At 49.1% G+C, this 70458-nt stretch overlaps 2 protein-coding genes and 1 long non-coding RNA gene across 5 annotated transcripts; 1 reads left to right on the forward strand and 2 right to left on the reverse strand.

Annotated features, from left to right (window-relative positions):
• The first annotated feature begins 8927 nt into the window (after positions 1-8927).
• Positions 8928-15801, forward strand: WFIKKN2 (WAP, follistatin/kazal, immunoglobulin, kunitz and netrin domain containing 2). Of its 2 annotated transcripts, none has more exons than XM_058703753.1 (2): positions 8928-9122; positions 12908-15801. In XM_058703753.1, the coding sequence occupies exon 2, from the start codon at positions 12977-12979 to the stop codon at positions 14426-14428; it is 1452 nt and encodes a 483-aa protein (XP_058559736.1). In that variant the 5' UTR covers positions 8928-9122; positions 12908-12976; the 3' UTR covers positions 14429-15801. The 2 variants fall into 2 exon arrangements, with proteins under 2 accessions (XP_058559736.1, XP_058559735.1); XM_058703752.1 differs by lacking the exon at positions 8928-9122 and adding an exon at positions 9175-10215.
• A 6883-nt stretch (positions 15802-22684) lies between these two features.
• LOC131498010 (uncharacterized) lies at positions 22685-23567 on the reverse strand. Its single transcript, XR_009255249.1, has 2 exons — positions 23313-23567; positions 22685-22857 (listed from the first exon to the last, which is right to left on the reverse strand). It is a non-coding gene; the product is annotated as an uncharacterized LOC131498010 (long non-coding RNA).
• An 8185-nt stretch (positions 23568-31752) lies between these two features.
• TOB1 (transducer of ERBB2, 1) lies at positions 31753-37221 on the reverse strand. Of its 2 annotated transcripts, none has more exons than XM_058703373.1 (2): positions 37065-37221; positions 31753-33706 (listed from the first exon to the last, which is right to left on the reverse strand). In XM_058703373.1, exon 2 carries the CDS (start codon positions 33557-33559, stop codon positions 32522-32524), a length of 1038 nt encoding a protein of 345 aa, XP_058559356.1. In that variant the 5' UTR covers positions 33560-33706; positions 37065-37221; the 3' UTR covers positions 31753-32521. The 2 variants fall into 2 exon arrangements, with proteins under 2 accessions (XP_058559356.1, XP_058559355.1); XM_058703372.1 differs by lacking the exon at positions 37065-37221 and adding an exon at positions 35636-35926.
• Positions 37222-70458: the final 33237 nt, after the last annotated feature.

The raw sequence follows: 70458 nt of genomic DNA on the forward strand, positions 1-70458 counted from the left end.
GAGTCTCTTCTTTGCTTTCAAGGGGCTAGTCATGTCATTCTATTTCCCCTTCTCCCTTTCCCTGAAAGAAACTGGAAGAAAGAAAAGGCTGTCCCCAGCCCATCAACCAAAGCTTCCACTGGGCCATTTCTCTGCCAGCCCGCAGTCACTGATGACACGTGGCCCACCCTTCTCCACTGCCTCTCCAGCCTCAGCCTGGAGCAGAGAGCCGGCCCCCCTCCCTCCCTCGTGATACTAACCCAGGGCCTACCCGAGTGCTGTGCTCCGGGTGACGGGGCCTCCCTAAGTCTCCCCACCCTCCCCCATCACCTCTTTGCCACATCTGACCCTCGCCACCTTTCAGAGTCTCAGTGACATAGTCCAACCTTAAAATTACATCCGAACCCCTCACCACGATCTATAAGCCCAGCAGGGTGTAGCCCCTGCCCACCTTGGCAGCCTCAGCCACTGGCTACTTCTCTCTTTTTTTTTTTTTTTTTAATTTTTTTAAATGTTTATTTATTTTTGAGAGAGACAGAGACAGAATGTGAGTGGGTTAGGGGCAGAGAGAGAGACACACACAGAATCCGAAGCAGGCTTCAGGCTCCGAGCCATCAGCACAGAGCCCGACGCGGGGCTCGAACCCACCAGCCGTGAGATCGTGACCCGAGCCAAAGTCGGACGCTCAACCGACCGAGCCACCCAGGCGCCCCGACTTCTCTCTCCTTCTGGGCTCCGGCCTCACCAGCCTTGCGTCTGAGCTGGTTAAGACTCTCCTCACCTCAGTTGAACCCTGCTTGACCCACTCTTCCCCTCCTGGTAGGCTCTCTGCCCCCCTCCCCTGCCCCGGGCCCCTTGCCAACATGCACTGGTTGTAGTTGGATTCCTGAGCACGTGACTTCCACACCTTTCTCTCCACCTGGACCGTCCACTTCCTGAGCACCAAGGCTAAGCCTGGTTTCTGTCCCCAGGGCCTCGTATACTACCCGGCACGCAGCAGATATAAAATCAGTCTTTCCCCAGTGAATGATTATTGAATGACAACCCATTTCCCTGCAGCTGGCCCAGTACCCCTATGATCATCCCAATGTTTGGTACGTTGTGAATTGTATAGCGACTCCCCCACCCACCTGACCCCCTCCTGACCCCCTTCCCACCCCCCTGCCTCAGTTTCTGGGGCTCCATCCTGACGCAGACTTGGGACTGTAGACTTGAACACACCCCCAAAGCTCTGGTCTCCCCTGACACTGGCCTCCCTTCCTCCCTCAGGGCCGGGTTCAGTCTGTGAGGTATTTATTCACTGTCGGGGTAGGTGAGCTAAAAGGCCCCTTCCCAGATATCAGCTTGGCTCCGGTTCTCTTGGGGTTACAGTCACGAGCCAGCTCTGCTTACCAAAGCCCATCAAACCCTCTGTGTACCGAGCACCTTACCAACCTCTGCATCCAGGGCCTCTGGGGCTGGCTCAACCCGGCTTTATTGTAGCCCACTGGTATCCCACAGACCCACGGGGATCTCTGAGAATCCGCATCCATCTTTATCCGACACCCCATCATCCTGCATAGCAATTGACTTTCCAATTCTAAAACCAGAAGCTAGTTTACAGGGCAGACAAGATGAGACACCCCTCCAGCTATTGGGGAAGGAAGGAAGGAAGGAAGAAGGGCAGGAAGGCGGGAAGGCGGGCAGGCTGTTGTGACAGCTGTGGATGGCCCGCCCAAAGCCAATCAGAACCTCTTTCTCCCCTTGCTGCAAAGCAAGAACCATCTCCGGACTCCCTTGCAGCTACAGTCATGTGACACGGTGCTGGCCAGTGTGTGGGTGTGGTCGTGCCACACTCTCGGGAGCTGTCCCCTCCCCGAATAGATGGACGAGTTCCAGGGGCTTCGACCCTCCCCCCTAATCTGGGTCTGGAATGAGGAAGTATCCAGGGGAGCAGCCACCTTTGGGTGTTAAGGACAAAAGCCACATGCTGAGGGTGACAGAAAAGACAGGAGTCAGGGCCCTGAAGAATCAGCCAGGTTGCTTGGGACTTCCTGTTCTGTGAGAAAAGTAAACTCCTAGTTCTTTAAGCCACAGCGGCTCAGCATCTGTTACACGCAGCCGAAGGCACTCCAACTTGACGGTTCTTCTGACCGTTGATCTTTAACCCTCAGGGTCACTGGCCTCCTTCTGCCAAAATGCCTGTGACCATGCCTCCCCCACCCACACCCAGCAGCCATGGCGGTGACCCCCACCCATAGTCACCCTTCTGTCTCCGTTCACCTGCACCAGCGCCAGCTGTAACACCCCCCAGGAGGACAGAGCGACAGTCCAGCTGCCACCCCATCCTGAGCCCTTGTTGCCCTTCCCGGCGGCTGGAGCCTGACCTCTGCTGCCAGCTGACTCTGGGTCCCCGGCGAGACCCAGGGGTCTCATGGTTCATTGTGTGGTCCAGCTGTGACTCCCTGAGGCCTACCCCAGGGCTCTGGACTGCCCCACCAGCCCCTTTCCTGGTGTTACCCTTCAGTAGAGCTTCTTGGACATTCTGGGCAGAGAGAATGGCCTGAACAAAGGTACAGACCATATGGTACACATAGGGGGCCGACTGTTCTGGTGTGCCTGGGTCTAAGGAGTCTCCTGGGAGAGAGGAGTTTCAGGGCTAAAACTAGGCTAGTCGCAGGCCAACCAGGAGGGCTGGTCATCCAAGTGGGACATTTGGAGAACACCAGTCGTTCTGTCTGGCTGGACCATCAGGGTGAGCAGTGAGGCTGGAAAGGTGGTAGGGGCAGATCTCAGAGGGCCCTGGAGGCCGTTAAATTCTGACCGGGAAGGGTCTTGAAAAGCTTTCAGCAGGTATATTCGTTTCCTGTGGCTGCCATAACAAATCACCACAAACACAGTGGTTTAGACCAACAGAAATGTATTGTCTCACAGTTCTGGAGGCCAGAAAGCCGAAATCAAGGTGTCAGCAGACCTCGTTCTCTCTGGAGGATCTAGGGGAGAATCCCTTTCTTGCCTTTTCCAGCTTCTGGTGGCTCAAAGGCTCCTGGGCTTGTGGCTACATCACTCCCATCTGCCTCCTTCTGTAAGTGCCCCCCCCACCCCGCCCCAACCTCGGCATCTCAGATATCCCTCTGCCTTTCTCTTGCGAAGACAACCGTCACTGGATTTGGGGCCCTCCTGGATAATCCGTGATGAGCACATTTCAAGATCCTTAATTCCCTCTGCAAAGACCCCTTTCCCAAGTAAGACCACATTCACAGGTTCTGGGGGTTAAGACATGGACATAACTTTTGGGAAGCCGCCATTCAACCCTTCACAGCAAGGAAGCACGTGTTCGAGTTTGGAATTTGGAAAGAAGACTCTGGAAGCAGAGAAGAGCGTGGTTGAAGAGGGGCTCATGGAAGCCTGGGGAGGAACCAAGGGCCGCGGCGTGGTGGGAGTGGTGGACCCCACTGGGGCACCTTCCTTCGCCTCCAGGGATGCCCCCTGCAGACTCTAGGTTCCTTCTTGCCCAGAATGGCTGGCGGGCCCAGGGATGGGCATACTCTCCCTTGCCTGCCTAAAGCTGGTCTTTGGAGTTCTGGTTTCCTGTCCTAGGACCACTGGTCTCTCTCCGGTGTGACTGACTCCAGGAATATTCACTCCTGCCCTGCAAGGGCCCGGTCTGCTTGGTGGGATCGTCCGTTCATTCAGCATACACGGGTAGAGTGCCTGCTCTCTGCCTGCCAGGGGTCCGCAGCCCAGTCTGGGTGATAGATGAGAAATAAACGGTTTCGGCCCCACATAAACGGTGCTCAGGTGTATCATGGGCAATCCCAGGAAGGTGACGGGCCAGGCCATCCTCACAAAGGGCCTCAAGTGTGGATTTTTGACATTATCCCTGAACCAATTTACACTCAAACGAACAGCGACCTGTCCTGACAGCGTGGAATGATTAAACCTTGCCACGGGTTTTATACCCCAGTTTTGGCCTTTTGTTTTGTTTTGCCTTTTCATTGTAAAACCAATACCAGGAACTCCGCAAATGAGAGGTGGCGTGGGCCTTCCTCAGCCCCTGAGATCAGGAATGCCTCTTGAAAGACTCGGGGCTGCCAGGATGGGCTGGGAAGGAGTTGGCCCGGAGAAGGAAGAGTGTCCATGGCAGAGGACAATGTCAGAGGACAATGGCGGTGCTGGGGGGCGGGGGCGGGGGGAAGACTGCATGGAGCTTTTTAAGGATCTGAATGAGGCAGCTTCCAGAGTTTGAGAAATGATAAGACTGGAGGATACTGAGGCAGAAGTTCATTCATGGTGATCTGGGTTAAATGCTTTGGCCTTCATCTGGAAGAGGTGGGAAAGCCATCTTTAAATTTTTTTTTTTAACGTTTATTAATTTTTGAGAGAGACAGAGCATGAGCAGGGGAGGGGCAGAGAGAGAGAGAGAGAGAGAGAGACAGAATCTGAAGCAGGCTCCAGGCTCTGAGCTGTTCAGCGCAGAGCCCGACGCAGGGTTCGAACCCATGAACCGTGAGAACATGACCTGAACCGAAGTCAGACACTTAATCGACTGAGCCACTCAGGCGCCCCGGGGAAGCCATATTTAAGCCGGAAGTCTTCAAGTAATGGTTCAGTCGGGAAGAGGCCTGTTTTTCACGCCCCACCCCCACCATGTGGTACCCTACAGTGGGGGTCAGGAATGCATCTGGTTTTAGGAACATGTGTCCCTTTGCGCAGCAGCGTGTAGGTGAGCAGGGAGACCCAAGGGTCTGAGACCTTCTCATTTCTCTCTCGTCTGGAGGGGAAAAAACAGTAAGGCAGAGAAGGAGGGAGTGTGTGGGTGGGGTAGCCGGAAGAAGCTTCTAGGATAGGGACGGGCTGAGCAGGAGGGAGGCTGTGCCCCTATTCGTAGCATTCCCGTGAGCCCCAAGGCCTGGGAAAAGTGGAAACAGGGGCTGTGGCTCTCCCCCAGCAGAGGAGAGCAGTGGAATGGACAGTCACTCTGCAGCCCTGTGGTCTTTTGGCTTCTACGCGCCCGTGTTTGTCTTGGCTGAGAGCTGTTTGGGGCTTTTTGAAGCTGATTCCATGAAGGCAACGCTGGAGGAATCAGGACATGGGATCGCAGAGGAGGGAGCTGGAAGGGGCCTCAGATGGGGAAGTAGAGGTGGTCGCATAGTGAACTGATGGCAGACCAGGCTGCGAACCCAGGACTCCTGACTCCTCGCACAGTCAGGAGTGCTCAGCCTGAGCAACATGGAGCTTCCCATGTGGGCGAGGGGTCCGACACGGGGCTGAAATCCACTGAGCACCTGATGCCCACCTTCTCCAAGGAGGCGTCTGGGGGCTCAAAAGTGCCCAGAAGCTGTGCCTCCTGTCCTTGCTTCCTGACACACAGATCTGTTCAAACACTGACCAGCTTCCAGGGACTCAGCCCCCTGTCCCGGGTCTTAGGGGCAGGGGTCTAAGGAGGCCAGGCCGGCCAAGGGGGCTGGGCCATGCCCCACCACAGCCAAGCCCATAATTCTCAGATCTCGATTCAGTGTTGCCTCCCCCGAGGCCCAGTGGGGACCCTCCCATGTCCTGCTCCGCACAGATGCCTGGAGTCACGTGTCCCACAGCTGAAGGCTTCCCCTGTTCGCTTCCACCATCTGCTGAGGCCCCATAATTATTCCGAAACCCAGTGCAGTCTCACTCGGAGGGGAGAGTTCACACAGCCCTGTAATGTAACCCAGGCCCGCGGCCGCTCTGGCAGGGGGTCCCCAGCTGGGTAATGAGCTGCCCGCTTTATTGAATTCCCTGGTTTTGGTCTGACGAATCACAGCCTGTAGCCAATGCAGCCCGGGCCTTCTGAGAAGGCCTCTGAGCACCCTTGCTGGGGACTGCTTTCTCCCCAGCACCCTGCTTCTTGGCTTCTTACATTCTTCCTCCTCCCACAGAGGTTTAAAGCAAGGATCAGGGCAGGGAGGCTCCCAGGGGGTTGGCCTCCCCCAGCCATTGGGGAGAGAGCGTGGCTGCCTCGGGTCCAGGGGCCCAAGCAGGGTGGATCAGCGCGGGCTGCTGCTTTGCCTTTCCTGGGGCCGCCCCACGCAGAAGCAAGACCTGCCGCTCCCACCCCCACCCCGTCTCCCAAACCTACTGACTTTCCCCTCACCTCCCCTTTCTGGAGGCCTGGGCCCTGCAGAGGGAGGGCCTTGGCCGAGGAGTCGGTGCTACGGGCCAGGCCTTTCCGAGGGGGAGTGAGTGCCGGAAAGCACCTTCTGTGCTCGTCTTGCCTGCTGCTCAGGCTCTGGGACCCACCGCGCCTCACATCTGCACAACAGCAGCCCTGGGCCTCTCTCCCCCTCCCTGGCCCCCCAGAACTTGTAGGGACCCCCCCCCCCCCACACACACACACAAAGATGGCCCTCACTATCCTCATCATGCGTTTGCATGCTGTGCTCTCTCTGTGGACAAGGACGGTCATCTCTGTGTACCTAGGAGTAAGCACATAGTAGGTGCTTTAAAAAACCATCAAGGAAGGAAAGGGGGAGGAGATGCTTCGAGAGGTAAGAGGTTTGATCTGGGCGTCCCCACATGTGTGGCCGGTCCCCAGAGGGGAGAGGCCTGGGCGATCTGGGAAGTGGTGTTCCTGTGTTGTCCCGTCAAGGCCCCCGCGGCTTGGGAGTTGTTATGTGAAGGGTGAGCCTGAGGTCAAGGGTCACCCAGAGCCCACTGTCCGGGGTGGCTTCCTGCAGCTACACCTAGAGTTGGCCTTGAACCCACCCTGGAGAGGGTGAAGGGGCTGTGGCCGCCCCGCCCCCGACCTCCGCAGTGGTGGGAGCCTGAGAGAGCTCTTCCTGAGTTCAAGTCCAAGCGTGCCCGCTGTTCCCCCCGGGGAGGGGGGGAAGGCAGGTGACACTCCCGAGGTCAGGGCCCTGCTCAGGTGACTCAGCCCAGGCTCCGCTCCAGGGAGGCTCACACTGGCTGGTGGGAAGGAGGCCTGGGGGATGGTACCAGGGGTGTGGTGAGGGTGGGGTCCCTGCCGCCCTCCAGAGAAGACAGACACGAAGCAGTCAGATCTGAGGAAGTGTGGGAGGGGCCCAGGAGGACACTTCAAAGTGCTCCCAGAACAGCTTATAAACAAGCTGGGCTGGCGGGGTGGCCAGCGGGGGACCTTTCTGGAGGGGCTGGAAGCAAGCATGGCTTGTGTGAAAAGCATAGAACAGGGGTGCAGCAGGGAGGGTGTGAGCCTCGGGACCCTGGGCAGGCCCAGCTAGCCGCTCGGTGACTCGGTTTCCTCTTTTGTACAATGGAGGAGCTCACAGCGACATCTCCCGGGCTCCCTCCTGGGGCTGGCGTGAGGGTCGGCGGGATGATGTAGGTGAAGACACCGTGTGGGCTCCGAGCCCTGATCAGATGTTATTTATTATTCTGAGCTGTGTTTTGGTGGGAGACTTGGAAGGGCTGAGAGGGAGAGCTGGGGCGTTGTAGGCCCCTTCTTCCCCGATGCTGTTTTGAAAGTTCTCAGAGTGGAATGGCCAGAAATGGGGCCCTGGGAGGGAGAGAGGCCCGTGGCCCTTGACAGGGCTGAGCTGGGAGAACACAGGCCTTTCTCAGTCAACCCCAAGGAGTGGGGGGGTGGGGGAGAGCCTCCCCGTCTCTGCCACCTCTGCTCTGTCCCCACTCCCCTGTCCCCCCCCATTACCTCTAGTGGTCTCAGGTGACTCCCCAGAAACCAGTCTCTTCTCCCTGGATACTTGTCCCCAAGTAACAGGGCCGTGACAATTCCTCTAAGCCCTGCTTAGAAATGTGTCACCGTCCATTTCCCTCTGTGATTTCAAAGGAGGCTGCACAAACTGCATTTGTCAAGTGCGGGGCTGAGGCCCTGCTCCGAGCAGCTGGAACACGGGTTTATGAAATTACAGGCAATTCAGAGCAGCCGGCGTCGCCACTGTCTGGCTTCATTATGGGGACCGGCCTTGGAGGGGGAAGTTTATTCCAATAATTTAGGGAATTAGGACCTGACACCCTGTATTAGCTCTTTGACATAAGCAGAAAAGACAGATCTTGCGGAACGACCCGCACTATGGGGAAGGATGGGTACAGGCAGGGAAAAGGCCATACACCACGCCTGGAGGAAGAAGAAAAGTCTGCAGGGTGGAGAAAAGGGTTGTGCTCTTTCTACAGTCAAATTAGATGGCCAACGCTAGCCCTGAAGGGGAGAGTGGACCTGGGAAAGGAGGGGCCTGGGTTCCGGACTCAGTTTCTCCATCTGTGAAATGAGAGCACTGCTGGGGGCCTTCCAGGTCCCTTCTGGCTCCGACTAGTGCTGGGACCACGCCATCTAGTCTCCCTGGGACACAGCATCTCCGTCGCCGCTCCTCAACTCCTGTGTGGTTTGGCCTTTAAAAGGTACCTCTCTTTTCTGGGGATCCGTCTCCCCGCCACCTCTCGCCCTCTGGGGGTCAAGTGACCAACGCAAAAACATTTTGGCCAGCTCACTTTTCGGGGGCGTTTGACATACCTGCCCTTTCCTGTCAAACGGGAGAGACATGGTCCCTAACCTCCCGGCAGCTTCTGACTCTCTCCCTGCCCCCCTCCACCAAGACAGCGTCTGATGTTTCACCAACTGCCCCTCCGGCCTGTAAAAACCAGAGCTGAAGCTGCACCTTAACAGCAGTCCTGACAGCCAGGTGGGGGGAGGGAGGTTCCCAAAGGCCGCTGCCCGCACCCCGCAAACTGGCCGCCCCGTCTTCCCGGTCGACGGTGGCATCCCATAGCGCTGTGCGACGGGGGGTGAGTTGCTTAGCCTCTCTGGGTGTCTCTTCCTCAAATCTGCCACGAGGGTAGTTGGTTGTGAAGATGAAGGGACGTGATGTGTGCGGAGAGCCTGGCACATCCTGAGAGCCCCGTAAACACTAGCAATGAGTATCACTCTCACTGCCCACGGTGGCTGACCTTGGGCGAGGTTCTCCAGCCCGGAACCTTCTCCTTTGTAAAGTGGGGGGAAGTGACAGGACGGCCGAAGTACCCTGCACCGCTGGAGGGCTCAGGGAACCGGTGTGGTGGTTCGCGAGGGCGGCCCCGCCGCCCAGCGCTGTCCTGAGACACTCACCGCGGAGGTTTTCTCGGAGCGGACGAGTGTGTCAATCGAGGAGCGAGGAATGTGATAGGTCCCGGCAGCTGGGGGAGCCGGAGCATATCTGGTATGTGTCTCTGGAATGATTTGGGGGCAATTCACCGAAGTTGGAACTTGAGCCCTGAACTGCCCGGGACAGAGAGATAGGGAGCTGTCCGAGCGCACACCCCCCGCAGGGGGACCTGGTGCGGGGGCGGGAGGCGGCTTACACGGCACAGCGCTGCTGCTCAGGCCCGCCCTGGAATGGCCGTGAACTTGTTGTTTTTCCACGTCATTTGCTCTCAAATGTGCTATCGGGCCAGGCGATGCTAACCCTGTGGCTGCAGGTCCCTCCTCGTAACAAGCGATTGTGTGTTCTTCAGAGGTGGCCACGGGGAGGAGGGGGCCCGGCCCGCGGAGGTGGGGGAAAGGGAAACAAACCGCTCCTTTACAGTGAGCTTGCGTGTCCCGGAGCCAGCTCCCCCCCAAAGCACATGCCATTTCTGGCTCTTGAAGGGGTTAAAAGGCCTCCTGGAGTCAAAAACAAGCAGGTGTCCCACCGTGCCAGATACGCCGCCTAAACCGCTTCCAGCTTTTTTTTTCCCCTTCTGCAACAAGTCTGTGATCAGCCACGGGACAGAGGAGCCAGCAGCCCGCCTGTGACAGGCATCAGGTTAGCTCGCTCCCACTTGGGTGGCGCGCCCAGGATATAAATCCAGGCTCGGGCCCCCGCCGCGGCTCCTCTCCCTGCACACTCAGGAGAGGGAGTTTCCTTGCGAAGACCTTTCCTTTATCTGAAGCCGCACAGCCCAGCGGGCTGCACTGACTTGTTGGAGGCAGCCGGAGGCAGCCCCACCGAGGAAGCCTGCTGGGGTGGCGGGGAGGGCAGGTGTCTGTAGCCCAGAGAAGGACAAGGCCCTGGGGGGCCCCAGCCCCTGGTCTCGTCCCAGGGGAGGTCTCTAGCCACCATAGACCGCATCATGTGGGCCCCGGGGTGCTGCCGGCTCTGGTCCCGCTGGGCACAGGTGACAGTGTTGCTTCTGCTGCTGGGGGTGCCCCTGAGAGGCCTGGCAGTGCCACCCATCCGCTACTCTCACGCTGGCATCTGCCCCAACGACATGAACCCCAACCTCTGGGTGGACGCCCAGAGCACCTGTAAGCGGGAGTGTGAGACGGACCAGGTGAGTGGGAATCCAGATGCCGGACGCGGACCACGTGAGTGTGTTAGTGGGGGCCGTGGGCTGGGGAGGCTCAGGAGCACCTGGCAGGGCCCAGGAACACAAAGGAAGTTGGGCCCCAGGCCGCATGGAGATACGTAGGGCATGATGTCTGTCCGGGTCCGAGGCCCCGATGAAGAGGTGGGTGTGATGTCCAAGCCCATCAGGGATGGGGAATCCTGGGATTCCCAGTCTCGTGTTTGCCGAAGGCTGCTCGGAGCCAGAACTAGGCCAGGCGTGTCATGTGGTCTGGCCCAGCCCTTCAGCCCCCCATCAGCAGGTGAGAGCAGACACTCAGGGCAGTGCAGCGAGCGGCACAAGGTCCCGTAGCCAGGGATGGGAGGGTGGGCGTAGAAGCTGCGTGTCTCTGACAACGGAGTGAGGCCTCCAGGCCACCTGCCCAGGGGTTTGCACCCTCACCCGGAGATCAGACCCGGCTGATGGGGAGATTAGGCAGGAACAGCTCTGAATAGACTCTCTGGTTGGCCCTGGGAGGGAAGTGGAGTGAGCTCCAACCTGCCAGCTTCCTCGGTCCTCCCTTCTGCTCTCATCAGAGCAGCCTGGGCCAAGCAGGGCAGGGCTGGGTTAGAGCAATTCTCTCCCGGCTCCCGAGTCCAAGGGCCATTCCTGCCCCTCCCACAGGGGATGGAGAGCGTGCTGGTACCTAGCAGCTGCCTGGACAGAGGCGCTTCCTGCCGGCCTGGCCAGTTCCTAGGGCTCGGGGCTGGGCTGGGCTGGGCTGGGCTGGGCATCACCGGGGCACGGGAGAGACCCTGGTGTGGCCTTTTCCAAATGCATGGAATCTCCAGAAAAGCCCAAGATAGCCCTGCAGAGAGTGGCCTCTGCCCCATGGTGTCCAGGGGACAATTGTCAGACCACTCGGGCCAGACGCTGGCAGTGAGCGATGGTGGTGACAGAGGAAGGGGAGATAAGGAGTGTGGAGGCAGAGCACTCCCATTCAGCTGAGGTCACGCGGTTCACTGGCTACATTTGCAGGGAAGTCTGTTTCAGTGGCTCAGGCTGGCCTGATAAATCAGGTGGCGCGTGGGACAGGGAGACTCTGGCTGATTTGGCGTGTCTTGGGGAAAAGGCACCTGTGTGGGGCTCGGGATTCATGAGCCTCTGGGTATATTCTGGGCCCTTAAGCAAAAACTGTTCTAAGAATTCCTCCTAGGTTCCCTGTGCCCAGAGACACCTGCCCCTGGTCTCTGAGGACCCAACCTTTCAGAACCATCGGGGTCCTAAAGGAGCTTCCTGGGCGAGTTCTTAAGGAATTTTATGACCCTCGGGCCAAGGAGCCGGGTCTCCTGTCTGTTCCCAGTCCCTCCTGCCCTCCAGCCCCCACTGGGTCTCTCGCCCTCAGACCCCAGCTCCGAGATTCGCCCATCCCCGGACCAAAGCCTTGCCTGGTGTGGCCCAGAAGTCTATGCCAAGCAAGGGCTGCAAAACAAAGTCCCCATTCTGAGCCGAGAGGGGAAAACAGTAAACAGGTCAAGCGGGCAGGCTCCACACAGCTCCGGTGGGGGATTTTTTTTCCCCCCTCTTAGCTGATGTGGAATGTCAAAGAGGCTGAAATAAAAGTCAGAACCACAAGAGGCCAGCCCTAGTGGGGAGTAATTCACAGAGCCACTACCAGGGCGAAGGATTAGGACCGTTGCCCGCCTGCCCAGCGAGTACGATGTGTTATTGTCGAAAACACCACGTGAAGTCCTTGTTTGTGTCGGCCCCAGAGCATGTTGCTAATTTCGAGGAATTAAACTAATGCCTTATGTGGCTCCACAGAGAATCAGGGGGGATTACAGCCTAGTAAGTCCTCGCTGACGGCTTTGCTGACCTTTGCCACCCAAGGGAACTGTTTTCCTTGTTGATTTCCCCATGAAACGTCCCACACATTGGAACTGAGCACCCGGGTCTGGCACAGCCCTCCGTGGTGAGACCTGGCATCCTGGGCCTGTCCGTCCTGCCCCTCCCCTTGGCTTTGAGCGAATGCGGTCCCTTCACAGAGCTGTCGTTCCTGACGTGTGCGTGTGTGTGGCCGGCCTCGAACTTCTGCCCTGGAGGTGTCCGATTTTTCCTTCTTAGGGTTTGGTGTGACCTCTTCAATTCGGCCAGGGCGTCCTCACCCCAGTGGAAAAAAGACAGAAAGGCAGGCTCATTTGTTCCAAACTAGACCTCAGAACCGCATCCACCTGGAGCTTGAAGCCCTTTTCTGCCACTTGCCGGCTCTATGGACTCGGGCGTCACTTCTCTGAGTCTCTGCCTTTTCATCTGTAAAATGGTAGTAAGAAAACTTCCCCTCCCAGAGGTACATGGCCTGCCTCTTCTCACACTACTGGCTGTGTGACCTTGGGCAAGTTACCTAATCTCTCTGTGCCTCAGCTATCACTACCTGTGAGGGGAGGATGATGATTGGGCCCACCTCCCGGGCTCGTGATGAGCCTAAGTCGGCAGGCAGAAACGTTCTTCGTGCCGCCCTGGCAGATAGCAGGTGCTATGGATACGCCAGCCACTCTTACTGTCAGCACGTTTGGCTCACGGTAGGCAGTGAACAGATACCGGCTCCCTTCCACGGGAACCGTGGGATAGGGGTGGGGGAAGCCTGTCCACTCGTCCGGCTGGTCCTCACTCGGGCCTCTCGATCTGGCTCCCTCTGCAGGAGTGTGAGACCCCCGAGAAATGCTGCCCGAACGTGTGCGGGACCAAGAGCTGCGTGGCCGCCCGGTACATGGATGTGAGAGGCAAGAAGGGCCCGGTGGGCATGCCCAAGGAGGCCACATGCGACCACTTCATGTGTCTGCAGCAGGGCTCCGAGTGTGACATCTGGGACGGCCAGCCCGTGTGCAAGTGCAAAGATCGTTGTGAGAAGGAGCCCAGTTTCACGTGTGCCTCCGACGGCCTCACCTACTATAACCGTTGCTACATGGATGCTGAGGCCTGTTCTAAGGGCATCACGCTGGCCGTCGTCACCTGCCGCCACCACTTCACCTGGCCCAACACCAGTCCCCTGCCGCCCGAGACCACTGTGCGTCCCACCACGGCCTCCCCGGAGACCCCCGGGCCGGATATGGTGGCCCCCGCTCTGCTCAACCACCCCGTGCACCAGTCGGTCACCGTGGGCGAGACGGTGAGCTTCCTCTGCGATGTGGTGGGCCGGCCCCGGCCCGAGATCACCTGGGAGAAGCAGCTGGAGGACCGGGAGAACGTGGTCATGCGGCCTAACCACGTGCGCGGCAACGTGGTGGTCACCAACATCGCCCAGCTGGTCATCTATAACGCCCAGCCCCAGGACGCTGGCATCTACACCTGCACGGCCCGGAATGCCGCCGGGGTCCTGCGGGCCGACTTCCCACTGTCAGTGGTCAGGGGGGGTCAGGCCGCGGCCACCTCGGAGAGCAGCCCCAATGGCACGGCCTTCCCCACGGCCGAGTGCCTGAAGCCCCCCGACAGCGAGGACTGTGGCGAGGAGCAGACCCGCTGGCACTTCGACGCGCAGGCCAACAACTGCGTCACCTTCACCTTTGGCCACTGCCACCGCAACCGCAACCACTTTGAGACCTACGAGGCCTGCATGCTGGCCTGCATGAGCGGGCCGCTGGCCGCGTGCAGCCTGCCCGCCCTGCAGGGGCCCTGCAAGGCCTACGCGCCTCGCTGGGCCTACAACAGCCAGACGGGCCAGTGCCAGTCCTTCGTGTACGGCGGCTGCGAGGGCAACAGCAACAACTTCGAGAGCCGCGAGGCCTGCGAGGAGTCCTGCCCCTTCCCGCGGGGGGACCAGCGCTGCCGGGCCTGCAAGCCCAGGCAGAAGCTCGTTACCAGCTTCTGTCGGAGCGACTTCGTCATCTTGGGCCGGGTGTCCGAGCTGACCGAGGAGCCCGACTCGGGTCGCGCCCTGGTGACCGTGGACGAGGTTCTAAAGGATGAGAAGATGGGCCTCAAGTTTCTGGGCCGGGAGCCGCTGGAAGTCACCCTGCTCCACGTAGACTGGACCTGCCCCTGCCCCAACGTGACGGTGGGCGAGACGCCGCTCATCATCATGGGCGAGGTGGACGGCGGCATGGCCATGCTGCGGCCTGACAGTTTCGTGGGAGCGTCCAGCAGCCGGCGGGTCAGGAAGCTTCGCGAGGTCATGCACAAGAAGACCTGTGACGTCCTCAAGGAGCTTCTGGGCTTGCACTGAAGCCCTGGCCCCTCCCCGGCCCCCTCCCTGGCCCTCGTCCACCCACCCGCCCCCGACGCCCCTTGGTCCAAAAGCTGGGCAAGGTCAGGTTAGACGGTCTTAGGCCAGCAGGGAAACAGCAATCGGTGAAAAATGGTGGAAAAAATGGCACCAGAGGTTCTTAGATCAACTAGTCTTTGGGTTCAGTAAGGGGCCCGTATTTTCTTTAGCTGAGGGGGACAAAAGGAGAAGCCTGTAGACGCACATTATTCCTGGTGACCAGTCTGCTTGTGTGGATGACCCTCTCTCTGCTGGCCAGCCCCCTCTGCTGGCTCCCCCTGTCCCCAGCTGGCTCCCAGCCAGGGGTCCAGAGAGGGCATCTGCACGGTGGTCACCGGAATCACGGAATGGATTGGTCTGCAAAAGGGGTAGGTGGGGAGAAAAGGAGGGCCCAGGGACTCGTTGGACAGATTCCCCACAGCCGCTATGGGCAGAGACTGCTTCACGTGAGGGCTTGTGGGAAGTGGGAAGGGCAAGGCATGGTCTGACCCAGCACACAGCTGGCCCTGAGGTGGCGGTCAGCCCGTGCCTCAGCCAAATTGGCTCTGTGGTCCCTGAGGCCACCATGGCACCAGCAGAATACACGTGTTCTGTGTTTCTCCTTGGCTTTATTGATTGGTTTATTGACGGTCGATTTATGAATTCAGCTCTGTTCAGTCCAACTCAGTGGGCGCTTTGTGAACACTTGCTGGGTGCCAGGTGCTAGGGCACAGAGAGGTATTAGTCACCGCCCAGCTCCTAGTTGGCTGAACGTGAATGTCCAGATCCCAGGGCTCCCACCCCCACCCCCACCCGGCCCGAAGCAGACCCATGGCTGGCCCTCCCCATTTGCATCTGCCACTGGCTCCCTTGGACAGAAAGCAGATAGAAGCCCCAGGATCTGTCCTGGTGGGAAGGGAAATATAGGAAGAGGAAAAGTCGGGGTTGGGGGGAGTGGGTAAGTGAAAGACGAAGAAGGGAAGGAGGAGGGGAGACCGGCCTGGGAAAGAAAAGGAATGTTGCTCGATGCTTCCATCTGGTGGTGGCCTTGGGAGCTGCAGGGACCTGAGGAAAGCTCTAGGTGCAGCCCGGCAGGGCAGGTTTGGGGATGGGACAGCTTGTTGGTGACTTCTTGTTTCTGGACTTCCTGAACAGGACCAGCCACCCCCTCCCCCCCACCACCACACACACACTAAAGGACTTGAGAAAGCCACCGTCAGCTCTACATCTGCCCCCCATCCCTCCTCAGCCCTTCATTCTGTCCTGGCCCCTCCAAAGCTGAAGAAGGTCATTGTGGAGCCTTCCTCAAATGTAGGGAGGAAGATTCCAATTAAAAGCTCATAGTATCAAAAGCCCTTCTTGTGTGATTTGTTTGGGTTAATGCGTGTGGGTGGGGGGGTAGTGTCATTTGCTCCGGTGACCTTGCAGGAGGGAAGTCTGGCCAACAGGACCATATATGGGTGACAGAGGGACACTAACATTCACCCCACTTTGGAGCTCTGAGGCTCCTTAAATGCAGTGCTCACCGCAGCTCAGGAAAGCTGAGGCCAGAGAGGCCAGGTGACTTACCCAGGAAGATAGGGGGCTTAGGCCCGGATGTTCGGACTTAGGTCCCAGGCTCCCTGCCCGTCACGACAGCATGGCGGGCCAGGGGCAGACTCCACTGATGGTGTCGTGTTTGGAAGCACGATGTTGGAGGAGATGTGAGTGGGGCAGGAAGAGGCAGGCTGCCCAGCTGTGGCTCCTTAGGGGGCCTCTGGGTGAGCCCGGGTCCCGAAGCCCTACATGTGCTCAGAGCACAACGCTCTGTTCCCAAAATGGGGACAGCAGCACCTTTGGTGTCGGGCGCCTGTGGCTATTCCCTGTCCTGGGAGTTGTGGCCGTGGCATGCCCCACATCTCGTCTGTCCCTGAGGCTGTGAGCCGGCCGAGCACCAGGGACCCCTGCCCCCTTTCCACTTCCCCGGGGGTTCTTCCGGGAGGAATCCACACCCAGCCCCATCCAGCCTGGCCAGGTCTGGCCCATCCCTCCTTAGAGATAATTCCTGCAGGAAGGAGGAGGCCGGGATCGGGAGACAAGTTGTTCCCCGACAGAGAAGAGAGGCCAGAGGAGTGGGGGCTTCTCAGGTCACCTTGGGGAAGATGCTAGGCACAACACTTAGCCACCAAGGAGGTGTGAGCACTAACCCCAGGCCCCCTCCCTGCTTGGGTCAGGGAACCAGGGAGGTAGGGGAGGACTCAGCTCCTCACCTGCCCTCAGCAGTTTGGGGACGTTCTGCTGCACCTGCTTCTAGGCGGGGGTGCCCCAATAAATGACACACTGCCTTAGAGCCTGAGGGGTCAAGTGTCCACATGCTAGCACCTGTCACCTCCCTTCTCCCCGCCCCCTCCCTTGCACGGATATGGGGCCTGAGCCCTAGTGGCTGCCTGGTGGAGGTGTGACATTCAGGGGACACCAATTTCAGATCCACCTAGGTCTGAACGCGGGCTCTGACACTTTCCCGGTGCCTCTCGGAACCTCAGTTTCCTCGTCTGTAAAACAGAGGGTGATAAGTGCACTTCCTGGAGACTTGGGGAGCTTGACCCTGTTAACCTTGCCAAACCGGGAGAAGGAGTCTGGCACAGATGGCTGTCCCCAGGCCTCCTCCTTGCCCTCAGCAGCCCCCTGGCCAAGGGCAGGTCCCCGGGACCTAAAGCCCTCGCCTCATCCTGTGGGGCCTAGGGTTTCACGGACGCAGTGAACATACAGCTTCAAATATTTTATTCTGTTGCTCACAGAGCACATTCAAACTGATCATCCCTCACGGGCTGATGTGGGGTTCAGAAACTATAGGCACTTAGGGAACGGGCATCTATTATAATTTTGGGCCTACGACATGGCATTCAGTTTTTCGTCCTCGAAACCAAGCCTGAGTCTCTGATCTCCGTTGCTCAAGTGTTACCCAGTAACTGACCTCTGATAGGTGCTCAGTAGAGCTTGAGCTAAATTCCCCGGGCCTGGTTGCCAGGTAAACTGGGGAAGCTCCCCAGCTGGGGCCCAGGACACAGTGAAGCAGGTGTGTGTGTGGGGGGGGGGCGGGGTGTCGGGGGATTGAGCTCCCCTCCAGCTCCGAGGCCAGACTCACCTGCCCCCCTGTCTACATGGGACACTCGCTCCTTCCCTCCTTGCATCCGTTGGCTCCCCTCCCCACCCTCCCTGCTCCAGTCCATCCCTCTGTTCGCCTCTTCAGAGGCCTGGTCTGGCGCCGGCTGTCTCCGGACCAGCCTGAGGCCTCTGGGGCAGGACAGCTTGGCTTTTTCCACCCTCCGCCTCCCCCAGCACCTCCAGCCTCCTAGGACACTCTGCTCCATTGTCTGGCCAGCTGCTCCATAGTCTGATGTCACCCCCTGGACAGTGGGGCCAGAGAGCAGGGACCAGGGGCGGAACCTGACGAAGAAAAGGGAGAACAAACACACAGCCACATGGTGATTTCCTTGGGGGGGGGGGTGGCGCGGGGGGGGGAGAACGCGTGGTCGCCAACGGTCCTGTTGTAACAACAGCAGCACCGAGCGGGTGCTCAGACACCGTTTCTTGTTGCTTCCGCCACAACCGTACAGGACAGAACCCTGCTCTGCGGGCGGCAAAACTGAGGCTGGAGGGGGCCCGAGACTTGCCCACAGTTGCCCAGCCGCTACGTGGCAGAGTCAGGACTCGAATGTAGGCCATCTGCTTCTCGCAGTGTAGGACACGCATCCAGCGCGTCGGCCACACGCACACGCGCACAGACGGCCCGCTCTTACGACGTGCCACGTGCCACGGTACTTCTATCACACACCTAAGCAGTCGTGGCCGGCATTCCTGAGCGAGACATCGGCCTTGCGCCTACTCGTCCTCCGAGACTCATCTCCGCTGTCCCCCTTTGCGCTTGCGCCATCCAGGCCAGAAGCACCGCTTGGGGGCCCCCCCGTGGCTCGCGGGGGTGGGGGGCCAGCACCCAGGGCTCGCCAGGGATTTGCTGGATGAACAAAGGGTCCCGGGGCCAAGGGCCACGAGGTGCACCAGAAGGCTCCAGGGCTGGGAGGGGGCTTCTCTGGGGTCTTCCCTGCTTTTTCCCAACTCCACTTCCTGATACCACTGCCTCCTTCCCCTCCTTTTCCTCCCTCTCCTCTCCCTCTTCTTCCTTCTCTTCCTCTTTCCCCTCCCTCCCCTCCTCCTCCCCCTCCCCTTCCTCCTCCTCCTTCCACCGCCTCAAGGAGGCTGAAGTCTCTCTCCTGCTCTGGGAATGTGTGATTAATATAGGCAGGATGGGTGGTAGGGTTCCTGGGTCCTATTCTTGGCTGTGGCCTCATTCTGGAATGTGCCCTGAGGTCAAGTGACACTCATCTCTTGGGCTGAGGAAGGAAGAATAACCCTCCAGCTGGCATTCTCCGGAGGGAGAGGGAAGGGCAGGCAGGTGGGCAGGCCCACCACCCCTCTCCTTCCCGCCTCTCTGGCTCCTGAGCTCTTCAGCATTTCTATTTCAGGGTTGAGTAGGAATCTCTGTGTCCACATCCCAGATTACCCCAGGACAGGACTATTGGCATCGCGGTCTCCCGCAACACCCTGGCCACCCTCAACCCCACTCAGGTGAAGGGAAGACAGGACTCAGCTCCAACATCTCCTAGACCGGACCCTCCTGGAGGTGGGACCTCTTTCCAGCACGTCTGTTGGGGGTGGGGAGGTGTGCTTGGTTGTTCCCTGCCCTTCTCAAGTCTTAATGTTACCAGAGACTTGACAGGATGTGAAGATGTACCCATCCTGATCATTGGTTTGCGGTCTTGGTGTGAGGGATGCACCCCGTTCTGTCTGAAGATGGGAACTGTTTTGTCTCCTTTCTGTGTGGGCAGCGAGGAAACAGGGGGGACTGGGGCATTGGCAGGGACCCTCAGCAAGAGCGAAGCACAGCCCCCCAAAAGAGGGAAGGGACACTTAACTGATGACAGCTCGGATCAGGCACTTTATTGGTTTTTTGTTGTTTTTTTTTAGTTTATTTATTTTGACGGGGGGTGTGAGTGGGGGAGGGGCAGAGAGAGAGAGAGGGAGAGAGAGAGAATCCCAAGCAGGTGTGTAAGAATGGACGCTTTCTCTTCTGCTGACGAAGGGTCCAGAGGGCAGCTGGAGAGGAGGGTAGAGAAGAGACAAAGAACTAGAGACACACACAGAGAGAGAGAGAGAGAGAGAGAGAGAGAGACACTCTAGGTTGTGCAGTTGGGGGCCAGCAAGCAGACACAGAACGTAGTAATGGAGTCAAGGTGGGAACCTCTGGGACATTCACGGAGGCTCTAAGAGTGTTTCTCCAGCCTTCGTTCCTGGCCTCAACACCTCAGAGCAGGGAGCTGAGCTCTTACGGACTTCCTATTTCAAGCACTAATCCACATCTCAATGCACCACAGGGGCCAACAGAATAAAAGGGGATAATAGCCCTGGAGTCTTGATGTGACCAAATAACTCAGATTCAGAGCGGTCCTTAACAATCATCGTAACCAAAGGTTTCACCTTATGACCCTAACAAGAGGAGAAAGCTGGTGTTCATGGTTGAGCGCAATGCAGCTTTCGTGAGACTTGCACAGACGGTGACTCGTCCCCGCCTCAGAAGGTGGGTGCCCTTTAGCAATCAGATGCCCCTTTACCATGACTAATAGCTAACAGCACCTAATATGTGCTCATACAGTATCTCCTTGAGTCTTCACAACCCTGTGAGGTGGTTATTACTTACCACGATTTTGGAGACGATGACATTGGGGGTCAGAGAGATTGAATAGGTTGCCCACGGCCCCCTGGCCGGGCAAGGAACCAAGCCTAGGTCGGTCTGGGAGACTCCAGAGCCCGTGCATTCAACCACATGTACAACATCTTCCACCACAGAAGAGTGAAGTATGGTCTGCTCTCGCTTTTGCTTCCTCTCTCCTCCCCGTGAATCCAAAATTAAGTTTCACTGCCTAGGATTCTCATGAAAATGCATGTTTTGAGGCCAGCTGACCTCCCCTAAGAAGGCTGAGCACAAGCCCTCGAGGCTAAGCCACAGGAAGAGAGAGAGTGGGGGCGAGGGAAGATGGGGGGGGGGTCAAGCCCCACCTCACAGAAGAGTGGAGAGAGTTCAGGTTGTTCCCTATGCTTAATGCTCTACAGATCTCACACAATCTTCACAAGAACCATAACAAGTGGGACTTTTCAGAGAGGAAATCTGGGGCTGCGTAGCTTTAAGAGGGTGAGTTCAAGGGTGAGTTTGGGATTCAGTTCAAAGTCCTTCTCCAAAGCCCATATTCTTTCTGGTACAGGGTTACTGGGAATAATTTTATTTGGAGGCTTAATGAGGCCCCTAGAACATTCGTACTTGCCTCTTATAGCAGTTACCAAGGATCCCGTAGGGAAAACTGTGCGGCCTTAGAGCTCCAACCCTGCTGGGGAAGGTGGGCTGAGGCATGGATGAGACGCTGGGGTTTCCTGTTCTAAATCCAGATGCATGCTTCTTTCAGAGCAGTGATGCTCTCTCAACAGGCACCGGTCCCATGAAGGGGCTTGGCCAGCTTGTGGCGGTATTTTCATAGGATGACGGAGTAGCTCAGCTACAAAGGAAACTTAGGGGAGCCTAGGCAAGGGCATTGACTAGGGAGAGTGACCCAGGAGAAAAGTTACTTGGGGCTGTTAATTTCTGGCTTAGATATTTATTAAGCTTTTCCTCCAAAGCCTCATTCTTTGATTTATGCTCAACCTGGAAGATAACTGTAGGCATCCAAAAAGCCAAACTGGAAAATGCAACAGCTGAGCTCTGAAAAGACTTGTTCCCTTGGTTAGTAGAATATGGGGTTAGAGGACTGGCAGGTGGGCGTGCCCTGGGGGTGTGTGTGCAGTGAACATACCCGTTCCACCCACACCGCTTCGGTGTGCTAGCTGGTGCTACCTGCTGGGAGCCCTGATATTTACAAAAACAGAGTTTTGTCTCTAAAGGTAAGAAAACAAATGAGATGACCCCTAGAGGGAGCTTCTAGCCTGAGGAGGTTTCCAGGGTAAGGATCTTGTAAAGATATGAATTAGAGTCATCCCCGTGTGCAACCTACTTCCGCTCTTGGACTCCTCACCAGATCTCCCCATCCCACGTCTGGGTTTGATGAATAAAGTTCTAAACCAGCTCTCTTTCACGGTGTCTTTCTGGTCAAAAGTTGTTACAATGAGGGGCACCTGGGTGGCTCTGTTGGCTGAGCGCCTGACTCTTGATTCCAGCTCCGGTCATCATCTCACGGTGTGGGGGTTCGAGCCCCGCATCGGGCTCCGTACCGACAGTGCGGAGCCTGTTTGGAATTCTCTCTGTCTCCCTCTATCCCTGCCCCTCCCCCATTCGTGAGCACTCTAAATACATACATACACACATACAAACTTGGAACAAGGAAAACACTTAAAATATCCAAAGTCAAAGACAGCTTCTCCTGGGAGTGATGGGCTGCCAGCTGAGCTTCCAATTTGGATGCCCTCTGCCTTTGCGAACCCCAAGGCTTAGCACACATTCTTCCCGCTGTGGACACATCAGATGGAGGAAAAGGACCAGAACCAGGTTTTCCCTCCACCAGGGCTGGGACTTGGAGGGAGACCATGCTTCCCCGGATGACCCATTCTTTATCACTTCATAACTCCCCTTGCAATCTAGAATCCCTCTGATGGACACGCCTCTCCTTTTTCTGTACATATTTCCACATTCTCCCGTGTATGATTATTTGGGCATGGGTGTTATCTTTTGTTAGAATGTAAGCCTCTTGAAAGGTCCTAAATGTTTATATGTATCATCACCAGTTCCTACGTCAATAGATGCTCAATAAATATATTGAGTGGATGAAACAGGTGTTGTTTGAAATGACATCTCCCTTTGCCTGAGACAATTTAGGGACCTGAGTGGACTCGGACCCCAGGGAGGCTCCTGAGTCAACCTCACTCTTTTGCTATGTAAGTACTAGAAAAGCCCGGGACTGAAGACTTCAGGGATGTGCAGCACCTCGCGTTACCTCTCAAAGAATCTGAGTACCCAGAGAGTAGTAGTGATGTGGATAAATACAACTAGCACGTGACCTTCAACTCTCACAGCCTACTCCACCGTGTTTTTGCCGATTTCCCTTTCCTTGCTGTGCCGGGCAAAGGCTGATATTCAAATGAGGTTAGGGTTGCCGAGGAAACCACCATGCTGGGTACTCAGGGGGTCTTGTCACAAAGTGCATTTTAGATCATGTCCCCTAAATAATCAAGTATGGTTCTTTCATAAAGCCCTCCTATTGAGGCCAACCAAAGGAGCAGGATAGTGTAGTGGGGAAGGATCACAGACCTTGCAAACAGAATCCCACAGTTCAAATCCAATCCTGGCTCTACTGGCCGTAACTGTCACAAGCTTCCTGCTTCCGTTTCTTTATCTACAAATGAGGGAAATAGCACAACCTTCAGAGGGTCCTTATGAAAGTTAGGTGAGTTAAAATGTACAAGTGCTTGGGGGCACCTGGGTGACTCAGTCAGTTAAGCATCTGACTCGTGATTTCGGCTCAGGTCGCCATCTCACGGTTGGTGAGTTCGAGCCCTGCGATGGGCTCTGTGCTGTAACTGCGTCGAGCCTGCTTGGGGTTCTCTCTCCCTTTCTCTCTACACCTCCCTACGCATGCTGCCTCTCTCAAAAGTAATAAATTCTTTTTTTTAAAAAAAAGTTGAAGTGCTTAGGACAATATCTAGCATGTAGTAAATCTGATAAAGTGTTGGCTATTATTACTGAGATTCTGAGTTTGGTTATTCCCTCTGGACTCCCTAAGAGTCCAAATAATGCCCAAATCATCATCACCAAATAAGCAGCATGCAAGGTACAGGCACAGCTACCTACCCTCCCTCAAAGTCTGGAAGAACACAATAGCCATCAGGAAAATGTGATGTGCCCGTGCCAGGTGTAGTTGTCTTGGGTCCCCGAAATTCTGCAAAGCCTCCACTAAGGGGAACTGATCTCCAGGACAAGTCCCAAGGCCGTGTGTCCAGAGGTGTCCTCTTTCACTGTTCTCTCACCTTTCCCAGATCCTGCAGGAAGGGCAGACAGAGGAGATACACCCTAGCCACCTTCCTACCGGCTGCCAGACCCTTCCCCTCTGGCAGAGGCTCCTGGGGAGGTAAGGTCTTACCTCCATCTCTCTATTCCTTTTACGCAGAATCTGAAAAGTTCTTTGAATAGTTGTGGCTCAGATAATAAGTCTCCTTCCCAAAAAACATCTCTTTCTAAAGTACTAAATAAATAGACAGATAGATAGATAAATAAAGTTTCCTTCGTATCTTCCGATCTGTTGTAGGTTTCAGGAAGATGACATTCCCTAGGTGAGCTTCTGAAAACTGGGTGGTTCTTAAAGTCCTTAGTTAAAGGGCCTCAGGTGACACCTTAGTTTCTAGAAAGGCCGCCCAGGGACCACAGCTGTCTTAAGCACTGGATTGAAGTGGTTTGGAAATCCCATCATGTTTCCTAGAAATAGAAAGGAGTTAGCAGAAAGTCGGTCCCCAGGACTCTACCGAACTTTACCTTGACAGGTAGTTTACAAAACAAAGAGTGTTCTTTTTGGGAAAAGAGCTCTGGGATCAGTAGGCAGATCTGGATAATCTGAGTGAAAAAAGATGGGGTGCCTGGATGGCTTAGCCGGTTAAGCGTCCAACCTTGGCGCAAATCATGATTTCGCGGTTGGTGAGTTCAAGCTCCGCGTCAGGCTCTGTGCTGACAGCTCAGAGCCTGGAGCCTGCTTTGGATTCTATGTCTCCCTCTCCCTCTGCCCCTCCCCCCTCCTCTCTCTCTCAAAAATAAATAAACATGAAAAAAAAAAAAGAAGAACAGGCACACTCATTACAAAACAGATCGAAATCCAACTTTCATCCTTGCTAGCAGTGAATTGGTGGGCGGTGGAGGGTTGGCGAGGAAAAGCAGTCTGAAAGGGGTGCTTGCAGGTAGAAACAGAGGCGTGAGGCTGCATCGCAGGGCATCGGGGCTACAATGGACCATGTGATTCCATTTCGTGACCTATACTGACAGGAGTATCCAGTGTTCCCTTCCATCAGTGTCCACAAGTCCTCCATGTATACCCATTTGCTACAAACTAAGCTAGACTGAGGCCACGTCCGTGCTTGCCACATCTCTTTCTCCGTGCGCCCAAAGAGGCGATGGCCCCGGATTCTCCCAGCTCTCCCAACAGTGCTCGGGAAGGAAAAGGAGACTCAACAGCTCTAGGAGGGCATGCGGAGACCCAGGGTTTTAAAATAGCTGCAACCTGATGGCTGGCAAGGAAGTTTATGTTTGACTTGAACATCCAGGACCTAAAAACCACAAAAGCAATGCCTAGCTTCTTCTGTAAATGTGGTCTTTCCACACTTATTCTCGAAAGACTCGAGTGTATAGACAGAAGGGATGCGACCTACACTATTTGCCAAGGTTTGTCTAAAAATATTTTACACCTGTTCTCTGTTCTGCACACTGGTCATATTTTATCAGTGAAGTAAAGTACTCGTAATGCCAGGAGGAATGTGTTTTTCCTTCCAAGTCCTCCATGTTTTTCCCTTCTGGAAAGCAAACCTCCTCTTCGTTTCTACCTGCACTAAAATAAAGCTAGCACCATTATCCGTAGGACGTATCTGCCACCAGAACTACATTTAACTACTCCTATTCTCAAGCCAGTGTTGTTTAAATAGGAACCACCATTTCAGGACTTTTCACAACAGCACGGACCGTTTGGCTGCTCCCAAAAGAAACGTCCACTTGTATTCTGGGTTTAAATCAACTTGCTGATTGAATGAAAAACAATGCTGAAACATGGGTTTCCCTACCCACGCCTCAAAACTAGAGACACACGCTCGGGGGTATTTATCACCAAAACATGAATCAAATCGCTTTTAGGATATTACTGTAGGATTTTTATTGAATTCTCGGTGGATGCAAATTACAGATGGGACAACAAAATGTTGATATAACAAATGATGGTTATGGTTTGCATTTACATTTCTGATTTCAGAGGTCAACAAACTGAGGGTGAAAGTCAGGACTTCGTGCCTTCTAAATACTGTAAACCCCTAAGAACACATGTTCCATTACCTCACTGGCAACGTTTCATAGCGAGGGGATTAGCACCTCAGGAACTGCCTGAGGAAGTATATTGATATCATCGCACCCATTCTGCAGATGAAGAAACTGAGTCATCTGAGTCAAATAACTTAATATGCTTAAGGAAGGAATTAGACTCCATAGCCCCCAGGCATGAGCTGCCGCCTGATTAAATGTTTTCTTCTAGGGTTTGCCCGATTGTGAGATGATCTCAAAGCTCCACTTACGGACTATGTATAAAGCAAGTCTTCTAAAATATAAATCTTGAACCTCAAATATTGAGAAATATTTAGTAGAGGTTTACTACTTCACATTCCACTAACAACATGACTTTTAGCCCAAGCTAAACCTCCAAAAGCCCAGCCAGGGGTTCAGCAACCCTTAGTCCATCCAATTCTAACCCTAAATCCTAAAAATTGGCACTCAGCCTAACGAAATTTAGTCCATATAGAAACTACTGAAATTCTTTTCAGCCATTTTAAAAACAGGTTTTTCTGGGGCTCCTGGGTGGCTCAGTCGGTTGAGTGTCCAAATTCAGCTCAGGTCATGATCTCACAGTTCGTGAGTTCGAGCCCCACGTCGGGCTCTGTGCTGGCAACTCAGAGCCTGGAGCCTGCTTTGGATTCTGGGTCTCCCTCTCTCTACCCCTCCCCCACTCATGCTCTGCCTCTCTCTCTCAAAAATAAACATTAAAAAAATTTTTAATGCGTTTTTCTGTTTATTGTGCAGTTTAAACATGTTCCAAACTCATAACAACACTAATGGGAATGCAAGTTCATCCATAACAGCTTGTGCTTTTAAAGTGCAACTTTTTACAAATGCTTGTGTCGAGGGCTGACTTTCAATAGATCGCATTGAGGGAGCTGCTCTGCTGTGTCCGAAACCCTAACTCAGAAGCCGGTCATCTGACAATGGTTTAGCACTAGGTTCCCCACGAACCTAGTGCGTTGTGTTAGGAGCCAGGGAGTGGCCCCCATCCCTAAAATGTAATTTTATAAACCTAAGTGTATTTTGATTTTTTTTTTTCAAGGGAGGCTTTCAGAACCAGTTTGGAATAAGAGGTCATTTGGTTTCCTTAGTGTTTTAAAATTAAGGGCAAAAAGACCATTTACCACAATATCTATACATACAGAAGTCACGGATGTCCAAGTAATTTAGAAGAAAAGCACAGGTCCTAGAAACACATTGTTGAAGACAAGAGCAAGGTGAGGAATGTGTGAGAAAAGAGCTGCAGGAGGTCAACAATTATAATTCTACTTAGAAGTAATGGGGCCACTAAGTCTATTGTCTTAGTCTGAGATATCATCCAGTGGCTCTAAAATGAGAGAAGCAACTTACATTACTGAATTAAGAAGATCAACGAAAGCACTGACTTAATGACTTCTAAAAACATTTCCAGATAGCCTGTAATCATAGTGTATGGCCACCGGAAATATCATGTGTATCTCCCCCAATACATCATCAAGACTTCTGAGCATGGTCAAGAACCTTCCATCAGACTCTTCTCATTAACGCCCTTGTAGGGATTCTACCAGCCATGTGGCTAACACATCAAAAATAGTCTTATTCCCCTAACGTCAGATCTTAAGAACAACTAATCCCAGGGAACAAAGCATCAAGTTGAAGAGCCTAAATTCTGGAACTTCACTGAGTTTGAATTCCAAGCCTGCCACTTATTGGCCCCACAATCGTGGGCGAGTTGAACGGTCTCAGCCCCGCTTCTGTGAACTGCGTCAGAACTGTGCATGGCATGTAGTCAGTGCTCTATGAGCATTTGTTACTCAAATGATTTAAAAGGTTTTTTTAAATGGCTTTAACGGAAGTGTTGTACTCATGTTCCAGGTATATGCACAGATACTGATCCAAGGTTCGTTAAACATGAAGAAAGTGTCTTCCTAATATAACACACGAAAAAACTGAAGACCTTGGATCTTAAGTGGCCTCCCGGGCCAAATCAATTAAGCATCAACTGATTGGCATAGTGAACACTATCAACAGTTTTATTCAGCAACGGCGATTTTACATACTTGTCTTCTAATAAGGCTGTTTTCCTCTTACCTGATCTTGCCCTAGCGTTATTATCCTTCTGATAACAGTATGCATTGTAGTCAAGCAAAGATGCATTTGTACTCTATCATACCTATGCTATTTTCTGTGTAGGGAAAGGGTATGGGAGATCTCCAACCAGCATTTTACCTCATTAGCTTGACTATGTCCAACTAGAGATACTTTTTTCTGTATGTTACAGTGACTTTTTTTTTTTAAGTTTATTTAGAGAGAGAGCACACACATGCAGAGAGAGAGGGAGAGAGAGAATCCCAAGCAGGTTCTGTGCTGCCAGCACAGAGCCTAAGGACGCAGGGCTCGAACTCACAAACTGAGAGATCATGACCTGAGCCAAAGCCAAGAGTTGGATGCTTCATCGACTGAGACACCCCTATTTTTTTGAAGTTTATTTCTTTGAGATGGGGGGAGGGCTACAGAGAGAGAGAGAGAATCCCAATCCCAAGCAGGGTCCGTGCTGTCAGGGTGAGCCCAAAGTGGGACTCGATCTCATGAACAGTGAGATCTGACCTGAGCAGAGAGCAAGAGTCGGGCACTCAACTGACTGAGCCACCCAGGCACCCCTACAGTGACTTGTTTTAAAATAACCTACCTCCTAAACATTTGTGCGAATCTCTCAATTAAAATGCCTGTACATAAGACAGCTATATGAGAATGAAATTAACACAAACACACATTGGAACATTTTACACTTAGGACACCTTTGGTTTCACCTTCAAAAGCTAATAAGTTAACCACAGTAAATAAAGATTGTCATTATCTTTAAGGAGGCGTTTTTGTTGTTGTTGTTGTTTTGTTTTTTTTAAGGAGGCATTTTGACTGAAGGTCTACATTTGCCATCTAATACAGGCTTAAAGCTATTCAAAGGAGATTTAACAATACACCTGATTTTAGAAAAGACAGGCAGTAAGGAATATTCTAAACCCAAAGAGCTACTTTTTGGTATCATCTTATTCAATCATCAATGAGCTATGCAATCTGTAAGACAGTATTTTGGACACCAAGAACGGGCCATTCAGAGGCTGCTATACCGACAGTATCCATAGTTATAGAAGTAAAAACAATGAGAAAGACCTATGAAGATAATTAACTCATCAGAAGTGCCTGGCTGGCTTAGTGGTAGATCCTGAGACTCTTGATCTCAGGATTTGTAAGTTCAAGTCCCACGCTCTGGGTATAGAGATTAAAAATAAAATCTTAAAAAAAAAAAATTAACTCATCAAATCGTCAACTAAAACATTTCCCACAAAGGGTCAAGAGTGTGACAGCAGAATGGGGAGAAAAAGATTTGGGACCAAGATGTTAAGTAAGCTTTTCGAAGGCTTTATAAGGTATGCTAGACAAAAGTACCTTTAAAAAAAAAAAATTAACTTTTGAGAGAGAGAGAGAATGCAAGCAGCGGACGTGGAGAGAGAGGTGGACAGAGAATCCGAAGTGGGCTCCATGCTGATAGCAGAGAGTGGGGCTTAAACTCACCAACTGTGAGATCATGACCTGAGCCAAAGTCAGACACTCAACCAATTGAGCCACCCAGTGCCCCTGACAAAAGTACCTTTTGAAAAATTTCCATTCCTGAGGATGCCTGTCTGGCTCCGTTAGTGGAGCACGTGACTCCTGATCTCGGGGTTGAATTTGAGCCCCATGTTGGGTGTAGAAATTACCTAACAATAAAATCTTAAAAAGAAAAATATCCATTCCATGGCTAAAATCAAAACCACAAGAAACAAGTGTTGGCAAGGATGTGGAGAAAGAGGAACCCTTCACACACTCTTGGTGGGAATGCAAACTGGTGCAGCCACTCTGGAAAACAGTATGGAGGTGCCTCAGAAAGTTAAAAATAGAACTACCCTATGACCCAGCAATTGCATTACTAGGTATTTATCCAAAGAATACAAAAACACTAAGTCAAAGGGACAGATACATGCACCCTGATGTTTATAACAGTCAAATTATGGAAACAGCTCAAGTGTTCATTGGTTGATAAATGGATAAAGATGTGGTATATGTCTACATATATATATATATACACAAATATTATTCAGCCCTAAAAATGAAATCTTGCCACTTGCAACGACATGGATGGAGACAGAGAGTATAATGCTAGGGGAAAGAAGTCAGAGAAAGACAAAGATTCTACTCATATGTAGAATTTAATAAGCAAAACAAGTAAGGGGGAAAAAAGAGACAAACTAAGAACCAGACTCTTAACTACAGAGAGCAAACTGATGGTTACCAGAGGGGAGGTGGGTGGGAGGATGGGTGAAAACAGGTGATGGGGACTAAGGAGTGCGTTGGTTGTGATGAGTACTAGGTGATGTATGGAAGTGTTGAATCACCATATCGTATACCTGAAAGTAGTATTGTACTGTATGTTAACTGGAATTAAAATAAAAATTTAAAACATACTTCCATTCCTAATGAGCAAAAAGGGCATGAAAACAGTGCCTCTGAAAACAGTGCCTCTGTTCATTCTCTAAAAAAAAAAAAAAAAAAAAAAAAAAGCCTTCAAGGACACCAAGCTCAAATTGAACTGATTTTTCTGAAGCTAATCAAGACCAACATATGGACCAATATGAAATTTCTCTAGGATCTTTTGGCAATACACACATCCATTAGATGTGGGAGATATTCATATTTACATTAAGCTCAATTACTTAGAATCTGATTGTACGTATTACTGTCCCAGATTGTTACAAATTCTATGTATATCTACTGTCCCGCTGCCTTCTGATGGTCAGAAGTATGTTAAAACTGGAGTCTTTATTTGTAAAAAAAAAAAAAAGATTTGTAAAGCATTTTTTCTGGTAAGCCTAAAACCTCACCCAAAAGTCTCTAGCAGATACTAGAACTTAAAACCATTAGTGAGTGTTCTTATAGCTATTCAAAGTTGGGGATCACAAAAGCACATAATTGATGGTGCTGGCAGACCGGATCTCCCGGTTCCACTCACTATCCCAGTACCTCTTCATAGCCTCATTCTGTCCACTCAAGGACAAAGGGCTCACCATGGAGCAGACAGCTCGGCTCGGTTATGCCTAGTGCTTGTGTTTTTTAAAACTTTTTATTGCTCTAAACTGCATGGGTAACAGACAAAAGGCTTTTTGTACATTGGTATCCAAAAAAACTCATTTAAGACCAAATTTATTTCACCAGGAACCCAGACAGTGTTGGTTCCTACTATATGTACAAAGTTTTCCTCCAATTCAAGGCAAATTTCTCACCGATACGATGTCAACACACTATCAATGGACATTTAAACAGTGAAATGATGAGGCGCCTGGGTGGCGCAGTCGGTTGGGCGTCCAACTTTAGCCAGGTCACGATCTCGCGGTCCGTGAGTTCGAGCCCCGCGTCAGGCTCTGGGCTGATGGCTCAGAGCCTGGAGCCCGTTTCCGATTCTGTGTCTCCCTCTCTCTCTGCCCCTCCCCTGGTCATGCTCTCTCTCTGTCCCAAAAATAAATAAATGTTGAAAAAAAAAAAACAAAAACAGTGAAATGACTTATTTTACTTCAAAAATAGCACCTCTCTCTTCTGACTCCTCACTTTTTAAGAACCCCCTTACCAAGCCACTACAATTTGATGTATTATAGGTGAGTAATCTTTGAACCTCCCCTCTACTTCCAAAGCAGCAGGTTGGCTATCCAAGTGTATTGAAAAAAAAAAGGTAAACTTTCTGGGAAAATGCACACGGAATACTAACATTGAGCAACCTGTCCAATCTTCAGATTTTGATCATATATTCTCCAGCTAAATATGACTGAACTTTAAGTGTGAGAATTGGTAAACACACCTAATCTTCTTAGTTAGGTCAGCTGTTTTGTCCAAGCAAGGTTTCTGAGTTATTCATCTCCCATGCAGAAACAGAAAACCGATCCAATGGCCTCCCCCTATACATTTCAAATAAATCCTCTCAGGTTACCAGTGAATTTCATTTTATCATGTGACTCTCTTACATGTCAGCAGACACACTTTAAAACTTGCTGTAAAATAGGGTTGACTAGCCGTAGCATAACCATCCCTATCACAGGGAGACAGGTGTGGGCTGAAGAAAGCTGCAAATGAATGAATGAATGAATGAAGAAAATCATCCCAAGCACTGGCCAGGCAACAGCTTCAAAATAAAGACCACAAGAAGTGCTTTTTAATTTTAAAGAATTTTAATACAAACTTAATATAAACTATTTCAGTCCCTCTTAACATGTAAGACACTGACTCAAAATACTTTTATACCGTTTTTTTCAAGTATTGCACAATATAGGTACAAAATTAATATTTACGATTACATTTCTTCCATAATATATAGCAAAAATCTTTAAACCTTTAACAGAAAATACATTTTTTTTGAAAAAGCAAATATTCGTACATTTTAATTCCACCACTAAAGGAATATCCTGTACACAATTTTTAGAATAGTTGATGTCTTTAAGATGGATATTTTACAATTTCAGTAAAAAAAATACAACATGAAGCTGCTGTCACAGATCACTGTAGTAAAAAGATATAAATGCAATACCATGTCGTAGAAACAATATATATATCCTCTGATATTTTACAAACTTTGTACTAAATTAAATTATACAATTAGAAAAGACCAATAAACCCACTTATTAGTGCCAATTTTTTATAAAAAAAAAATCAGCCATGTCCTTGCTATATCTTAAATACTGTAAGAGGCCATATCTGAGAGTATACTTTAAAATATACAGTCAGTATAAAATAACTTTGTGCTTGGTTGGCAAATGAAAAATGATGCATGTTTTATTTTTGTAACCAAGCCTGAATGTATCCTTACTATAAGCTTTAAAAAAAAAAAAAAAAAAAAAAAAAAATCTCAAGGAGGTGAAAAAAAAAAAATCCCCCTTGGGCCCGTGCATTTCAACTCGTAAGATACATTTTTTCTTTTTCTAGTTAGCCATGACAGGCTGGAATTGCTGGTTAGAATACTGCATGTTATTTAGGCTAAAATTCAAGCCGTCGACAAAAGACTTCTCGTTGAGGCCTCCATAGGCCGCAAACACATCAAAGGCATTACTGTACTGGAGAGGACTGAGGTTAAGGGGGCTGTCACCTGGGAACATTCCATTGGTACTACTACCTTGACCCTGCATGTTAGGAAAAATAAATTCCTTGGCATTAGGAGAGAGAGCAGAGGCTTTCTGCTGTTGCTGCTGCTGCGGCGGCGGTGGGGGCGGCGGTGGCTGGGATGGCTGCTGTTGTTGCTGCGGCTGCTGTTGGCTACCCAGGCCAAGCCCGTACAGAGAGTGCATTGAGGAAGAGACGGCTTTCTGCTTCAAGAGGTCGTTCACATTCAAGCCGAGGTTGATAGGAGAAGTACGTGCAACCTTGTTGCTGCGGCCGCTATTCTTCATTTTGGTAGAGCCGAACTTGGTGGCAGCAAAAGTGGCAGTGGTGAAGGTTAAAGGCTGAGTGGACCGGGGCATGAAGGTAGGGCTTACAGCAGCAGAGTGACCAAAGGGAGGCGACGGAGAGCTGGACACTGATGAGGCTGGGTCACTGATGGGCATAAAAACCTGGGCCTCTGGGTTAAAGCTGTTTTTGATTTCCTTATCCAACTCACATCCATTTTCATTATTATCATCCACATAAAGCACCTTCACTGGTCCCTTTTCACCAATTTGGTAGGAAACCTCAAACGGGTCGATCCAAACACTAAGATCCTGTGGCAGATTGCCACGAACATCATCAATGTCCAAACCACTCTCTTTGGATGCTTGTTCAATCACTGGGTCCACTTTCTCCCCTATGTGTATACATCTAAACCCTGATCCTTTGTATGGCTTTTCAGGATACCAGTGCCCTTCGTATTTCTTCTTAAGAAGTCTTTCAAGCTCTTCGCCAAAAATGTTGACACGTCTCCTGGGAAGCTTATTGTACAAATATGAGATAATAAAATTTAGTGCTACTTGGATTTCAAGCTGCATAGCTGCTATGCCACAAAGTGAGCTCTGTGTTTCAACTCCCCCCTACACACACACACACACAAGTGTTGAGTTTGTGGCAGAGAAACAAATTCTCATTCAGAGTGCTGGTATTCTGTAGGTTATCCTTCACCTTGAGTGGTCTTGCTCCTTAAAGAAAAACAAAACAAAACAAAAACAAACATGTCCAAATAAGATAAATCTCAGTCCCACAACCTCTTCTACCCCCAGAGTAACGTTACTTTAGGAAAAGTTTAATAGGCTAGCAAGTCAGAAAAATATAAATAGCACAAAATAAAGGAACGTACAATAGAAAATTGTTTATTGAAGTTCAAAATCTCATGGGAAAACTTAGGATTTACACTTAAAACAAAATTTTCAACCCTATTACTGTTTTTTTTTCTTTTCCTGAATACAGTTCTAAAAAAACAGTATCTCTCTAGCGCATGTAGCGTATTTCTTCCCTCAATTCTCAAAAGATTATTTATTGGAAACTCTACTCCAGACACCCGTCCACCCACCTCCACACACATATATACCAGTTTTAGAAAGTGATCATATTCCTATTCACCAATTTAGAAGTGAACTTTGTATTTCAATTCATTCTGGATTTATGCTGCTTCAATCTGCTGTATCGTTAAACATTTAGACATTTGAGGAGTTAGGGAAATTATTTTGATTTCCAAAGTACATGATGCTAAAATTAAAAATACTAAATACTAAATGAATTTCCGACCTTGTGAACGATAATTATGAAACAAATTATCCCATATAGCTGCCCTCTTGAATACTAAGGGCATACACTGTAATAATCAAGGTTCTCTGTGCCTTTTCTTTTCAATGTATATTTTTCTAAGTCTGAAAATTTCTCTTTAGCAGCAAGTGCAACAAAAGCAATAATTAATTTCAACACTCTACTGATTATTCTCTTTAAAGGGGAGGGCTTCTGAGTTTTATTCTGATTTTCAAAACCACCTCCCTCTTTCACGATAAGAGAACAGCCGGGGAGGCTGGTACGATAAGGTCGACCTTTAAACGTTTGCTGGATCAGCACTGGGTGGGGAGAAGAAAAGATCAAGGGCAAACAGAAGATATTTGCAAAAGGAATCTATTCGTACACTGAGGCTGATTTAAAAGGACATTTAAAACTCAAGTTGGTATTAATCCATCTGTTCCATGTTCCATATTCGTGATGACAAAGGGAAAGGATCCCCGGCGGCCCACAAACTACACTCTGCAAGCCCAAAGCCGGAGTGCCGGCGAAGGCAGCTGATTAAGCCAAATTGCTTGAAGGTGCAGCCGAGCGAAATTCAGGCTCCGCGGAAGGTAGTTTTAAAGCAACGCCTTAAGACAGGAGTGTGAAGAATTACATAAACAGCCAGTTGGGTCTCATTAGATTTCAGCTCACAGCCCTCGGAGCCCAAGCGCTGGAGCAGCAGCAAGCAGCAGCAGCAAGAGGAGGAGTAGGAGGAGGAGGAGTAGGAGGAGGAGGAGGAGGAGTAGGAGGAGGAAGAGGAGGAGGAAGAGGAGGAGGAGGAGGAAGAGAGGAGGAGGAGGAGAGTACAAGTCTCCTCCGAAAAGGAGGAGGAGGAAGGCCACGAGAAATGGCAAAGCAACCACTCGGGGCCGGGCACCCGGCAGGTCGGGGCGCCGGCCGCTCCGGGTCAGCCGCTCCCCTCCCCCCACCGTAACCTGACCCGCCGCTCCCGCCCCCCGCCCGAGGCTCCTGGGACCCGGCCAGAGCCCGGGAGCACCGGCTCCCCCGCACCATTTTCAGTCCCGGCGGCCACCGGCCCCGCGGACCCCAGCGTCCCCCTCGAGCTCGCCGCTCCTCCGGGCGCCCCAACCCCCGATTCCCGTCAGCTCGGCCCGGGCAGCCCTTCCCTGCTCACCCTCCCGGCCCGAGCCGAGACCGACGCGCCGGCCGGCCCCGCCTCCGGGCCCCGGGCGCGCTGGGGCCCCTCGGAGCCGCTCCCCTCCGCGCCCGGGCCGCGACGCCGCCGTCCCCGAGGGCCCCGGGCTCGACGCCGCTGCAGCCCCTCCGCCTCCGGACCCCGCCCGCCGCCCTTCGATACTTACTGGCTGCTTCCACCACAGACCCGGCCGCTGGGCGGGGGAGAAGGGGCGGCAGGGCGGGGGCTCGGGAGGGTCGGCAGCGGCCAGCTGGCTGAATGCAAGACGGCGCCGCCGGGCGGAGGACGGGGGCCTCGGCGCGGGCCTCAGGAACTCGACCCTTGTGGCTCGGGGTGGCGGCGACGGGTCAGGCGAGCGCGCTCGCTTTTCCACACAGCCCGGTGCCCGGCCCAGCGTCCCCGTAGTGCGCCCACTCCGCGCCGGGCCAGAGCTTCGCTCCTTCTGCCGCGGCGCGCGCCCCGCCTCTCGTTTTATAGTCTCCTCCCTGCCCCCATCCCCTCCCGTAGAGGTGCGCGCGCGCCCGCCTCGCGTCACACAGCTCCGGGCCGCGTAACCATTCCCCGCCCTGCGGCCCCGCACCCCAGACCCTCAGCAGCGGCTCCGCCCCTGCCCTGCCCCCCGATGCCATTGGTCAAGTCTCGCCTGCCCATGTCCTGACGGGCGGCGGAGGGCTGAGTGGACAAGGCCACACCCCTCGGGCTCCACGATGGCCAATGAACCGACGTTCTGAAGCCACTGTGGGTGGGATTAAGAGAAAGCTGGGAACGGGATTGGGGGGCAGACGTGCCAGTGAGGGCGACGGTAGTGGGTGGGGCGGCTGACGCTAAATCTGGGCGGAGAGCACCGGAGAGAAGAGGGGGGAGGGGAGCGAGGCAGGTGGCGGGGCGGCGGGGAAGAACGGGAGGAGAGCCTCGAGAAGGAGGGGACAGTTTACAAAAATGCACTACCCGAGTGGGACTGTGGCCCAGGAAAATCCCACTCGTGAACGAGCTACCAAATCGGCCTCCAGTGCACCCAGGAGAGCCTAGAGAAAGGGCGAACTGTGACAGGGACTCGTGCACCCGATTAATTGAATATTAATCACCTCAGGGGCCTAGGCCAACTGCCACCCAGAGAGTGGCAACAGCAGAACCCAAAGCTGCCGTGCCAGGCTGGGGGTGGGGAAGAGAGACCACCTGGCCACACCTCCCGCCCAGGTGACAGTTTAACTGCCTCTGCATCCCACTTCAGACCTCCCCATGCGATCTGGCAGCAACTCGGACGTGGGGTGGCTTGAGACTGTAAGAAGAATCACATTTTATTCCAAAGGTCCCAACCCAGGCCTCCGTGCCAAACTGCGTACGTATCCAAGTATATATATGCATGCGTGTATTCAAATGTATTTTAACATAAATACAATAAACACGGTGCCTTCCTGTAATGCACGTTTAAGATAATCTTCGGTTGAAATGTGAGCGGGTAAACAGGGAGCGGAGAAAGAGAGGGACTCCAGGGAGGCGGGTAAGCGCCCTTTTCACAACCTGCAGCAGAGAAATACACGAAGTTACAGTGGGAGTGGAACCGAGCGTCCCTCTCGGCTAAAAATATTACTCACAGGTAGCAACGACGCCTGATTGGCCGCCCTTCTCCCTTAGCAACTAGGCGATTGGCTGTCTGGTATCCAGGAGACAGACGTCAAGCTCGCACTGGGAAAAGAGGAGAGAAGGTCTAGGCGGAGGGATGGTAGGGAGGGGGAGAAAGAGGAGCAATGAATGAAACGCCCGGCGCTTGGCCTTCTCTCCCCGCTTTCCTCTGAGCTCAAGAAGTGCTTCCTGGAAAAACACCAGCTGGGGCTCCGCCTTCCTCTTAAAACTGTGGGGCCTGAACTCTCAACCTGCTATAAGGAACTTAAAGCGCAACTCCCCGAGGAGTGGGGTGTCCGCGGAGCCGGCTGTGTAGACCGGTTGTGCTGTGCCCGCACACATCCGCTTTAGGTGTTAGGCCTAGAGACTTTACGCTTTAGGCCTGTAGCCTTTTTCTCCACTATGACTCCCGTGCCCTCGTGCCTCCATCCCTGGTCCCCTTTAGAAGGAACCGAACTGGTAGAGGATATTTCGGAAATTTCTAAAGTCGCCATTGTGGGGAGTGGGAGTGGGAGGAAGATTGGTTTGTAGGATGGTTTGAGGGAGGGAGTGGTCAGGTGGCCGATTTAATGTTTATTGTACAGATTCCTAAAACTCCTGCAGTCTGTTTTAAGAACATAGAAATTTTACTCAATGCCTGATTTTTTAGTCTTTGGATTTTTTTGTAACAAGGAAAAGTGGGATTTGATTGTGAAAGTATGGAAGCATTTTATTTTATTTTATTTCTTGGAAGCATTAAAAAATTTTTTTAATGTTTATTTTTGAGAGAGAGAGACAGACAGAGTGCGAGTGGAGAGAGAGAGGGAGACACAGAACTCCAACCAGGCTCCAGGCTCTGAGCTGACTGTCAGCACAAAGCCCGACATGGGGCTTGAACTCACGGAGTGTGAGATCATGACCTGATCACAGAGTGTGAGATCATGACCTGAGCCGAAGTCAGCCGCCCAACCCACTGAGCCACCCCGGAAGCATTTTAACTTAAAACTCCCCTTTCTCTGCATCAAGATATTCTTTCAGTGTTTTCTACTTTTTGCTCAGTTGTAACTTTTTGTTTTCTATAACGAGCATTCCTTCCATTTGTTATAAAAAATGAGTTATTTTTAATTTTATGATTAGTTGAGCACAGAAATTACAGGTAACAAGATGGGAAATTTGGGGAATGGTTTATCAAGTGAAGCACTTCATTTTTCATGTGCTCCAGAGCATAATTTCGCTTACCATTAGGCAAATGATATTACTGTACCAAACATCCAGAATTGCAGGACCATGTGTGAGGTCATGTGTCCTGATTTGTAATTTGGAAAATATATCACTATAATTAGAGGAGCATATTAGGCTTGGCTGAGATTAAAATGTCTAACCAAAGAGAGATGAATTGTAATTTTGTCTACCTTATCTGTACTTTTCAAGAATTCGCAAAAGGAAGGTACACATTCTCTTTTCTGAATGTCCCCAATCTATAATCCCAGGCTTAAAACTCTAGAGCAGTCGTCTGATAGGTTCTGATTAACTATCAATAGCGGTAAACAGAGTTTTTTAATAAAAAATTTAAATGTCAACACTGTATGAGTTATTGCAGCTCAGCCCAAGGGTATGAGGACTTTTCAGAGCAGGTATAAACACACACACACATGTGGAGGCCCCATGATATACTGGGCAAAGTCCTAAAGGGCAGGTATCTGAATTTTACCCATTTCTATCAACCTTCATATCTCTCATCTATAAAAAGTGTTGGATGACATAATCTCTAACATCTCTTTCAATTAAAATATTCCACATTTAAAACTCAATGCCTTTAAAGTAAATAACATAGTTATTTTAAAAATATAGATCGCTCGGGGCGCCTGGGTGGCTCAGTCGGTTGAGTGTCCGACTTCAGCTCAGGTCACGATCTCACGGTCCTGAGTTCGAGCCCCGCGTCGGGCTCTGGGCTGACAGCTCAGAGCCTGGAGCCTGCTTCCGATTCTGTGTCTCCCTCTCTCTCTGCTCCTCCCCCGTTCATGCTCTGTCTCTCTCTGTCTCAAAAATAAATAAATGTTAAAAAAAATTTTTTTTTAAATAAAAAATAAAAATATAGATTGCAAATACAGGGAAACCAGATTCATACTCCTCCAAGTCATGAGGTATAAAATTCCCCTTATGCAAGTTTACACTTTAAAGGACCCCCTTCATATGGCTTATTACTATTTAACATTTACTTTGGAATTGTTCAGGAGAGTGGACTGCTAAATGACTATTTTGATTTATGGAGGGAAAAAAAATAAGTGTTCGATAGGAGGCTTCAGGTGATATCGCAACAATAGGTATTCCTCTCTCAGGGCGAGTAATAGTCACTGAAAATCACAGTCTTTGCCTTTCCCCACCTTGCATTCCACAAGATTCCTAGAGCAGTGCCTTACATTGAAGGTAAACGAGTATGTTCCAATATCATTGCGAAATACAGTTCTTGAAAGTGCGCTGAATTATCTTCTTCACACACACAAACACACACACACTCCCGCCTTGATTTCTGACAGATGTGTCCTAAACCTTGTAATTCTCATTCTGTTTCTTTGCAAACTGAGGATTACAGGAGAGTCACCATCTCCTGATGTGTACTTATCAAGGCTTATTTTACTTCTAGAGAATCAAACTTGTCTTTATTTGAAAGTTAGCATACAAGCATGATATCTTTCTCATCATTGTCATTCGTTTCTTGCAGACTGTCATGCACACTTTAATATTATTGAGAAGGACCAATTATTAAATAATCATTGAGTTATTAAAAGCCAAGTAAACCAATTCTCTCCTAAACATTTTTCTTTCCTTTTCTTTTCTTATTTACTTTGAGAGAGAAAGAGAGCAAGAGCAGGAAAGAGAGAGAATCTGACACAGGGCTCAAACTCACGAACTGTGAGAGCATGACCTGAGCTGAAACCAAGAGTCTGATGCCCAACCGAATGAACCACCCAGGCGCCCCTTTCCTAAACATTTTTCAAAGGAAGTCACACACTTATGACTGAGGAAACCTCAGTGTGGTTTCCTGTGGCTTCTCATATGGGTTAGTGGAGGAGGGCCATACGTTGTCTAAAAGAGATGGGAACACGGACATTGTAATTGAAAGATAACTAGATAACACTGAACAAACTCATTTATCCTTGGAACAGGCAATCCCACTGAAGCAACTGGGTCCAACAGGAGAAGGTGCCCTTATAACTTGCTTACTCCCTGTTATCTTGGTGAACAACAATCCAGACCAAATCTTTGAATTTCTCTCCATTAGCCAAGGATGAGGATTTTGATCTCAGGCACAGATTACATTTGCAGATTCTGGGAATGATACAGTGTTTATAATGTTCTACCTGCAAAGAACATTTATTCAAAGCCTCTGTGAGCTAATAGTGTTAGAATACTTTAAACGTATGAATTCTAGACTTCACCTGTTGTAGCCTGTCTGCTAAGAAAAATGGAAAATGCTCTGTTAAAATGATATGTCAATTTCAAGCATAGATTGCATCCGTTATTACGCAGCTCTCCTTACTCAAACAGAATTACATAACAAAATTCTAGTTTAGAAAAGATATACACGGTCCAACAATATATATTGTATTTGAGAGAGAGAGAGAGAGAACACACACACACACACACACAAAGCTGTAAGAGCTAACTACATGTTTTCCCAGGCTTCTTTGCAGTGGAATTAGCATTGTGACACTGTTCTGACAAAGCAGTGTAAACAGAAGTCAGTGGGGAGGGTTTCTGAGAAAGCTTTGCTCTTCTTATCAAAGGAACTTATTCCAGTTACTAATGCTACATAACCATCCAGAACTTAGTAGCATAAAACACCCATTTTACTATGTTCTGGGATCCTGTAGGTCAGGCGTTCAGACAGGGTAGAGGGGACCAGATGGCCTTTTTAGGCTCCACAACATCTGGAACTTCAGCTAGGAAGATTTGAACATTCAAGAATCATCCGGAGCAGATGTGTCTAATAGAACTTTTCCCCAATGATGGAAACAGCCTATCTCTGTGCTGTCCAATATGACAGCCACTAGCCACAGGTGGCTACTGAGCACTTGAAATGTGGCCAGAGTGACTGAGGAACTAAAGCTTTCATTTAGTTTTAATTAAATGTACATTTAAATTAGCACAGGTGGCCAGCGGCTCCTGAGTAGAACAGCATGAATCTGTCTGGGGGCTTCTTCACTTATCTATCTAGTACCTGGGCTGGGACTACCCAAAGGCTGGGCTCAGTTGACACCGTATTGCAGCGTCTACACGTGGCCTCTGAACCTTCCCTGTGGCTTGGACTTCTCCCAGCATGGCAGCTGGTTCTCAGAGGAAGCACCTCAAGAGAGAGTTTCTGAAGAGCGAACATTCTAAGAGAGCCAAAATGGAAGTCGCGTGGCCTTTTACGACCCAGCCTTGGAATTCACAAAGCCCCACTTCTGCCATACTCCATTGGTCGAAGTAATCGGAAGCCTGTCTAGATTCAAGAGGAAAGCCCAGAGCTCCCCACCACCACCACTCCCACCACCTCCAAAGGGAGGAATATCAATGAATTTGTAATTCAGTAATTTATTCCTGAAGTATAGCTGACTTACAATGTTAGATTAGTTTCAGGTGTACAACATAGTGATTTGACAGTTACGTACATTACTCAATGTTCATCATAAGTGTAGTCACCATCTGTCTCTACATTTAAGAGTCTGCTTAGTTTGTTTATTCATTTGTTTTTTAGATTCCATACATACGTGAAATCATGTGGCACGTGTCTTTCTCTGATTTATTTCACTTAGCATAACACCCTCTAGGTCCATCCATGTTGTCACAAATGGCAAGATTTCAGTCATTTTTATGGCTGAGTAATATCCTCTGTGTGTGTGTGCCTGTATGTGTGTGTGTGTGTGTGTGTGTGTGTGTGTGTGTGTGTATACCACATCTTCTTTTTCATTCATCTATCAATGCACACATTTTACATATAAATCTTTAACTACATCTCTGATTATTTCTTTGGGATTGTTCCCTAAGTGTATTTATCAGATATCAAAGAGAAGGGATAGTTTTTAAACTTTTTTTTTTTTTTTGAGAGAGAGAGAGAGAGAGAGAGAGAGAGAACGTAAGTAGGGAGAGGGGCAGAGGGAGAGGGAGAGACCATCCTAAGCAGGCTCCATACCCAGTGCAGAGACTGACATGGGGCTCAATCTCAAGACTGTGAGATCATGACCTGAGCCAAAACCAAGAGTCGGACGCTTAACCAAATGAGCACCCCAGAAGGGATATTTTTAAGGCTCTTAATACATAATGACAACCCATTTTCCAGAAAGACTGTACTATTTTACACTCCCAGTGTATAATTATGTCTATCTCACTACATCCTAGCCAGCATTGACCACTAGGATATTTGTTCTATTCTTGGCTATTTGATAAATAAAATGGTATCTCTTTGTTGTTTTGATTCACACTTCTTTGATCATGTGTAAGATGAATATGTTTTCACATATTTGTCAGTTCTTTGCACTACTCTTTCAATGAATTTTCTAGCCACGCTTTTTCTCCACATTTCTATGAGAGGTCTTTGAATTTTTCCTCTTTAATGCATGTGAGCACCTTGCATATTGTGTGCCAAATAGTTTGCTGAACATGATTCTGATCTTAAATTTCATTTTAGAACTTCCCCAAATGTTCTAGATGGTTTTTACTCATTTTATTTTTATTTTTTTAAGTTTTAATTTTAATCACTCAGCGCTCATGACACTGAGTATACTCCTTAATTCCCATCACCTATTTCAGTCATTCCCCACCCACCCCAGCTCCTCTATGGTAACCCTAAGTTTGTTCTCTGTAGTTAAGAGTCTATTTCTTGGTTTGTCTCTTCCTCTTTTTTTCCCTTTGCTCATTTATTTTTTTCTTAAATTCCACATATGAGTGAAATCATATCATCTTTGTCTTTCTCTGATTGATTTATTTCCCTTAGCATTATACTCTCTAGCTCCATCCATGTCATTGCAAATGGCAAGATTTCATTCTTTTTTATGCCTGAAGAATATTCCATTGTCAATATATACCACATCTTCTTTATTCATTCACCAGTCAATGGATACTTGGGCTGCTTCCATATCTTGGCTATTATAAATAATGTTAATATAAAAATCAGGGTGCATGTATCCCTTCGAATTAGTGTTTTTGTATTCCTTGAGTAAATACCCAGTAGTGCAGTTAGTGGATCATAGGGTAGTTCTATTTTTAGTTTTCTGAGGAACCTCCATACTGTGTCTCCAGAGTGGCTGCACCAGTTTGGATTCCCACCAACAGTGCAAGAAAGTTCCTTTTTCTCCACATCCTCACCAACACCTGTTGTTCCTTGTGTTGCTGATTTTAGCGATCTGACAGGTATGAGGTGATACCTCATTGTAGTTTTGATTTGCATTTCCCTGACGATGAGTGATGTTGAGCATCTTTTCATGTGTCTGTCGGCCATCTGGATGTCTTCTTCGGAGAAATGTCTGTTCATGTCTTCTGCCCACTTAAAAATTTTTTTTAAATGTTTATTTATTTTTGAAACAGAGGGAGACAGAGCACGAGTGGGGAAGGGGCAGAGAGAGAGGGAGACACAGAATTTGAAACAGGCTCCAGGCTCTGAGCTGTCAGCACAGAGCCTGATGCAGGGCTCGAACCCATGAACCGTGAGATCATGACCTGAGCCGAAGTTGGATGCTCAACAAACTGAGTCACCAGGCGCCCCTCTTCTGCTCATTAAAAAATTTTTTTTAAACATTTATTTATTTTTAAGAGAGAGACAGAGACAGAGTGCAAGTTGGGAAGGGGCAGAGAGAGAGGAAGACACAGAATCTGAAGCCGGCTCCAGGCTCTGAGCTGTCAGCACAGAGCCCAATGCAAGGCTTAAACCCACAAACCAAGAGATCATGACCTGAGCCGAAGTTGGAGACTTAGCTGACTGAGCCATCCAGGTGCCCCTCTTCTGCCCATTTTTAAATTGGTTTATTTGTTTTTTGGATGTTGAGTTTTAAAAGTTCTTTTATGTATTTTGGATACTAACCCTTTATTAGATATGTCATTTGCATCTTTCTACTCCCATTGCTTAGGTTGCCTTTTAGTTTTGTTGAATGTTTCCTTCGTTGTGCAAAAGCTTTTTATTTTGATGTAGTCCTAATAGTCTATTTTTGTTTCTGTTCCCCTTGCCTCAGAGGACCTATCTAGAAAAAAGTTGCTACAGCCAATGTCAAAGAAATTACTGCCTGTGCTCTCTTTTATGGTTTCAGGTCTCATACTTAGGGCTTTAATCCATTTTGAATTTATTTTTGTATATAGTGTATGAAAATGGTCCAGTTTCATTCTTTTGCATGTTGCTGCCCAGTTTTCCCAACACCATTTGTTGAAGGGACTTTTTCCTATGAGATATTTTTTCTTCCTTTGTTGAAGATTAATTGACTGTATAGTTGTGGGTTTATTTCTGGGTTTTCTATTCTGTTTCATTGATCTATGTGCCAGTACCATACTGTTTTGATCACTACAGCTTTATAATATAACTTGAAGTCCAGAATTGTGATGCCTCAAGCTTTGCTTTTCTCTTTCAAGATTGCTTTGGCTGTTCAGGGCCTTTTGTGGCTCCATACAAATTTTAGGATTGTTTGTTCTACTTCTGTGAAAAATGCTATAGGTATTTTTATAGGGATTGGATTAAGTGTGTAGATTGCTTTGGGTAGTATAGACATGTTTACAATATTTGTTCTACCAATCCATGAGCATGGAATATCTTTCCATTTCTTTGGGTCATCTTCAATTTTTTTCATCAGTGTTCTATAATTTTCAGAGTATGGGTCTTTTACCTCTTTATAGAACCTTGATTTCCTTCTTTTTTTTTTAAGTGTATTTCTTTAAGAGAGAGGAGGGGGAGGGACAGAAAGAGAGGGAGAAAGAGGGAATCCCAAGCAAGATCCACACTGTCACGGTAGAGCCTGATGCGGGGCTTGAACCTGTGAACCCCAATATCATGACCTGAGCAGAAATCAAGAGTCGGATGCTTAACCAACTGAGTCACCCAGGCACCAATAGAACCTTGATTTCTTATCTATTTTAGACTTTGTAGCATTTGGCCTTATTGAAAGGTTATTAATGCTTTAACAAAAAAAAAAAAAAGGCAAGGGGCACCTGGGTGGCTCAGTTGGTTAAGCATCCAACTTCAGCTCAGGTCATAATCCCGTGGTTCATGAGTTGGAGCCCCGCATTGGGCTCTGTGCTGATGGCTCAGAGCCTGGAGCCTGCTTCAAACTCTGTCTCCCTCTCTCTCTCTGTCCCTCCCCTGCTTATCCTCTGTCTCCATTTCAAAAACAACAAATAAACATTAAAAAAAAAAAAAAAGGCACCTGGGTGGGGCAGTTGGTTGAGGGATGGACTCTTGATTTCAGCTCAGGTCTTGATCCCAGGGTCATGGGATCCAGCCCGTCAATGGGCTCAGTGCTGAGCATGGAGCTTGCTTGAGATCCTCTCTCTCTCTCTCTCTCTTTCTCTTTCTCTCTCCCTCCCTCTTCCCCTTTCCCCTACCCCTCAAATGAAATTAAATTAAAAATAAAAAAGGCAAAACAAACAAATCTAGTGATGTTTACTCAATTTCATTTCTCCTCCATCCTTCTGCCACGTGTCACACTGTTTACTGGTAACTACTTGAAACATTCCCTTTTGACTTTGCATGTTCTTGCTCTGGCATAGGATGTACCCAGCATAGCTCCCACTTCTTCGCTATCTCACCTAAAGTTGAGCAGAGTAGAAACATTAGGAACTTGAGAGAATTTGTGTTTACGTCCTGCTCTGCCAGGTGTTAGCTGGGTATGGCTGCACTGGGTCTCAGCCTTCTTGTAATGAATAGAAGCACTAACTCCCTCTGAGCTGTGTGAGATCTAATGAGATCATGCCTGGGACAATGGTTGGTGAGCTGGGACACCTGGCTGTCTCAGTTGGTTAAGCATCCAATTCTTGGTTTCAGCTCAACTCATGATCTCAAGGTCAGGAGATGGGAGTTCCTTGCTGGTCATGGAGCCTGCTTAGGATTCTCTCTCTCTTTCTCCCTCTGCCCCTCCCCCTGCTCACATGCTCTCTCTCTCTCTCAAAATAAAATAAAATATAAAATAAAATAAGGAAGAAGAAAATGCTTGGTGAACTGTAAAACCCTAAGTAGATATTAACATTGTCTTCCTTCCTCCTTCCCTTCCTCCTCATCCTGTTCCCCCTCCCCTCCCGACCTCCCCCCCGTCCTCATCTCCTCCTCCTCCCCCTCCTTTGCTTCTTTTGTCCAATGGAAATTTGGTTCAGTTCAAGGAAGAAATATGTGAAAGTGCTTGTAAACTATAAACAGGTATTAGTGACACTCTCTTCTCTCATATACAGTGTCACCAACTCTGTCATTTCCGTCTTCAAAACATCTCTCAGAACCTTATGCTTTGGTGTTTTAGATTGTTATTTAATTCTTAGGTTATCTTGCTTTCCATGTGTTTATGTCCTGTCTCCTATGTTGGATTGATTCCAAGCTTTTTTATGTCTTTGCACATGAACTCTGTAGGACCCTGCAGTCGATCAATATTGACTGACTGATGGCTTTGCTCTGTAGTTGCCTAATCCAGTGAAAGAACACAGACTATGTGAGAAAGGGGAAAGGTATTGAGACTTCTAGAGAAGAGGCTAGATAGGCAGAAGCCAGATACTGAGGGCCCTGAGTTAGGAAATTGGGAATTTTGCCTTTAACAGACAAGAAGACATCAAATGATTTTTCAGTAGGGAAATGACATTGTTGGAATTCTGTTTAGAGCATATTTTATTTAGCTCTGAACCCCAGAGCCTAGTACAGTGCTTGGTACACAGGAATTGCCCTATCGGTCTATGTTTAATTGCTTTTATCATTCAATAGAGTATTCTTCACTTGTTCTATTATTTTGAAGACAAAATACTTTGTCTTTTAGCAAGGAAATAGACCCTGTCTGTAGACCAGTATTTCTACCCACCTTGGTACAAAAGAAAAGGGAACAATTCTCTGGCAGGGTATAAGCCCAAAGCTTTTGGTTTCTGGAAAACCTAAAAATTTTATGTGGAAAATTCTGCTGGGACCCCAGGAAGATTAGTTCCCTCTATCTCTACTTTTTCTGTCCGTGCTGGGTATTTTAGACACTATCCATTCCTGTTTCCTCCAGCAACAGTCCTGGGTTCTGTTTGAACATCTACCCTTCTGCCACTCTCTATCCATCTCCTTCTGTTGGGTCCTAAGATCTATGCTGAAGACAACTGGAACATGGCATTGTCCTGGCCACTGTTATGGGTTCAGGGATGGTCACTGACCTAGTTAGGCCAAACAGAATCAGTAACTCTCAATTGTGTTTGAGGTATTGGGGATACGGACTCTTTCCCATGAAACGTGAGCCTGGAAGCATCCATTGTTGAGGCTGCTGTGGCCATCTTAGTACCATCAGAAGAGAGCCTACTGGAGAACTCAGCTAACACAGGCAAAACATGAAGGAAAACCAAGTACCCAAAAAAGACTTTGAGCCCCTACATCACCTCCACCTGGACTTTCAGTTACAGGCTGTCTAAGCATAGGTCCCCCCCAAAGAGCAGAGCCTGATCAAAGGGCTCTGTGCTACCACTTTAACAGGATGTGAAATACTAGGGAGCAGGAGTGAAGGACAAAGGAAATAAAGCAGCAAAGGAGGGAGAACCAACCCAAGGTTGCATTATTGGGCCAGCCACTGTTGAGTACAACTGTTTGCCCCCCATAGACCAGTCCTCCAAGAAGCTGCATAAACTGCATCCCAGGACAATCCATCTGAGAAAAGAAACAGCCAGGAATTTACTCACTAGTTCCCATTTTCCACTGGTCAAAGGGTGTGTATCATGAGCTGTTAATGCTCCCACATTTCTGGGTTTGGGATATTGGAAGACAAGCAAGGTCCTGCACCTCTACGTCAACTGGGGAGTCCTGAGGCAGGAGGCCAGTGACACAGCATGAGCCGAGGAGCCATCAAATTGTTCCCCTTGTGAAGTTAGAGCTTGTGCGGATCTGGTCACAGCCTCTGGAAGGAGAGAAGGTGAGGCCGAGAGAACCTAAGTGGTGCCTAAGAGGCACCTGATACTCCTGAGTTGATAATAAGTTCCTTTTTTGCTAAAGCCAGCTGGGTTAGGTTTCTGCATAAGCAATCTTGTGTTTACAACTCCCATCTCCCCACTCCCTAGGCTGCTGTTAACACTCTCTGCCTGGGCCATCCACTTGACGTGAAAGTGTGTGCTGTCTTTGTGGTACTTAACTGCACTGTATTGGTGCATGTCCTATCTCTCCAAGAGATCTGCATGGCCGCAAGGGCGGGGCATAACTTCTACTGCCCTGTGCCTGTGCCATTCACAGAATGCTTGCCAAGTATTTGGCTGAACTGACTCTTTCAGTTTCTTAAAATTCAGCGTTCTGCTATTGGACCTCTCGCATCCCAATGTGCTTTTCCCAATATATGCTGTTGTTTTAACCTGTTAAAAGTTGTCGTTTGGGCGGTAGTTACACAGTGAATCACCCCAGGATCTCATGTGTCCAGCAGGATTTGGATTCTGAAGTTAAATCACTGTTCTTCTATTCTCACTATGGTTAATAATAACAAATATTAAGCGACAGGTAGAGTAGCTCTAAGAGCTTTGATATTGACCAATATAGGAATTCTGGAAGTGAAGACCAGAGAAAACAACCAGAACGGAATAATGAAATCATGGGCAGAAACTGATATATTAATGAGATAAAAAGTAAAGATTTGAATAGTAATCTTGATTCAGTAGATATCTGCATCCTTGTAGGACTCTCCAAGGACAGAGGTTCTTTTCAGATATCCATGAAATAGTTTAAAATTGCCTGTGTAACACATCATGAAGAAAATTTCCGTATTCCCAAGTAGAAACCTCTGACCCAACAGTCTACGGAACCTTAACACTAGAAATTAACAATCAACATAGCAAAAAAAAAAAAAAAAAATCTATTTGTTTGCAACTTTAAAGCACTTTTTGCAATAGCTCTTGGCATTAAAGAGGAAATCAGAACTGAAATTTCTGAAATTTATAGCTGAAAAGGAAATCAAAGCTGAAACACGGATCACTTTAGACTAATGACAACACAGATACTACATACCAAGTTCTATATGATACAGACCCAGTGATAATCAGAGGGAAATTTAATACCTTAAGCACACTTATTAGAAAATGAGAAAAACTAAAACTAAGTTTTAGTTTAAGCACGCAGTTCAGGACGCTAGAAAAAGAAGCAGGGTGCCTGGGTGGCTCAGCCAGTTAAGCATCTGACTCTTGATTTTGGTTCAGGTCATGATCAAACCCCCGAGTCATACTCTATACTGTCAGCACAGAGCCTGCTTGAGATTCTCTCTCTTCTTCTCTCTCTGCCTCTCACTCACTTGCACTCTCTCTTTCCCTCAAAATAAATAAACTTAAAAAAAAAAGAAAGAAAGAAAGAAAAAGAGAAGCAAAAATAGACCTAAATCAAGTAGAAAGTAAAAATTAATAAAGATAAAATTGATAAAATAATAAACATCAAGTATCTAAAATCAAAAGCTGCTGATTGATAAAATAGATAAAATTTTTACAAGTCTGATTAAAGGAAAAGGACTCCAACTGATGATTTTATTTATTTTTAAAAATTAATTATTTATTTTTTAAAAATAGGCTCCTCACCCAACATAGTATTTGAACTCACAACCCTGAAATCAAGAGTTGCATGGGTGGTTCAATCGGTTGAGTGTCCAACTTCAGCTCAGGTCATGATCTCATGGTTCGTGGGTTTGAGCCCCGCATCACGCTCTGTGCTGACAGCTTGCTCAGAGTCTGGAGCCTGGAGCCTGTTTCAGATTCTGTGTTTTCTTCACTCTCTGCCCATCCCCCGCTCATTCTCTCTCTCTCTCTCTCTCTCTCTCTCTCTCTCTCTGTCTCTCAAAAATAAATAAATGTTAAAAAAAAAATAGTTGCATGCTTTATCACCTGAGCCAGCCAGGTGTCCCTCAAACTGATGATTTTAGAACAGCGAGTTCATGACCTGAGCCGAAGTCGGACGCTTAACTGACTAAGCCACCCAGGCTCCCCTCAAACTGATGATTTTAGAAACAAGAGAAGAAAGTGATTATAAAAACAGGTTATTGGGGCACCTGGGTGGCTCAGTCGATTGAGTGTCTGACTCTTGATTTCAGCTCAAGTCATGATCTTATGGTCTGTGGGATTGAGCCCTGCATCAGGCTCTGTGACAGCATGGAGGCTGCTTGGAATTCTCTCTCTCCATCTCCCTCTGCACTTCCCCCACTCATGTGTCCTCTCTCCTTCTCTCAAAATAAAGAAATAAACCTTTAAAAAAAGAAGCAGAGGCTATTAAATAATTTAGAAAATACTATGTACAACTTGATTAAATCTGGATGAAAATAGGGAAAATTTAAATTATCTTAATTGACTTAAATAATATCAAACCTGGGGCACCTGGATGGCTCAGTCGGTTAAATGTCCGACTTTGGCTCAGGTAATGATCTCATGGTTCACGAGTTTGAGCCTCACATCGGGCTCTGTGCTGACAGCTCAGAGCCTGGAACCTGCTTTGGATTCTGTGTCTCCCTCTCTTTCTGCCCCTCCCCAGCTCTCACTTCTGTCTCTCTGTCTCTCAAAAATAAAAACATTTAAAAATTTTTAAAAAAGAGATAGTATCAAACCTAAATAGACCACCAACAATAGAAAAAAGTGAAGAAAAAAAAAACTAACTTAAAATTTATCCACAGTGGAGCGCCTGGCTGGCTTAGTTGGTAGAATATGTGACTCTTGATCTTGGGATTGTAAGTTCAAGCCCCATGTTGGGTATAAAAAAAAAAAAAAGTAAAATCTACCCACAGAAAAGAAATGAGGCTAGTGTGGTTTTATATGGTAGGATCTTACAAACTCATTCCAGGTGGCTGACATAATGCTGCTACCAAAGCAGACAAACATAGAACAACAAAGAAGGAAATCAAAAGATAAATTCGCTTATAAACACAGATTTTAAAAACCCTAAATGAAATATTGCAAATTGGATCAGTGTATTTAAATAATGCAAGAATGGTTCAACATTAAGATATTTGTTAATGAAATGTACTACGTTAATACACCAAAGAGACAACTTCTGATCATTTCAATTGGTATAAAAAAAATTAATAACATCCAATATCATTTGATGATTGGGAAAAAAACAGAAACAAAAAACTTTCTTATTAATGAAGCAGAAAAGAAAATATCTTTTGGGGGCACCTGGCTGGTTCAGTTGGTAGAGCATACCGTCTGACTTTGTCTCAGGTTATGACCTCATGGTCTGTGAGTTCAAGCCCTGCGTCGGGCTCTGTGCTGACAGCTCAGAGCCTGGATCCTACTCCAGATTCTGTGTCTCCCTCTCTCTGCCCCTCCTCTGCTCAGTCTCTCTCTCTCTCTCTCTCTCTCTCTCTCTCTCTCTCCCAAAAACAAATAAACATTTAAAAATTAAAAAAAAGAGACTACTTAAGTAAACTAAAAAAAAAAAAAGAAAAGAAAGAATACATCGTTAACTTGATAAAGTCTCCATCAGGAACCTACAGCTACAGCAAATGCTAAACTGAATGGCAAAGTATTAGAAACACTTTCTTCAAGGTCAGGATTGAGATAAACTGAGCTGATACTATTTGTTATTAGTAAACAAGCTTGGAGTACCTAGTCATTGTAGTAAGATGAAAAAAAAGAGGTACATATCAACATGAAAAGAGACAAAATGGCATTATTTCTAGCTGATGTGATTATTCATTCAGAACCTCCAAGATCAACACCTTAAAAAATGATTGTGGGGGCGCCTGGGTGGCGTAGTCGGTTAAGCGTCCGACTTCAGCCAGGTCACGATCTCGCGGTCCGTGAGTTCGAGCCCCGCGTCAGGCTCTGGGCTGATGGCTCGGAGCCTGGAGCCTGTTTCCGATTCTGTGTCTCCCTCTCTCTCTGCCCCTCCCCCGTTCATGCTCTGTCTCTCTCTGTCCCAAAAATAAAAAAAAAAAAAAAAAAAAAATGATTGTGGCTTATGAAAGAACCTAACAGGGTGGTAAATCAGGAAGGAAACATATACACCCAGAAAAAGCTAATAGCTTTCCTATTTGTCAGTAATAAAAAATTAGGAAGTATGATCAAAAAGGTTATGAATCATATTAATAATAAAAACTATAAGGCACTCAGAACAAATTATCAAAAAATATACAGGACTTACTATGAAAAAGCTATAAAACTTTATTAAAGTATGTATGAATATTGAATATATGGAGAAACAGCTTATCTTCTGAAAATGATTTTTAAAACTCAGTATTAAAGAGATATTAATTCTCCTCCAAATTAGTTCTTATTGACATTCTAGCAGGACTTTTTATGGATATGCTGATTCTGAAATTCATCTGGAAGAGTAAACATACAAGAATAGCCAAGAACATTTTGAAATAGAAGAATAATGCAAGGAGTACCTCCTGTTATATATCAAGACATAACAAAGATAACAAAGGTTATAAGAACAAAAAATGAGGGGCGCCTGAGTGGCTCAGTTGGTTAAGCGTCAGACTTCAACTCAGGTCATGATCTCGCAGTTCGTGAATTTGAGTCCTGCGTCTGGCTCTGTGCTGACAGCTCAGAGCCTGGAGCCTGCTTCAGAGTCTGTGTCTCCCCCTCTCTCGGCCCCTCCCCTGCTCATGTTCTGTCTCTCTGTCTCTCAATAATAAATAAACGTTAAAAATTTAAAAAAAGAAAAAAGAATGTTTACAAGAATAAAAAATGAGGTATTGATGTAGGAATAACCAAAGAGGTGAGGAAACAGAACAGAGAGCCCTGAAGTATATCCTGTATAAATAGGAACTTAGTTTATAATAATGATGGCAGTTACAATTTATGGGGCAAAATGGTATTGAAACAATTGGTTATCAATTTTAGGAGGAAAAAGTTATATCACAACATGCACACAAATTATAGGTGGTTTAAAAATCAAAACATTTCAAAGCCTATAAATCAACAAGAGATACATATAAAAATATTTTTATTTTTCGCATCTTGAGTCAGGGTAGGCCTTTCTAAGGAAGTCCCCAATCCCAAAGGCCGTAAGGAAACGATCAACAGATAGACTACAGATAGATTTATCCGTTCATAAGCAGATTAACAAACATTTAAATCTTTGGTATAACTAAAGAAACCATAAACTACATTAAAAGACAAATGGCCAACTGAGAGAAACTTTGCAACCTAAGCAAAGAGCAAAAGACTGATACCACAATATATAAAGAACTTCTACAAATCAACAACTGAAAGATATAAACTCAATGGAAGTTGCCCAACAGTAAAATGGAGTCAATTCAGTGAGGGAAAAAAAGCCCAACTTATTAATAAGCACATAAAATGACAATCTCATAAATAACATGGGCAACAAAAATGAAAACGATGAGATTTTTTATCTTATCCACTGGTTTGATGACACCCCAAATTGCTAATTGCTAATTAATATTAATATTAATTGTCAATGCTAATAGCATTGACAAAAGAGTGGGGAAAAGGATCTCTAACAGGAATTCAAACTGATTAAGTAGGAGGGTAGGAGTGAGCACCGAAGCCATTTTGTAGTAAGAACCAAAGATCTATCTTTAAAGATACTTTACAGATAATTACAGTTTAGAATTGCAAAGGAAATGGAAACAACTTAAGTGTCCGCCAACAAAGGGTAGTTGAATAATGTTGATCCACCTTGTACTTGAAAGCTCCCGAGGAGGTGGACCCATACTGATGGGGGAAGATCATGTATGTACCGGGCACTGTTCTCCATGTTTTATGTCTATTTAATCCTCCCAGAAGCCCAATGAAGAAGACACCATAATTTGAGCTATTTCACAGATGAGGGAACTGAGGCACGGTGGGGTGAGTTGTTCACCTACACAGGTGGTTGGCAGAGCTAGGATTTAAACCCCAGTGATCTGGCCCCATAGCCTGTGGCTTGACCATGACCCTAAATCCTGCTTCCATATGACTATGATATACTGGGAAGAAAATCAATCCACAGACAAATATTGAACGATCTCATCTTTATTAAAAGTGGAAACTGGGGCACCTGGGTGGCTCAGTCGGTTGTGCATCTGACACCTGATTTCGGCTCAGGTCATGATTCCAGGGTGGTGGAATCACGCCCCATGTCCATGCTGAGCGTGGGATTCTCTCTCTCTCTCTCTCTCTCTCTCTCTGTTCTTCTTCCCTGCTCAAGAGCTGTCTCTTTCTCTCTCTAAGATAAAATAAAATAAAATAATTTTTAAGTGGAAACATGTTTTGGTGCATGGGAAAAAATATTTACATTTAGATAGAGAACTTTGGGGGTGTTGGAACGGGCACTTCATTTTAACGCCATTCTTTATATATTGCTGGAATTTTTCACAGCAAGGAGTCATTTTTGCAATTAAAATCATATCATCTTAAATATATTTTAATATATATTATGTAACATATTATAAATAATTTATATATTCTTTTTTTAATGTTTATTTTTGAGAAGGAGAGAGCGCATGCACACACAGCAAGGGAGGGGCAGAAAGAGGGAGGGAGACACAGAATCTGAAGCAGACTCCAGGCTCTGTGCTGTCAGCGCAGAGCCCAAAGCGGGGTTTGAACCCACCGACCGCGAGATCATGACCTGAGCCAAAGTCGGACACTTAACCAACTGAGCCACCCAAGTGCCCCTAATTTATATATTCAAAATACCTTTATATTTGGAGCTTACTTCTTTGTTTATATGGTGGGGTTTTTTTCCCAGAAAAGAACTATTAGTTCAAACTATTATCTTGCAAAAATGAGAACAGAATGCTATGCCCCACCTAGCTGCCTACGTTCCAAAAGCGTTTATTTATCACTTAGGAAGAGATCTGATTTTTGTGTATTTGGGAGTACCTGTTAGTTACAAGAATTCTGTGAATAGTCTGGCTAAAATGGCTAGAACTTAACACCTGACATATTCCCTAATAGATTTTCCCTTTTTGTTCCCTGGTGTCTGGACTTTCCTTGCACAAGCTCTTAGTAAGATTCTATGCTGGGTGCAGAGGCTATAAGACTGAGGAAGTCCCAGGCTAGTGGGGGCATAGACGGTTCCCAAGTCAGAAACCAGGGAGCCATCTTGGATACCCCTTCTTGCTAACCTGCCACTGAGCCCCTCAGTCTGACCTCCTACCTGTTGATTTGGTCCACCCACCACTGTCCAGGACACAAGCACCTCTTTCCTCAACCATGGCAGCAGCCTCCTGGGGCCTCTCCGGCCTTCACTCCTGCCCCATTACCTACCACCCCACAAGCAAATCAGACATGTCCCCATCCCTCCGCCCCCACCAGGCTAAACCCATCAGTGTCTCCCATTTCTCACAGGAGGGGGACCAGAAACCTCACTGCGGTCTGCAAGGCCCACAGCCCAGAGTTAACACAACCTTCCTCCGCCTTCTTTTACTTCCTCAAGCTTACCAGTTTCCCTCCCGCCTTGGGGCCCCTCACCCCACCCTGACCTCATTAACCTCTACTTAGCTTTCAGCTGTTATTTCACTTCTTCACGGGGAAACTCCCAACCCTCACTGGTCGAGCTCTTTGCCCCCATCAGTCAATAGCTGTCTGTAAGGCTGTCTATAAGGTCCATAATGGTAGGAATGGTGTCTGTTTTGTTCCCTGTGGTATCCTTGGAGCCAAGCACAGAGCCTGGCTCACACAGGTGCTCAGTGAGCACTTGTGGAAGGAAGGAAGGAAGGAAGGAAGGAAGGAAGGAAGGAAGGAAGAAGGAAAGAAGGAAGGGAAAAAAGAAGGAAGGGAGGAAAGGAGGGAAGGAGGAAGGAAGGAAGGGAGGGTGGGAGGGAGGGAGGGAGGGAGGGAGGAAGGAAGGAAGGAAGGAAAGAAGGAGAGAAGGGAGGGAGGGAGGAAGGGAGGGAGGAGCGAACGAATGAGTGATGCTGTTGAAACACCAGACAGAATATGCTGAGGCTGTCTTTGCCTGGGCGGTGAGGGAGGCATTGCAGAACAGAAGGAGGCCTTGAAGGGTGGGCATCTCTTCACAGGCGGGGAGGAAACAAGGACATTTCAGACTCAGGAGCTGCAGAAGGCTGATGTAGACCCCTGTGGTTGTCACGTCAGAGCGAGGAGAGGCAGAGACAAAACTGGCCAGCCTGGCTAGAGTTCTGCATACCAAAAAAGGATTTAAACTTTCTTCTGTAGGTAATGGGGGAAACTTGGAAGGTTGGTAGGGAGTCCCTCCCCACTCCCTTGCCTTTCCCACCCCCTCTTCCTTGCTTCCCTTCCTTCTGCAGACAGGGAACCATGTCTCCAATTGCCGGCTAGCACGCTCTTGGTTGGGAAGGAAGCAGCAGGCGTTTGGAAGGGACGGTGCTCAACGGACCCCTTTTCCTAGCCCTGTCCCCAGATGTACGAAGCAGAGCTAGCATAGTAGAAAGAGAGATGCTCCCCAACGCCACCACCTTCACCCAGAGAGGTGTCTGGGAGCCCCCCAAGCACCCAGGGCCCTGAGCCCTAAGGGCAGAGGCTAGAGGGAGGAGTTAGGTCAGGTTGAGACTCATTAGCGAGAATGACAACTTGAAAGAGCCACTGACGAGTGCCTGGGAAGGGTCCCTGAGGGTCTGCCCCCGTCCAGGGTTTCTTCTGCACTGTTGGCTTTGCCTTACTCAGGGCAGTTGAAGGGTTGATTCCAGGGATCCAGCTCTGGGACACAAACAGGTTCCACCTTCTCCCAAGCCAGGCAAAGTCACCTCTCTCTGAACAGGGTTGCTGAGTAAGGGGGCTCAGGGAGCCACTGAGGTCCGAGGATTTGCAGCCTCACCTTGAAGTTCCCAGTGTTCCAAGTGAGGGCAATGACTCCTGCCCAGGGTGGGGGTCAGGGGAGGTGAGTGCCCGCAAGGCCAGGATGCCACCGTGTCCATGGACATTTCAAACATTTCAAAATTTCAGAACTATGGGAATGACTGGCTTCTGTGCTCCCCAGCCTGTTCTTTGGATCTGAATTTGCACTTCGATTCAACAGCATTTATGGGGTGTCTGCTCTGTGCAAAGCCCTGTGCTAGGCTCTTAGTCATAAAGGCGAGTAACTCATGATCCCTGCTTCCAAGAGGCTTGCAGTCTAGTGAGGGAAACCACATTCAAACAATGTTTTGTCATCTTTGGGATCCTTGTCTATTTTTTTCCTCCAACACTCTTTTTTGGGGGTTTGGGCCTGTTTGGTGTGGCTACAGAGAAGGTTAGATGTGCTTCGGAGTCGGCATGAGCCCCTGGGAGGAATAGAGCTTCACTACATCCTGACCACTTATCAACTCTACTGGCCATTCTTTTATAGTGGGTGGCGGGGGGGGGGGGGGGGGGATGGGAGGGCAGCCATCTTTCCAGGCCCTGCTGATGTCTCTAGATTTTGAGATTGTTTCAGTTAGCTATTGCCGTGTAACAAAGCACAGTGATTTGTTTCTCACCATGCTGTGGGTTGGCCGTGTGGGTGGTCCTTTTAGTCTCAGCTGCAGTCACCCGCATGGCTACGGTCACGTGACTTGGGCTGGGGGGCCCAGTGTGGCCTCATTCACACATCTGGCCGTTGGTGCAGCTTGTCTGTTCTCCAAGTGGCCTCATCCACTTGGAGTGGCCTCCAAGGGGCGCTCTCAAGGTTATGAGAGGGTGATAGTAGAAGCTGGAAGACCACTTTAGGCCTAAGCTCCAGACTTTTCATGTTATTTCTGCCATATTCTGCTGGTGAAAAATGTCATGAGGCCCATCCACATTCAAGGGGTGGCAAAATTGACTGGACTGCTCACTGTGGGGGAGCAGCAGCACCACACAGCCAAGGGGTGTAGATAGAAGGAGGTGCCATTCATTGGGGCCATTGTTCGAACAATCTAGAACACAGAGGCCTAAAAGATATAACGTATCAAGCGTTTGCTTCAGGACAGCTGGAGAGAGAAGGTGTAAGTCCCTCTTCTCTGCCAGCATCTATTTCCATGATCTTGGAAAGGGTTCTGTTATCTTTTGCCAGCACAACGTGGCCTACGGGATCCAGTAGGCTCTGGGTTCCACAGAGCCCACCAGACTACATAGCACCATTTGGCTGACCCCCTCGAGTTGTCCTCACCAGGCCCCAGTGGTGTGCTGGTAAACTAGACTGGGGTAGCCGTAGGGTCCTGATTTGTAGCCAGTTTCTCGGGTGCAAATACCCCTCCCACAGCCAACTGCAAGCTACCAATGTGACATCACCGAATGAGGAGTTTGGAATCAATATGCATAATTGAGTTTTGGCCCTTCACAAGCCAGCTGCACACCTTTTCCTTATCTCCGAATTTTCTAGAAAAAGCGAATGTGGATTTAAAAAGAAAAAAAAAAAAGCAAAACCTTTCTCGGTGCTGAAAGAATAAAATGCGTTACGAAGACAGAATCTTGTTCGGGTAGATGGGGATCCCCATAGCCACGAGGCAGGCCGTGGCAGCCCCTGAAACTAGGCAGGGTCTAAACACACCCAGTGAGGGCGGCTGGGTGGCTCAGTCGGTTAAGCGGCCGACTTCGGCTCAGGTCACGATCTCGCGGTCCGTGAGTTCGAGCCCCGCGTCGGGCTCTGTGCTGACGGCTCGGAGCCTGGAGCCCGTTTCCGATTCTGTGTCTCCCTCTCTCTGACCCTCCCCCGTTCATGCTCTGTCTCTCTCTGTCTCAAAAATAAATAAACATTAAACACACCCAGTGATATCTGTGTGTGGGCATAGACCATTTCTGAAGGGGCGCTCACCTAACAGATAGTGGTTATTTCTGGAGCTGATGGTGGGTGGGGGTGAGGGACCCTGTCCTGATGTATTCCTGTACCATCTCCACTTTCTTACAGTGAACATGCGTGCAGTTTATAGTTACATAATTAAAACCACAGAAGCAGATACAGACCCAGCAAACATTAGAGACTGATGTAGATAAGACAGGGAATTTGCCCTGGTCAGGGACGCAGCCGAGACAAGGACCCAGGTCTCCTGACTTCTGCTTCAGAATGCTTCCCCACAACCTTCAGGCTGCCCCCACTCTGTAAGCCACAAGTTGGGAAGAACGTGATCATTCTGCCACCAAAAGCTCACGGAGGTTGGGAGAACCTTACCCTGGGAAAGTGGACACAGCCGGAAGGCAGCCTGCTGGGCGTAGCTTCAAGGCTTGGTGGGACACTGAAAGGCAGTGCCGAATCCCTTGGAGACGTTCCCTCTAACCTCCAGAGGAGGTCTGAGCCCCCCACTACCGTCAGTCAGCAGTGAAGTTGTTGTTTTTTGGGTTTTTTTTTAGTTTTGTTCTTGTTGTTAAGAGTTTAAGTGTTTCTTTGATTTGTTTTCCCCGTTCTTGTGTCCTTTTGCTGAAACAACCTTCAGGCTTCAATAAAGCAAGTACAAGGCCAACCAAATTCAGCAGGAAAACAAGCGTCAAGAAATTAATGAAAATAACACACCAAGAGCACCCTTATCTTGCAACGGGGAGACATTTGTTTTCAAGGAAAGTTCTTGCTGGTGTTGTTTAGGATGAGTGTGGGAGAGGGGTCAGGGAGAAGGAGCCCCAGCAGAGCAAGACAAAAAAGAAAAGAAAAAGAAAGGAAGAAAGAAAAAGAAAAGAAAAAACCTCTCTGAACACAAAGCAAGGTGGTTGCATGGTTGGGATACTGACTCACCCTTGGCTCAGAGCCGTGTTCAAGGCCGAACGGGACGTGTTTGGAGACCCAGTGGGGAGATTTCTTTTCTGGTCTGGACTGACCCATATGGGCCAAACCACCCAAGCCCTTGGAGGTGAAATCAGTTCAGCCCAGCCTTCAGGCTCGTTTGGAAATAGTCTGTATTTTCGATTTCATTTCCAGTTCCATGGCCGTGTCCTCCCCCTGTGGGGGTGAAGGCTCCTTGAGGGCAGCGTCCTTATCTCCTTTGTCTTGGTGTCTCTCAGAGTGCCTACGGTGGTAGTGCATTCTTGGCAAGCGATCGGTAAATGTGTATTGAATGGAGGAATCAAATTCAAGGCAACAAATAAATACATGTGTCAGATGGACTTTACTAGTTGGTTTTGGGGGCAGGGCGGCCATGGGAAATTGGGAATGGGTAGGAAATAAAAGATTAAATAACAGGTGGTCAGGATATATCGCCCACCTCAAAGAGCTTACACATCAATCCAAGAGACAAACTCCGACACAGATGTGGGTTAATTACCCACCTACCTCTTGCCCTGGGGGGGGGGGGGGGTCTATTGATTTCTATAGGATGTGACCGAACTTGAGACTCAGTCTGGTCTTTCTGTGGCTCACCCCTGTGGGGAGAATACGAGCACATGGATGGAAGAAGTGTGGGGTCCGTATTGCAGTGGCTGTGAGGGTCTGATCGAAGCTCTAACATTCCGTGCAGGTCCTCAGCATTCGAGGACAAGGGCCGAGGTCCAGGGGTGGGGAATGGGGCAGGAGCAGGAGGGGCAGAAGGCAGGTGCCAGCCAGGGCCCTTAAAAAGTGCCAAAGGTCGAACAGGAGAAAGCAGTTTCAGATGTCATGTCCACAGGGCCATGTGGAGGGGCTATAGGAGGAAGAGGACCCAAGTGGCCGTGGAATGGAGTAGGGTCAGCCTGGTCCAGAAGTGAGTGGCCTGGAAGTGTCTGCACAGGACTGCAGAGGTGCTAGCTGTGAGCACGAAAGCCCAGGGTCAGGACAGACACCTTGTACGTGGCCACCGAGCCTTTCTCGTGTTCCTCCCGACCAAGCCCCACAAGGTAGCCCAGGTCCCAGGAAGGGGAGCCCTGGGCAGGAACGTGTCCTAGACTCTGCTCTGCCCATCAGCCCTGCTCCACGACAAAGTTTCCCTCCGTCTTCTGTGCACTGACAAAAAGACAGTGTCAATGAGCCTTTTGTAAAGTAAATTTCCATTTCCAATTTAAATGTCTATTCTGGGGTGCCTGGGTGGCTCATTTGGGTAAGTGTCCACCTCTTGATTTCGGCTCAGGTCATGATCTCAGGTTTGTGAGATGGAGCTCCAAATTGGGCTTTGCAATGACACAGTGTGGAACCTGCTTGGGATTCTCTCTCTTTTTCTCTCTCTCTCTCTTTCTGCCCCTCCCCTGCTCTCTCTCTCTCTCTCTCTCAAAATAAATAAACGGTTTTTAAAAATTTTTTTTAACGTTTATTTATTTTTGAGACAGAGAGAGACAGAGCATGAATGGGGGAGGGGCAGAGAGAGAGGGAGACACGGAATCGGAAGCAGGCTCCAGGCTCTGAGCCATCAGTCCAGAGCCCGACGCGGGGCTCGAACTCACGGACTGTGAGATCGTGACCTGAGCCGAAGTCGGCCGCTTAACCGACTGAGCCACCCAGGCGCCCCTAAATAAACGTTTTTTAAAAATATACTTTTGGGGCACCTGGGTGGCTCAGTCAGTTGAGTGTCCAATTTCAGCTCAGGTCATGATCTCACGGTTTGTGGGTTCGAGCCCCGCGTCAGGCTCTGTGCTGACAGCTCGGAGCCTGGAGCCTGCTTGGGATTTTGTGTCTCCCTCTCTCTCTACCCTTCCCCCCCACCCACGCTCTGTCTCTTTCTCACAAATAAACATTAAAAAAAAATCCTTTAAATGTCTATTCTGAGACTATGTCTGTATTACTTTTGGTGATGAGATGGATCTTTTATGAAATCATGGTGATGGTCGGTGATGCATGTTTTCGGTTGTTTAAATAGTCTCACTTGGCTAAATTAAGAAGTTGGCAGCATTGGGTCCCCAGATTGATGGAGGGAAATAATAAGACATCAAATCCCAGTCCGGATATTTCTGCTCTAAGGGACTGAAATCCTGTCAGTCAGAAATCCTCAGCCACAGATCCTGGCTGCCAAAATATCATCGTCGTTGTCACCAACACATGTACAGCACACACTTTGAGCCAAGCACTACCCTAAACTTTTGCATATGTTAATTACCTCCTGCCCATGGTGTGAACTCCCAGCCCCCCTATATCTACCTAATGTCTGGTAGATAGCTAACTGAACTCCGGTGCTGATGGCTTCCCTACTGCAGGTGTCATAATCCCTCCCCTAACCCCCAGTCACCTAGAAAGTAGAGTTTCACCTCAAAATTCCTACCTAGTGGCTGTGTCTCTACTCCTTGCAGCCAAATCTTCACCAGACTCTTCTATTGCCCGCCTTGTTGGGCGTCCTCCCCAGACACTGGCAGACCCTCTGAATACTGAGCACAATCCCTGGAAGGAGAGCACCCAGCTGCCTGGCTCCGGGTCCCCAAAATAATCACCAGTCCAACTAGCCCCTTCCTCATTTTACCTACCTTCGACCCTCCGGGGCCCTCATTCTATCATCCCAGCAGTCTGACTTTACCGTTTGCTTCCTGCTAGAATCTTCCCCAAACAGATGCCCCACCACCGTGTGAAGTTTCTGGGTATAGCCCTTATCCTGCCTCCTCTAAGCAAAGCAAACTTTGAGTCAAGCACTGTACTCTTGGGGCACCTGGGGCGCTCAGTCAGTTAAGCAACTGACTTTGGCTCAGGTCATGATCTCACGGTTCGTGAGTTTGAGCCTCGCATCGGGCTCTCTGCTATCCCCGCTTCGAGCCCGCTTTGGATCCTCTGTCTCCCTCTCTCTGACACCCCTCCCCCAAATAAATAAAATGTTTTAAAAAATATTATGCTCTGCCCCAGGCCTGGAGCTGTTGCTCAAATAACCATTGAGAGCATGCCATGTGCCACTGTTCTACGAATTGCTCACCCTAACTCCTGTGCGGCTCACCAAAACCCTACGAGGTAGGTATTACTGACTCTTCGTTTTACAGATCAGCAAGCCAAAGCCCAAAGAGGTAAAGTCACTTGCTCAAGGTCACACAGTCGAGAAGTGGCAGAAGTGGGCTTTGAACCCAGGTTCTAGAAGGTTCTACCACATCCCTTGGCTTCTCCAAAATGTCTGAGAAGCCCTGTACTGGGAAGTTTGGAATCAGAGGAACCTCTTTGGCTTCTGAGCCCCATGACTGTGGGAAGTCACCAGCTGTCTGAGTCTCTGTGCTGGTGCCTGCCATGGTTTTGCAAGGGTCGACACTCAGCGGACACAATGGTCTCCCCCACCCCCACCCCCTCCTTCCCTGAGGTGAAACCCTGGTGACCACACCATGCTGTGAGTGGGGCCTAAGGTATTTAATTCAGCACTCTGAGAATGTCCGTCTCAACTGAGAAAAATAAACCTGCCATCTATCCGTGAAGCATTTGGCAGCTGACGGAGGAGGTGAATGTTCGTTCTTGAAGCGTGGAGTCTGAAGTCTGGTTGCCCAGGTTCCAATCCGGACTCTGTGATAGTGTGTGACTTTGGGCAAGTTGTTTCCTTTTCAAGCTTATTTATTTCGAGAGAAAGAGAGAGGAAGAGAGAGAGAATCTCATGCAGGCTCCACACTGTCAGCACAAAGCCCCGTGAGGTGCTCGATCTCATGAACCATGAGATCATGACCTAAGCCAAAACCAAGAGTAGACCCTTAACCGAATGAGCCACCCAGGCGCCCAGACTTTGGGCAAGTTTCTTAACTTGCCCGTGCCTTTGTTGTCTCATCTGTAGGGGTGATAATAACCATATTGTAATACCTACCTCAGGTAGAGTTGTTGCTTATTATAGAGACTATAGTATAATTAATATAATATAATATAATATAATATAATATAATATAATATACGTATAGACCTTAGAGCCTGGCACCCACGATAAGTTCTTCATAAGGGTACACTGTTAGTCTCTGAGGTTAAGAGAATGTGTACATTACCACCATTTTAGTCAAGGAAACGAAGCATGTCTGAGGGGTTGAATGATATGCTTAATACCACAGGGCTTCTGGGCAGGTGGACTCAGAAGGGAAGTCCAGAGCCCCTGGTGAAAGACCTACTCGCTCCTCCATTTCTTCTAGTGGTTCTTTTTTTTTTTTAATGTTTATTTATTATTGAGAGAGACAGAGACAGAGAGAGAGCGTAAGCAGGGGAGGAGCAGAGAGAGGGGGAGACACAGAATCCGAAGCAGGCTCCATCCAGGCTCCTAGCTGTCAGCACAGAGCCCGACACGGGGCTCGAACTCACGAACTGCGAGATCATGACCCGAGCCAAAGTCGCTCGGTTGGTCGCTCAACCAACTGAGCCACCCAGACGCCCCATCTTCCAGTGGTTCTTATTTCCATTTCTGATGTGACGAGAGTTGGCTGTGATTCCCAGGCGAGCTACCAGTTTCCGACCTCATTTGTCCACGCCTGCAAAAATCAGGCTTCTCGTAACCACACCCGGCTGCTCAGAGCAGACCTGGACCCACTGAGCAGCTGTCCGCCTACACCTCGTGGCTAGAGCACAGCTGGCAGTGGGGAGGACCCTCACCTCCATCAGGTGCCTGATTATGCAAATCTGGAATGTGCGAACTGAACGGGGAGGACTGTGGCCTGCTGAGGGATGATTGACGAGGCTGGCTGGTTTTATCTCCCCCGTTGTGCAGGCCCGAGGCCTCGAGGTGAGAGCCGCTCAGCTGCGGTATCTCCATTGCTTTATTGCGGGCCCTGGGGCAGGGAAAGCTGAACTGGATTAATACAGTTCTCCGGTGACTCATCCCAGGAGCGGACCCGAGATGGATAATTAAGCTATCTTGGACCTTATTTCAGGCCCACGCCCCCAAGACGAATGCTCTAAATTTGTTTATCAGTCTCCAACAATGGGCCACTATTCTCCCTCCCCACAACCCAGTTACACGATCTTTCCCCGTGTCTCTCAGCCACCTACTGAAAAATCGGTCTGAACGCTGGCTCCCCATTCCTCCGCCAAATGCCCAACGGGTGCATCATCCCGACCTTGATGGATTCACTCTGCTTGACCTTGGCGGAATCTCGACTCTGCTCACCAGGATCCCCCCAAAAGTGAGGCATTTATTCTCCTGCCTGGGTCTCCTGCGGACAGATTTTGGTCTCCCCCTAAATCTTCCCAGCATCATTGGCTCCAAACTGGAACTAAACCTCCTACTTAGCCATCTTCCTGTGCCTAACGAGTGCCCTTGGATCTTCCAATTCTCTTTGATCCAAAGTTCTTGGGTTATTTTTTTTACTTGTTTAATCCCCTTTTTTTTTTTTTTTTTTTAATGTTTATTTTTGAGACAGAGAGAGACAGAACATGAATGGGGGAGGGGCAGAGAGAGAGGGAGACACAGAATCGGAAGCAGGCTCCAGGCTCTGAGCCATCAGCCCAGAGCCCGACGCGGGGCTCGAACTCACGGACCGTGAGATCGTGACCTGAGCCGAAGTCGGCCGCTCAACTGACTGAGCCACCCAGGCGCCCCCTAATCCCTTTTTTAAAATGTTTCTTAAATTTATTTTTGAGAGAGAGAGAGCAGGGCAGAGGCACAGAGAGAGGGAGACAGAGGATCCAAAGTGGGCTCTGTGCTGACAGCAGAGAGCCCAAGGCAGGGCTCAAACTCACAAACCGTAAGATCATGACCTGAGCCGAAGTTGGACGCTACATCGACTGGGGCACCCAGGCGCCCCAGTTGTTTAATTCTTTAGAAAAAACATATAAATAACTCATGTCTGGGGCGCGTGACGGGCTCAATCGGTAGAGCATGCGATGTCTGATCTCAGGGTGGTGAGTTAGAGCCCCACGTTGGGCATAGAGCTTACTTTAAAAAACTAAGTTAAATTAAATTTAAAAAATAATAAATAAAAATAACTCATGTTTGTTGTAGAAAAAGGAATACAAGTCACCCATAATCCTGTTCTATATTTATATAGAGCTCTATATTTATAAGTAGTCTCTATACACATTTTGGGGGTACATCCCCTTGGACCTACCTCCCCATATTCCAAAGTTTACCTCCGTCCCCTTCCTTCCTTGCTGGGGCACCACCGATAGGATCCTCCCCACCAGCCTGGTATATTGAAAGTGTGCAGATGTCATTTATTAATGAGGATCTACTATAGGATGGGACATATTTGTTAATCTCTACGTGGATCTAGAGTGTGAAGCCAGCTTCTTTAGGGCCTCGGTGTAGCTCCAGGTGAAAATGTCTTGCCTGCATTTCTGGAATCACTGCTCCACCCCAGGTCTCCTGTCCTCCAGCCTCCAGAGTGAACAACACGGGACACTGACGCCACCAGTTCATTCTTCCGCTTGCAATCTTCAATGGCCATCCATTACTTTCGGGATAGACTCAAGACTCCTTAGCCCGGTGCCGCCGGCTCGTAGTGACATGAGGCTGCCTTGTTTTCCTGTCTCTTCACTTGCCTCTGCACGAAGGGTACACCCCTCTATCCTTGTCAGGCAATTTGCTCTTCCTAGAACGGGGCTGCTCTCTGTGCCCCAGGATCTTTGTATCTACTGTTCCCTCTTCCTGGAATGACTTTCCCCTCCCCCTCTTGTGACTGGATAACTTCTACTCTTCCTTCAGTTAAGCCCTTCCTTAACTACCTCATGTCCAACCTTGTCCCATCTCAGCTTAGAGCTGCCTCTCTGTGGGTACACCATGGTACCTGTAGAACTTATGACTAGAAACCTGCTGTCTTGTCCAGACTATGAGCTACAGTAGGACAAGGGCCCTGGTTGTTTTGTTACTGTTTTTGTTTTAACTCTGTTTTTCTAGCCACTAACAAAATGTCTGGCACATAGTACACACTCAGTTCAATTTTTTTTTTTTTCAGTCTAGAAGGTAAGAATGAGAAATAGACCTGTAGCTGCCCAATGTTATTGTTGCTGACAAGGTGAGCATTTTTATCAGATCGAGGTAGAGCGTAGGTTGCAAATTTGATTCAGACACTAAGTTTGTACACACCTGTGATCACATGCTTTATTTTGTGTAAATTCTCTCATTTAATCTCATTTCACAACAACCACATGAGACGGGAATGATTTCCATGTTCCAGGGCTGCAAGATTCAGGGATGTATCAGCATCTCATAAGCAGTAAATAATGGATCAGAATTTGAACCGAGGTTAAAAAAATCATGACCATTCTCTGAAGAAATTATTGGGATTTGATCGTCTTTAAGGTTTTTTGGATGCAGAAATTTGTTTCCCCGTCTGGTTCTGTGTAATTTAGCAGCGGAGTAATCGTGGGTTCACATCCCTTCTCAAAGGTAACCAGGAAAGGGACAACTGGGTGGCTCAGTCGGTTAGGCGTCTGACTCTTAATTTCGGCTCAGGTCACGATCCCAAGGTGGTGGGACAGAGCGACATGTCAGGCTTTGCACTGGGCATGGAGTCTGCTTAAGATTCTCTCCCTTGGTCTCCCTCTGCCCCACCCCCACTCGCGCATGCTCTCTCTCTTCCTGTCTCTCTCTCTCAAAAAAAAAAAAAAAAAAAAAAACTTACACAAAGGGTAATCAGGGAGTTTGTGAATAAATTGTGGATGGAGCGATGGCCCTGGTGCTACTTTCCTGCTGACTTTCCACGATTGTGACCAAGTTGCCAAGGTCCTGTTCTTTCCTGTCCTGTCCTGTCCTGTCCTGCCCTGTCTCACAAGTATGATAAGCTTGCTCCGGTCATCTTTCCTCAACCAAACATTTTCTGCTCAACTTGAAGAAACGGCAAATTGTTCCTCACGAAGAAGATACTGTCAATCCAGGTGACATAGTTGGTACCTTGACCTGTCTTGAAGATCCTAACAGAAGGACGCTAATACTGAATGTTCTTTGTTGCCAGAAGGTGCCTTGCTAGACTCTGTAGGCTCTCATTCACTCATTCATTCAAAAAACACGTACAGAGGGCCAAATAATCCCAGTTAATAACAGTAGCTAACATTCATTGAGGGCTTAATATGTGAGAAGCACTGGTCAGATGCTTTCCAAGTAGTAATTCGGTTAATCCTCATCGTTGAGGATTCCCTCAGGCGGGAGCGATGAAGACAGTTTTACAAATGAGTAAACTGAGAGACAGAGAGGGTAAGTAACTTGCCCAAGGCCACACAGCCTATCAGATACTGTCTCTTCTCCCAGGCACAAGACTCTGCCAGCTTTGAGTCCACGGAGGTGAGTATGACACAGGTCCTGTCCTCAAGGATCTTATGTGCTCATGCGATAGAAACCTGGAGCAAACACCGCAGTACTCTGGTCTTCCCCTATGCTAGGGTCATGTGCAAGATGAAAAGACACATCAGAAAAGGATGCTTGCTGGCTCACTGATGACATCAGAGGAGTCACGGAGAAGGTGACACTTCAGCTGGGTCTTGAAGGACTGTTACGAGGTCAGTAGATCAGAGAGGGCGGGGTTGGCCGAGGAGCACAGCTCGTACAGAAGGGACTGGCAATTCAGTGTGGAGTGGAGGAAGACTGGCTTGCTCGAAGAACAGTGAAAATTCCGGGGGGTTGGCTCACAGGGTCCCAGGGGAACACAGCAAGAAATGGGCTGAGTAGTCGGTTGGGCCCAATCACAGAGGATCTAAAGGAATTGTACTTTATTTCGTGAGGAAGGAGAGGTATTTTAAACACAGGAATGGCATGATTCGATTTGTGCTATACCTGTGAGCAATGGGGGGAGTGGAGAGAATCAAAAAAGGAAGCCAGGAATCAGTGAGCCAATTCCTGGTTGGAATTAACGAGGCAAGAAATGCACAGGTCCCGGGGCGCCTGGGTGGCTCAGCCGGTTGAGAGCCCGACCTCGGCTCAGGTCATGATCTCGCGGGTTTGTGAGTTTGAGCCCCGCGTCGGGCTCTGGGCTGACCGCTCGGCAGCCTGGAGCCTGCTTGGGATTCTGTGTCTCCCTCTCTCTCTCTCTCTGCCCCTCCCCCACTGGCACTCTGTCTCTCTCACTCAAAAATAAATAAACATTAAAAAAAAAAGTAGATCAACTGGACTTGATGGCGCTAAAGCCTCTCCCTTGGGCCTCATGTAAATCGGCTGGCATCAACCCCAGTGGGAATAGAGGAGGAAGAGATCCTTCATTGGACTGATTACAATACAAAGGAGTGGGTGGGCCATCCACAGAGTCAGGTCATTGATGTCTGATGGCTGGAGGAAGGTCTTGAGGGCAGGCTCCACTGGCTTGACCCACCCTGGAGCCACACCAGTTTCCTTTCTGCCCCTCTCCTGCTCAAAGACCTTTCCCTGGGTTGTCCTGCCTGGTTTCCCCAGGGCCGAGGCCAGGAGCCTCTGGTGTGGATCTCCAGGGTTGGCAGGGCTGGCGCCTGGGCACAGCTCCTATTACAGCTGTGCAGAAATGGGGCGTCCCACTGTGTGGGCCGCATTAACGCCCCTCTGGGAAGTCCAAGAGCCAAAGGCCAGGAGGACTGGGTTGAAACCCCTAGTCCAGAGGGCCAGGGCTGGGGAGGCAGAGCCAAGCATTTAGAGTCCAGCAGATGTGAGGCAAGAACAAGCCAGAAGGGCTGGATGATTGGATTTGCTGTTTCCCCTGAAAGGCTGGTCTGCATATTATGCATGGGTTCTGGGAACTGGCAAAAAGGCACAGTGGTAGGGCACCAACCACGTGCCTTTCCCCAACGCTGCAGAGGAGTGGCCCTGTCCCCACATGCCTCCCTCAGCCTCCCAGGTAACGCATCCAATCCATCTGGGTGTGCTGTGGGTCGGAAGGAATGAAGACGGGGCTCTCTCTCCCGGGGAGGTAGAGACAGGAGCCCGGTGCACAGACAACAGGGCCTGTGAGAGACGGTTGTCCCCCATTCTCCCTCTCCAGTTTCCTCTCTTCACAAAGAGAAAAGGAATGAATGGGGTCAGCAAAAGCTAGAGGCTGTGTTTAAGCTGCCCAAGCCGCTGAGCCAAGCGGACAGTGCCCGCCTGACCGTCCGGGACGCCCACGGAATCCAGGGCCCCCTCTCAGAACATTCAGGGCGGACCGACAAGGTTGGCCACAGGGTGAGGAGGTGGGTGGGGAAAGCGATAAGGGGAAATGAGAGACGGCAATATAGCCAAGGGAGCAGCAAAGAGGAACAAAAGAAATTGGGGAAGGAGCCTAAAAGTGGAGGCCCTGTTTCCTGTCTCTGCTTCCTGCAGCCTCGTTCCAAACAACGCACCGACATCTGGGCCAGGCAGGGGTGGAGGGGAAGGCCCGAGAGGGGGTGGGGCGGTGGGGACCCACTGGGGCAACGTGAAGCCTGCCGGGCCTGATGGGAGATGACCCCGGGTGCCCCGGGCCGCAGCCAGGGGAAGGAAGGTGACATGGGAGGAGAGGGGCAAAGAGCCCCACCGTCACTGCACACACTGCGAGCTGCACCTGCTCGATCGGCTCTTCATTTTATTAACTTCAATTTGTAACTGGGCTGATCAGCCATTGTTCTTCCCGGAGGGTGTAATTAGGATGATAAATAAAGCCAAGTGGAGGGTTTGGACGACCAGTGGCTGTGTATTCTGT

This window comes from Neofelis nebulosa, chromosome 16, assembly GCF_028018385.1.
Source record: "Neofelis nebulosa isolate mNeoNeb1 chromosome 16, mNeoNeb1.pri, whole genome shotgun sequence".
Lineage (NCBI taxonomy): Eukaryota > Metazoa > Chordata > Mammalia > Carnivora > Felidae > Neofelis > Neofelis nebulosa.

Coding starts and splice junctions, on each gene's coding strand:
- WFIKKN2 (XM_058703752.1), top strand. CDS start 10,015: ATGTGGGCCCCGGGGTGCTGCCGGCTCTGGTCCCGCTGGGCACAGGTG. Junction 10,216..12,907: donor GGGAGTGTGAGACGGACCAG/GTGAGTGGGAAT, acceptor CTCCCTCTGCAG/GAGTGTGAGACCCCCGAGAA.
- TOB1 (XM_058703373.1), bottom strand. CDS start 33,559: ATGCAGCTTGAAATCCAAGTAGCACTAAATTTTATTATCTCATATTTG.